This window comes from Oenanthe melanoleuca, chromosome 2 (assembly GCF_029582105.1).
Source record: "Oenanthe melanoleuca isolate GR-GAL-2019-014 chromosome 2, OMel1.0, whole genome shotgun sequence".
NCBI lineage: Eukaryota > Metazoa > Chordata > Aves > Passeriformes > Muscicapidae > Oenanthe > Oenanthe melanoleuca.
In genome coordinates, this window is record NC_079335.1 from 68346685 (window position 1) to 68418773 (window position 72089).

The 72089-nt window shown below is 40.9% G+C and overlaps 1 protein-coding gene across 1 annotated transcript; it reads right to left on the reverse strand.

The window, feature by feature from the left end:
- Positions 1-1538: 1538 nt before the first annotated feature.
- Positions 1539-54466, reverse strand: VWC2 (von Willebrand factor C domain containing 2). The gene is made up of 4 exons (XM_056484360.1): positions 54356-54466; positions 52468-53249; positions 45728-45857; positions 1539-2003 (listed from the first exon to the last, which is right to left on the reverse strand). The coding sequence occupies exons 2-4, from the start codon at positions 53179-53181 to the stop codon at positions 1852-1854; spliced, it is 996 nt and encodes a 331-aa protein (XP_056340335.1). The 5' UTR covers positions 53182-53249; positions 54356-54466; the 3' UTR covers positions 1539-1851.
- Between the last annotated feature and the right edge of the window lie 17623 nt (positions 54467-72089).

Genomic DNA, 72089 nt, shown 5'->3' on the forward strand with positions numbered 1-72089 from the left:
TGTAATAGAAAAGATTTATAAAAGCAAGCCTGCTTGGAAAGACAATCCCACACTGAGTTGCAAGTTCACTTTCTCTGCTCAAGTTTCATGGCTGCTTCCACTTGCCTTGAGAAGTCATGCATGGAAGACCACTGGCACTCATGGCACTCGCTCAGAGCTGTGCAGACACTTGATTTCAGTAAGCAGAAGCTCTCACAGCCATGAGGCATGGGTCTGACTGGCTTAGGAAACAGCTTTCTGTCATTTGACTACTAATTCTTATGAAATAGACTGGTACACTTTATCACAAGTTTTAGACAAAACACACATCCTTTACTCCAAATAACTCACAGTGATAGAAACATGCTCAAAATAAGGGCATGAGGTGGTAACTGGGATCCACTGAAATCACTGGCAAAAGTCCCTTAGTGTTCAGAAGCAGAAGGAAGTCATACTTTGTATGGATGCAAACCTAGTAACCAGGTTACACCATTGGAGAAATTAGCAAAGAGTAAATGGGAATTTAAGCAATAGTCTTCTGGTTTCAGGTATTTATCCATTAAATCTTCCCTCCAGCAAAAGCTTAATAGTAAATCCGTATTTCTTGAGCCATTGCCTAAACAGGTATCCAAAGCAGACATATTGTTGGATTTGGTGACAAACTAAACTAAAGCTGAAATGAATTTAAGCAAAGGCTGTTGGTGGCTGAAGCAGGGAGATGCAATTTACCTCCCAGGCAGTCAGGGTCAGATTATGTGCTAGGAATCCTCTGATGGATTCAAAGATGGAGTTTTAAACCTTTCACTTCAATACAGAGCACCACAGATCCTGTACACGCTGCCAAACAAAATGTTGAACCACGTTCCAACAATGTGGCAAGAGCAGGGTCCAGGGAATGGTGCAGGTAACTAACCAGCTCCTCTCCCCACAGCTCAGCAATGTGGAGCCACATCAGTGAAGGCTTGTTTGGCTGCTGCAGCCCTTCCAGGCTGCACTTCTCCATATCCATTATGCATCACACCAATGTGATTAACTCTGTGCTTACTTACCATCACTTCCACCAGCTTGGTGATGCCATATTATGTCACAGAGATGTTTGTCCTGCTGATAAATTTTATGTCAGAAATGAATATTAAGAATTGAATTAATCTGAATAATTTTTTGTAGCAGCAGCTGTGAGAGACCCATTTTGAATCACCCACTGCTCCAAGTTATCTTGGCTGTGGAGCAGGAGACAGGAGCACGAGTAAAACTAAGATATGGAGCTGATCCACCTCTACATTACAGCCCATTTATGTTCATAAAGGAACACATGTTCTCTGAAAGCCTATTCTTCTCTTTTGTTTTCCAAAATTGAGAATGTCAAAGTTTTGTCATGTGCTATATCCTGCCTGCCCCAAAAAACTCAAAATAAGCAACAGCAAAAAAAACCCCAAACCCAAAACAAAACCAAAAAGCACAAAAGAAACCCCTCATTTAGTGAAACTGGAACAGAAATGCAATGTTTTAGCACACATATACAAGAAGAGAGGCAATGATACAGTACTTCAATCTGTATTGTCTATATAAAACATTTATTTTTAAGCTCTATCATGGTATTATAGAAATACATAGAATATTTTATAGTGTATTTTAGTGTACTCACTGTGAAAATAACACATTTAAGACAGGTATTCTTATGTCCAAACGTTTTAAATATATGCACTTCTTTGCCTTGCAGTATTATGTTACTTTGAAAACCAAAATATCAGTATTTTACTCCTTGCTGCTTGCCAGAATCTTCTCATTCAGATTTCCCTGGGTCGTCTGGGGGTGCTGACTGCAGCGGGATATTTTATAAAAAGCAGGAAAAGTCCGTAGATTGTGGGTCTCCTAGATCTGCTTGCACTCGTGTCTCGTGCACATGGCTTGCCGCTCAATCCTCCAGGTGCCCTCCTCGTAAGTGCAGTGACATATCGTGCACTCATCGGTCCGCACCTCCCGACCTGCTGGGATGACAAGGGTTTCTGCAAAGCAGTTGGGGCCTGAAAGAAGGAGAGAGGTCATTATGGGACACCAGCAGCACGGTCCTAGACCTGGGCACTCACTGCAAAGTGAGTAATGCTGGGCACATTAAACAAACATGGGAGTCGTGCACCAGGCATAAAAGCAGCAAAGAACCCAAGGACCCTGCCCACCAAAGTGGCTGGATGTTTCTGGTACAGACTGTTCCTGCTCTCCATGCAGAAAGGTGCACTAAAACCTTTCTGTGCAACTGTGACAGGGACCTGAGCACAGCCTGATGGTGCAGATGAACAGACTGAAGTTAGGGAAAATGCCAGCTGTTGATAATTCAACAGTGCTACTGTAAGCCAGTAGAGAGTCGCTTTTACATTTTATTACTTTTTCCCACTGGAAGCAAGCATTTTAGTTTCTGTAGTAATCATAGTATCACATTAGTTTATCTTCTCTTTCATGAGAAAATAGTCTATTTCCAGCAGAGGGAAACAGCTTCAGCCTGTTCTGAATGAGGACACTTTTCATGTATAAAATAAAATATTCCGTTTTATGTAAGTCAGTAAGTCTACAAATACCTCTTTTCATAGTACACTGACATACCTTCATTTCCAAGGATGAGGCATGAGAAAAACCCACCATCACAACGTTCAGAAGGCCAATCTGGTTCTTTCAAAAAGCAGAAAGTCTGTATTATCTATATTTCTGCCTTGAAAGAAGGAGTCTATTTCTGCCTTGAAAACCCACTTGCAGAGCAGCATTAAACCCTCCAACCATGCATCTATGCACTGCCATGCCCCAGTGGAACTCAGCCCTTCCATTCAAGGAGCACACACAGCAGCTGCTCAGGCACAGCCTGGTCACCCCACAGCACTTTGGCACTGCTGTCACCAGGGCAGGATTTGCAGGAGGGGCCAGAATACACTGATCTGATACTGCTGAAATTCCTAAAGGCTATGGATGCACTAAACACTTGTTGACTGCCAGCTTGTTAGCCATACAAGTAAATATATCCCAGATGGGCTCAGTCTTCCATTGCTGAGGGTTTACTCCAAGCCCTGCACCAAAGAGCATGGCTTCTTCTTCTTCTTCTTCTTCTATAGAAATGCAGCCCACCTCATGGGCTGCACATTTTAAAGCACAAACCAAATAGTTCACAAATCAGTTTTAACAGCTAACTCATTGAAACAGGTTATGTCTTTGTGTGCACACAACAGCCTGATAGTTAGATGCCAAACTGGCCATAAAGAAGGCCTTTCCTACTGAAGAATAATCTCTAGAAGAGACCTGCAAGACCTGCAGAAATTTGCTTCCCAAGTTGTACTCCTTAATGCTCTGAATATTTAAGCCCATGCTTTGTTTTCAAGGAATTACAGACTGCAGAATCATTAAGGTTGGAAAACACCTCTGAGGACACAGAGCCCAGATGTTAACCCAGCACCACTAAACCATGTCCCCAAGTGCCACATCCACACACCTTTTGAACACTTTCAGGGATAGTGATTTCATCATTTCCCTGGGCAGCTTATTCTAGTTTTGGAACTGACTGTTGATAATTATCTCCAACATGTGTCTTCTTCCACAATTTTGGGTGACTCCTGCCCCTTTGGATGCAGAAAGTGCAGCAAAATATAGCATAGCTTATCTAAAATCACCTGCTTTACTGTCCTAATGTTATAGTGGTATTTCTGGGTTTTCAGTCCCTCTTGTCTGTCCATGCAAAGTATTACTGAGCTGAAAACACTGGAAGGAGGACTTTTGGGGTGGAAGCAATGCTCCTGGGTCCCCACTGCAACTTGGAGGTGCCCTGGGTTTCAGCCAAAGTAAAGCAGAGTTAACCATACTGTCCTCAGTGAGACTTTGTTTAAAATATTTGAATGCTGATTTGTATAATTCTGTTTCTGTGAAATACAGTATTCCTCTTGAACCTAATAAAGTTTCACCCCAAAATGAATTCACTTGCACATTAGGTAAAGATACCTGAATGTTTTGAATGCTGGACTGTAACAGCCCCATGATTTACAAAGCTACATGATAAAAAGAGTTAAAATATTAAAAGCAGAATCTTCTTTCCATGGAGAATTTGTATGAAATCTACAAGACCACTTGAAATTTAAACACCATTTAAAAGGCACCATAGAAAAAAAATTATGTCAATGCCCTGTACAGGATTTATTTTATTCTGGAAAAGCAAATGTTATAGGTTATACTTGGTTAGAAAATCCAGCTGGGAAATGAAGTAAAAAGGGTGCAACACACATAATATCATTCACTCAGATTCAGAATGTAAATGCCTCCAGTCACAATTAGCAATGCTTTAATGTCATGTGTGATGAGTCCTTTTTAAGGAAAAAAAAAGTTATTTAATGTAAAGATTCAACAAGTTAGACCTCAACTGTTAAACTATTTTATATGGGAGAAAGTCATTGCTTTGGTAAATCTACAGAAGAGCAATAACCATCTACCTAAGAAAGGGTCCTGAAACCAAAAAAAGGCAGCAACAAATGTTGCTTTAGTACCATGGAACTTCTCCTTAGAAAGCTGCCCATTTTCTGGTTCTTCATTTGCACCCATCATTACTGTAAGTGCAAATCTTATATGGTACTTAAGCTGACAAGTCAGCTGGCATCCTTGCCCTCACCTTTTTCTCTGCAATATCACACAGTGTGGGTAATGTTACAGAAAAGGTCACTAATGAAAAGGCTGAACTGACTGGATTACTGCAACATCATGCACATAAATGTCACTGCAATATAGTGTCCAAACAATAATTCCACATCTCTCCTGTTATTATTTCTCCAAACTCTCAGACTTCTAGGGAAAATAACTCTGAGCTTCACCCCAAACCCTAATGCAATTTTGAAGCTGTATGAGCTTGTCCTGGCTCTTGGTGTCCTGTGGCTCCCTTCCCTCCAGGAGGGGAATGCTTGTCCCTTTTCTCTCCCTCTGAGGAGCAGACACAGAACACAGACTGACATGGCTGGACTGATGAGACCAGCCCACAGTGATGGGGTGTATGTGGGACAGCACTGGTGGGACCCTTGGGGAAGGGCTGCTCTGGCTGCTCCTGTGCCTCCAGCAGCCCTTCCTGGCCCCTGCTGTCACACAATCACTGAATATTTATTCTGAGTTGGAAGAGACCCACAGGATCATCAAGTCCAGCTGGAAGGACAGTGGTGGTGAAGCCACTAATGATTCTCTGACTAAAAGGACAGTGGGGAAACTGAGGAATTGAAGATTTTGACATGGTAAGGCCAGGAGGCATGGCAGGCACATAAAGGCTGGTTTTAAAAGCTTAAGAGTGGCTTTTCCTCAGTCTCCCTTTGAAAAGGGAGGTCCTCTACATTCAGAGTGGACCAGCTGCCCCAATAGCAAGGCACTTGCTGAAACTACTACTTTACTTAAAACTGGGCAGCTTGTATTGATTTAGCAAGGTTTTCTAAAAGTAAGCCATTTTTGAGTTTTTAAGTTTGCAAAATTACCTGTCTTAGCACATGAAAAGCATTTCCAAGTAAACAGCAGTGGGCTTGCTCACTTTTTCACTGCAAGAGCAGTGAATTTGTCCTCCTTTGTCTACAAAGGAGGTTGCCTGCCTTCTGAGCTCTTTCTTGGCTACACCACTACTCTGCCCTGGTACTTGCTCAGTGCAGCACTGGCTGGTTTGCTCTGCAGTACAAAACCCATCCCCAACTGTGTACACTTACATAGCACTAAGGCACAGTCAGTGGTGCTGAACTTCTTCACAGCAGATGAAGATCGTGTCATATCACTCTTAAATCTGGCAGAAAATTCATGATGACATATTGCATCAATTCTGAGTGCAGCCCAAAATCTACCAGGATGCTGTTTGTTTTCCTGAAGTATACAACTGGTGCTGTCAGACTCCACTTGAGCCATACCATGCTGGTATCAGCACAGATTTTTCTCCCAGGGCTAAGGCACAGTTGCTGCCATTGCAGCAATGTCTCAAAGCAGCAAGTTCAGTGCAAATCCTCAGGTCTCACACTGAGCACCAGACTGGCAAGCAGCTCTTGGCTTCCCAGCATCTGAAACAGGGAATCCTAGCTTCCAAAAGCAACATTTTTACTGGTATCTAAAGAACTAAGAAGGCAGGTCCAGGTGGTTGATTCATTGAGAGATTATAAAGAGATGGCCATCTCAGAAACACTTAAAAACTAAAATGTTTCAAAATATTATTGGGGTAAATGCATCATTTCACTGGTCCTGTGGAAAGTTTTCAAGACTTACATGCTATGCTTCAGTATTGATAAAGGCAACAATCTAATTAAAATGCAAATGTTTTTATCTCAGAAGGAAACAGTTGATGCCAATTCTCAGCAGAGAATGCCCAAGCCACTCACCTACAGAAGCACCTGTAACCTTGACAACCTCAGAAGTGCCTCTCTGAAACTACTCCTCCCTCCTTCCACAAAACCACAGCTGTATGTCACAGAGCTGTTCCTGTTTCCTCTTCCTCCTGCCCTTGATTTCTATGGGCACATGTTCCAATCAGTTAAAAAATATGAGATACAGCAATTTGGTAAATCACTATTTAATCAGCTGTTTTCATCATGTGTTAAAATGAATCCTGGACAAAGAAAATCTGTTCAACTGCAAATTAATGTGCTTGCCTGGAGAATAAGTCACAGCGAATTCTGGCCAATTAAAACTACAGTGACAACCTCTGTAATACAACACTTTGATGTAAGGCTGCTTTGGGCTCTGGTTTGCACTAAGCTTCCTCACAGCTGGCTCTCCAATAGCTCCTTGCAGCAGTCAAGCAGGGCACTTCCAAGGCACCTGATTGCAGTCCCATCTACCCTGGCAGTTTTCTGGCATTCTTCACTAGCATCATTCATTCTGGCATCATTCATGGGGTGTTAGAGCCCTTTGTAAATTACATAACCTCAATGTTTAGCTTACCCCCTTGGTTTTATTTACTCTTTTTTTTCATTTTTTCATGGAGACAGTTCCAATGGTTGCAAGGAGGCCCACAGCTATCATGCGCAGTTTTCTTTTGTTGTCCACCCACTAGCTAAACTTGGTATTTCAAACTCCTCATAGTGGAAGAGGTGGTAACAACCATCCCCACCTCTGTTGTGCTGTTCCTGATGTTACTGACCTGTATCATGCTTCCCTATTGTCCCATTACCTCAGTCCCAGGTTGAGGAGACTGGTTCTGCACCCTCACTGTTCCTGACTTCCCCAGACTTGCCCCAGGTCTGCTACCTCTTTTTGGTGCTCCAAGGATCAGAGCTGTGTACCACACACAAACTGTAGGAACACCATGGACCTGTACATAGCACAGTGCTATTCCCTGTTTGGTTTCCTATTTTCCTCCTACTTCCTGACATTTGCCTTTCTGTTGAGACCACTGATAAAAAAGTTGAGCTGATGTTTTCATTACACTTACAAATTTTACACTAGATAGAAATCTTATAGAAACAAATGTATCATTACACTCAATAAAATCTGCCACTGCCTGTGTTATGTAAACATTTCGCTGCCCAGAAATGCTACTTGACAGTCTCCCATGTAAGGCAAGAGTGGTTTTTTTTCAGGAACATGCTGGAGAAAGCAAAGCCCTCCCATCTCTCAGATCTTTCTTGTTTCTGACATTTTGAGACTTTCTCCATTGCAGATGCCAGGGAGATTAATGAAACACTGAGCTGGAAAATGTAGCAACCACCTGCCTGCATTTCAAGCTGTCTACTGCTGCAGATGACCTGTGATGCCACAATACAAAGCCAAGGATGCTTTGGAAGTTACACTGGGGAGCTAGGACACTGAGGACCAAACCACAGGCTGTGCCTGCCTCCCAGTGCACAGGGACACCAAGCCCCTTCTCACCTGCTCAGATATTTGAGATAGGTTCTGAAACGTGCTAGTGTGGCATGGTGAGACATTAAAATAAGGCTGCTGTGACATGTAGCACCACAACAGAAAGATATCTGAGACTTGGGCACTATTTCCCTCATCCCTCTCAAACGTAATCACTTTCTCCAGAGATGGTATCGGTGCCTACTTTGTGTCCCTCCCATCTCTAATCTCTTCTAAGGGGTCTGTAACTCCCTGACTTGATTTTGTTTCCCTCTCACGAGGATGTGTGTGTATATATAATACATCTGTCTCCTGTGAAATGTCAGCTCAGAAGATAAAGCAGCTGGCAAAAGGAGCCTGTGACCAGGATTACAGCAGACTCTCATTCTCTCACAAAAATAAGTTCATCACCCCTGCTACTGTCATTCTGACTTCCCCCAATCCATTGAGATCTTTTACTTGCCTCAGTACCTCTGGACACAACTGAACCAAGTACAAAAGAGAGTTTTCAATTACAGAATGATTCAGGTAAACCTAGTTTTAAAAAGCAATTTGAGACCCTGAAAAATCATGTACTATTTCCATATTTTATCAATGCTTTAAGATACTGGCAGCCAGAGAACCATATCCTAACAGACTTCCTGAAAATGTGTGTATTTATATGTATGACAAGGAAAAGCAAAATAAAAGCTTACCCATTTTGTGATATATCCTAGCTGCTATGGGAAGCAACAGAAAAGCAGTGGGTGCAATATGCTTTTTTTTTATGCTAGACAGAACTTTGGTGATTCTAAGAATAAAAAAAAACCTCCTTCTGTTAGGGCCATGTTTTGTCAGATGCATAGGGAAATGACAGAATGGAAGAAACAATTTAAAATAAAATTTTGTCAACCAATTTAGAAGGATGTGTACAGCAGTGTCTGCTGTGAGTGGACAGACAGAGGAGAGCCCAAGGAAGCTCTTCTGTAACTAAACAGGATGACCATGTCATCAGTGGCACTGCTGGGACCAAGTGGGTATCAAAGCTCTGGCACTTGCTGTAGCCTATGTGTGCCTGTGTGTGTATGCACTTTAATCCAGAATATAAACCAGTTGTAATCTATTTAAGAGTTGGGTTTTAATGTTCTGCTGATGAGACTTGCAAGTGCTGTTTATGACCTTGTTTTACTTTTTCATTTATCATGTGTGACAGCACTATATTTATGAATGTTTTACTCTGGCTCCAGTCCTAGAAATTGCAGTAGTGTCAAAAAAGACCCACAGAACATGAAACAATGCCACCACAGCCACTGGACTGATCCTTTTCACCACTGCTTCCTCCCAGATCTGATTCTCCATCACCTTGCACTTGGTGGTGATGTTAGCATCCCTGGAATGACAAGGCCAAATACTACCAAAACCACTGACAGCAGTACCACTACCAAAAAGGGCTGCACAGATAGACAGCTTAGCACAGATAGAAATGGCTTGCAGGAATGGAACAGCCTGTAACATGCCACTGCTGCTGTCTCCTTAGATTTTCAGGTGTACCCACTGAGCAGCATTTCAGATATCTGCTTTTTGTGTACTGAATACAAAGAAGAAAAGGAGCATCGAACACCACAAAATCCAATACCACATGAGCCAAATAGAAAGCCTTGAAGCATAAAAGGGCCCAATTAAACATGAGTCTTGACTGCCATAAAAATAAACTGCATCAAACAACTTCCTTTATCAGAGAAAATACAGAAAGACTCAAATAGGCTACTTAAAATGATTTTCAAAGGTCCTATGACTTGTAAAAGGACATTGTAGTCCACTCAGGAACAGCACCAATTAGACATGAGCTGAACATTGTGGGTATCTCACAGAAAATTACATAAACACTTAGAAGCCCTCAAGCTGTGCATTGATTTTAGGCTCAGCTTTCTTGCAGGTCTGTCACAACCCAGATGATTAGGAAATTAAAGACATTGGACTTGAACGTATGAATAAAAATCATGTCAGATTCCTGAGATAAAAAAGGATCACAGAAATGTTTATGTTGGAAAAGATCTCTAAGATCATTGAGTCCATATGACAACCAATGCCAGCTCTACCACTAAACCATGTCCCCAAGTGCCACATGCCTGCTGAGTGTATCCCTGGGCAGCCTGTTCCAATGCCTGACCACCCTTTCTAGAAAGAATTTTGTTTTAATATCCAGTCTAAAACTCCCTCCACACACTTGAGGTCACTTTTTCTCATTCTGTCACTTGTTACTTGTGAGAAGTGACCTGCATCTGGCTGCAACCTCCTTCCAGGTAGTTGTAGGGAGCAACAAGGTCTCCCCTTAGCCTCTTCTTCCCCAGGCTAAACAACCCCAGCTCCCCCAGCTGGTCTCACAGGACATGCACTCCCTGTCCCTTCTCTGGACATGCTCCAGCACATCAGTGTCCTTGCAGAGAGGGACTCAGAACCAGACACAGGATTCAAGGCATGGCCCCAGTGCTGAGCCCTGGGAGCACCAGCAGTGACCAGCTGCCAGCTGCATCTAACTCTGCTCACCACCACTTGCTGGGTCTGGATGTCCAGCTGTTTTCTTACCAAGTGAGCAGGGAACCAGCCCAAGCCATGAGCAGCCGATTTCTCTGTGGGAATGCTGTGGGATGAACAGGAACTCTTGGGGGCTGGTGCTCCTTACCCTGCTTACCCCACTGTCCCTGCCTGCCCGCACTCTCTGCCTCCCCCTGCACCATCCAGACTGCACTGTGACCAGCCTGTGCTGAAGCCAGCCTGGAACAGAGGAGGGTGGTTTGGTCTGGGCCATGAGCAGTGGGGCAGCATTCTGCAGGGATGCTGGCAATGGAGTGGAGCCCAGGGAGTGTGTGGGAGTAGCCCTGGCTACTTGGAAATTACAGAGAGGGCAGTCATGTCTAAGAAAACAAACTGAATAATTGCTAATTTTTCCCTCTGTTACAGGAACTGCAGAAGCATTGCCAGGCACTGCAGGGACTGGCAACAGTGATGGGGCAGTCTGTGTGCTGCAGTGGGGTAAAATGCCTGCCTGCCCCAGCACCTGTTTAATGGGAGCTTAAAAACCCTGCTGCTGGGGTTAAGAGGGTTAATCCTTCCTTCTCTTAAGCTGTTTATACACCCCAGTGACCCTGCTGGGCTTGGCAGGATAACTGGGGGCCTGGTGAAAGACCTGCTCAGCACTAAGACACCTTCTTTGCACTGGGAAACATCAGTTTACTCTTCAGATTAAGCAAGCCATGTGAAATGCCTTTGTTGAAAGCTCCTCAACAAGCTATCCTAAAAACTGTTATGCAAGTTTAAAAAGATTCTGCTCTTCCAAAAGCACATGATACAGGCCTCAGAGATTTGCTGCAAGCACTGTAACTAAAAGCACATTATAATTAGCCAAAACACTGCAGCACTGGTGGGCTGTAGTGCCTATCAATTAGGTTAGTTAGGTCGCTGAGTAGTCAGTTAACTTAGGCAAAAATACACATACAGTCAGGATTTTGAATGTCCTGAAACACAGGCTAAATGTGGGATACTAATGAAGAATAAGATTTAGAGAATTACCTTGGAAAAATCCCTGAAGATTTCAACTAAATCAAAAGCTAATGGGTACCAAAATACAGTATAATTCTGCTTTAGCAATTAAGCTGACTCTAAATCAGAATATTTTTCCAGTCCCTACAAATCACTGGGTATTGAGAATGCAATATGTGAGGATGGTCAGTGGCTACCTACTACTACAATGAATTATTCAGTCAAACCAACAAAACATCATCAGCCAAGCATCAACCATTTTTTTACACATTTTAGAAAAAACACACTGAATACAGTTAAACCAGAGGTTATCTTTCTTACTGAGAATGATTTATACCAAAATCCTAAAAGCAGTATAATTCAAGTCCTGACAGACTGTCACAGCACCCAGTGACAACTCTCCCAATTACACAGTCCCCTCGCAAGTTTAGGTATTTTACAAAGGCTTGGTTTGGCTTTTTGTTGTTATTTTGTGTTTTGTGCCATCATTACTGATCCTGGGGGGCTTTTTTTCCTTTTTGCTTTAGTTATAACCTTAGGGGCTTGCATACACAGACAGATTGCTAGCCACTCTTCACTAGAGTTGATTTGTTCTGGTTGTAGGTGAACAGATGTCCTTAACATCTCTCTAGGTAATCTGCTGCTGAAGTGGTACACACCAATGAGAAAAAGGTTCCATCACTGAAGGAGATGCAATTTGGGATCTCAGACACCTGTGTAACCCTCTCAAAAAGACAAGCTGTGAGCAAAGCTGACAGCTGCAGAAAGAGGAAACAGAGGTTAAGACTCTTAAAGGGAATAAAGTTTGTGCAGTAACAGAAATAAGTGGTCTGTCACATCTTAACTGCTCAGCTTTTTACTTGAAGACTTTGGCCCTATGGCATTTTCTGTGATTCTGTCCTTATTTTATCCATTTTTTTGAGTTACAAAAGGTAAGTACCCAGCCAAGACCAATACCAGCACAACTGTTATTTAAAAAAACTAAAAAACCCCCAAACAGTTCCACAAAAAATATTCTCCAAATATACTAAAGACTGACCACTTTCTTTCCCTCTTTTACCTTTCTCATTTAGAATGTTTCCAATAATCTTTCTCCCAAAACCAGAAAAATAGTACCCCTCCTTACAGGAATAGAAGTGTCAGGGATCTGTGCCAAAGAAAGAATTACGACTGTCAGCATGTCATGCATAGTTTTAAAATACAATGAATTCTAACAACGTCCTTTGCTGTGCATTGTTAGCTTCACTGACTGAAATAAAAAGCTGTCCTTGTGAAAAACAGGTGTAATGCATGGGAACCAGAACAGGAAAGTGAAGAACCTGTTTACTCACCAGTCTTAACACATTACTTCTGTAGGTGTGAAAATTTACAAAATATACAGTTGTAATTGCTAATTGATTTAATGTCATACAATTACTATATAAATATACCTGTAAAACACTGAGTTGTTTAGTTTTCCTAAGGAAAAAATGTCTTATCAGCTAGCTTTAAGATGTACCTAGGTTACTCCACAACTGAGAAAAATCACAGTATTTTTATGAGCAAAAGAGAGGTTATGCTTTGCCCTCCATGCTACTCAATCAATAATTCCAGCTTTTTATCCCCTTTAACGATTTTCCCCTGGTGGTTATGAAAGACAGCCCTGACACAGCTTGCTTTGGAAAGACTGCACTTTGTACCCATGCAGGAAGCTGAATTTAAAATCAGAGGAAAATGTCTCTGTGAGAGCATGCTCTTCCTACCCCAAGCAGCCCTGCTCCCATGGCTGGTCAGGATGCAGTCTGGAAAATGTTTGGCATCAATCCCTGCTCCAGCACACTGCTTCTGGACAGACACACTTCTGGGGATGGGCACCCAGCTTCGCCCCCTAAAAACGAGGGATCTGGTCCAAGCCAGCCCCTACAGACTCTGTATAGGGAAGGAAAAGAAGAGGCACTGTGGGGACCAGTCCTTGTACATCCTGCAGGCAGCTGCTGCCACAGCTGCTCTCTAGTCTGCTCTGCAGGTTGAGCCCTTCACCAGCACACAGGCATCCTCCTCACATTTCAGCCCATTTCTCACATGGGCTCCTTGCAGCACTCTCTCACATCATCCAGCTCTTGCACAGAATACTGAGGGAGATGCTGAAACAACACCATTTGGATGAAAGAAATAGGATAGGAAGGGGTGCATCAAATATTAGTTATTTGGTTGATCAGAAGCTGTCAACAAGTCAGAGCTGAAAATCTGAGACACTGGTCCTGAGGAGACCTCACACACTCCACTTAGGACCATGTCTAAAACCAGCTTTTAAGAATTACAACTGGTATCATGCAAATCTAAGTATATTAAGTTGCAACATGAAAATCCATCACTACCTGAAGTTAATTTCCTCTGATTTCCATTTGCCTCACCCTCACACAAATCATGAATCAAAAACTAGGTAACAGGGATGCTTTGGAGTAGGAAGAGTGGGAAACCAGAAAATGGAAGGGTTATTCATTGCAAAAGCAAAAGATTAGGAAGCCACTGGTGCTGGAAGAAACCAAATTAGTGTGATTTCAAGCAGGAAGGAAAAAGGAAGATAGCAGGCAGGGTGACTGGCAAAATTATTTTAAGAAATCACCTTTTTGTTGAGATGGAGAGACAGATGGTTTGAAGTGAGAGACATGAATCATGAAAGATATGAGAAGCAGCTTTGTTAAATGTAAGGACTGCCTGTGAGTTATACAAATCCTTTCATCCAAGAGAAGCGCAGCAGCACAGAAATTGCATGTCATTCACAGGGGCACACAGAAAAAGACACACACTACCCAAAAAAAGTCTTCCACATAACATTGCTCAACTTCTTCATTTCAGAGTCTTAAGCAGCATTTATCTGTGTGCTGCAAAGCCAAGAGCACCATTTGATAGTGCAGTGCTCTTCTCCCATGATGTTGTTAGTGCAGGCTCTTTCCTTCCATTACAGAGATGTGAAAAATTGGCAGAGCCCAGCAGAGAGCACAACCTCCTTGGAGCAGACAGGTCTTTGGCTTTGGACATATGTCAGCTGGGCCAGGGGCTAGTGAAAGAAACACAGAGTGAGGATGATCAGCTCAGTGTTCCCTGCAACATTCCCATGACAACTTGTGAAGGAGTATCAACAGATCAAATCTGCATATTCAGCCACCAACACTAACTCACAGGGTGAGCTGTTTTGGCTAGGAAAATTCAGCAGTTCATCCCAGTCACACAGCAGGATACAGACACCCTCAAAAACCACCAGGGCTTATGTAGAGCCCTCTGGTTTTAGCCAATGCAAACTCACAATCTAAGAAGTCAAAATGTGTGCAATAGAGATTGCAAAGGTGTCTGCTCTTCTAAGGGGAGACAAGATACTCCCAGTGAGGGGCTGAACTATTTACATGCCTGACCAACAAGTCAAGGCACTCAGCCCAAGAGGAGGCAAGCACTACCAATATTACTGGAGTTTCAGTTCACAGAAGTAGCCATCAAGCTCCTGTAAAGATGGGAAAAGTAAGGTATCAGATCAGGCCTGTCATTAAATTAATAGTCCAGAAAAGTCTGAAAAAAATCAAATTAGACTCCAGAAATGGCCTCCAAGATGGCCAAGCTGGCACTGGGAAGCTGGGCTGCTTCCTAGAACTTTCTTTGCCTTTTTTCCCCTTAACATATAAGGCCTCCGGAGCAGTTACTGAAGCATGAAACCCAGTCTTTGTATTTACAGTAACAGAATTATTGTAAACCTATTCTTAAATATTTCCACATATTATATGCTGCTTCTTGTAAAATTATCTCCAAAGGCGATTATTATGGAAATAAAAGTTCTGGAGGAAAATAGCTGGTGTTTTTATGTTTATCTGAAAGCTATGTTTGTTTTTTCCTAGGCAAAACCAAAGCATTATGAAACTGTAAATGATTCCCAAGACATTTTGAACTGATTATTTTTTTTTAACTCAGATTAGTGTACTAGAAAAAGAGTGATAAAATAATATGAAAGTGGTAAAATTAAAAATTAAATCTCACTTTTCTAATGAAGTTATTACTCCAGAATGTCCTACAACCAACAATTAAACACTTGGTGTATGATTACAGTGACAGCTACTCAATCTGTCTTGGGGCAATTCTTCTACTCTCTGGTGATAAAAATGATCACTGCTCACCTGCCACATACACAGCATTAAGTGCAAAGAAGAGTGGAGAAGTCTGTGTCGAGCAAAAATTATTTTCAAGAACCTCCCTAGAAGACAAAACTAAATTAAAATTAAAAGCTCTTAATAACTGAGTAGATAGGGATGTTGTAAAACATGAGATTCAGACATGTGGAAAGGAGATTTTTCTGCAGAAGAACTGGTGTCCTAGCAATGGGGGAATATCAGCCCAAGTGGAAGAAACCAGCAGATCTAATTCTCTCCCTTTGCAAGGTGAGGCTAATTTCTGTCTTGCTCTAGGGTTTAATTTGCAATTACTCCCTTTGCACTGATATCATAACCATTAATAGCACTACATGTACTTGTAAAGTCTAAAACCATTACTGGATTAGTAATTTAATTTCTGATTCTTTATTCCAAGTCTATATGTAATTTATGCATGTGCAATTGTAATCCATGTATTAACATGCATAAAAAATGAATTCTGTAAGGAATCTTTGTGGAACAAAAGCTGTGGATGGGTTTCCAAGAGAGGAGAGAAAATTAGTCAGAACAGAAGGAAAACCAGGAAAAAACCTCCAAACCAAAAACCAAAACCTGAACTCCACAACAATTTTTAAGGGAAATCTTGACCACAACACTGTGAATAAGACAATGTAAATTCTTTAAAACAGACTAAAAATACTCGGGAATGGAAACTTTTATATAGAATATGTATCACTTCAGGCACATTACATCAAGGAATAAAGTACATCAAGGAGTCTCTTTCCTCAAGCATGACTGTCAGCTGATTTCTACTGTATTAGGAACACTGCTCCAGGTAAAAACATCTAGTAGCAGGGCAAAATAATATAGCTGCAAACATGAGATTCCATAAGAGAATCGTATGCAAACAGATCTCTTTCAAACATCTCGTCAAAATGCCAGCAATAAAAACCATGGTTAAACATATCTACATCTTTGGCTAGTGCTGCAAACACCAGAACCTACAAAGAATACTGAAACTAACTCAAAACCCTAATCATGGTTATGTAATTGGATTGATAAATCTAGATTTCAGATTTTAAGCCTTCTTGGCATATTATGTCATTTTTTTTCCTCTGGGCACAAAGTCTTATCAAATAAAACACCTTTATATCTCTAATTATGAGACTGGTATTTCAGCTAATTATGGCATATTTATTATTACTGAATAAAATTGTGTTGTCAAGTAATGACTGAATGCAGATGCTGACAAGCCAGAAAGGGGAAAACTCTTAAAATTGGGTAAAAAGGCAGCTATAATGGAAGGCAGGAAGAAAAACTGCTTTTTGGCACTTTCCCTCCTTAACTTTCACTTCTTTTCAAAGCAGAACTCCTAAAAGCTACACTCAGACATTTATTTTTTCCCCAGTAACTAATCTGTTGTGAGTTCTTCCTGCAGATGACATTGCTTTTAAAATATCATTTCTAACACAGGTTTCTGGTTAAAAGACAGATTCCACTTCCAGGCTGTTAAAAAGTGAGAAGAAATGTCTAAAGGAGAGGGACAGCCATATCTGACCACATTACAGACAGAACACCTATGGCTTTGTTTCTTATTCACTTGCTTAGTGTTTAGAGAAAGATTTTAAGAAAAGCTTCAACCTTCCCCACATTTATTTTTCCCCCTTTAAGATATTGTCCTGCCCTGTGTTCAGTTTCCATATGTGAGCTGTGTGGAAGGATTGTAGGAAGACTGTAGAGGGCATTAAAGCTTACAGACTTAGGAGGAGAGAGAACCTTGCCATACTGCAGTAGAGAGTAATGGGGATGATTAAAAAATCGTGGAAAAATAAGAAAATAAGGAAATTAAAGAATCTGCAAGGTTCCCATGCTGAAATGTTAAAGTCTTCATGTTAAGGAAACCAGGCCCAAGGCACTAAAAAGATTTCAAAAGTGGTCATGCAATATAAATAAAACTTAAAAGCACTTTCTCTTCCTCCAGCTATCATGGCATGAGCACGTCACATCTAAACAAGTTTTCTCAAATGTACCCCACTTCCAAGTCATTATGTGCTGCTGCCCTCAGCATCACCCTTAGCACACCACTTTTCTTACTGCCTAAGTCCCTCAGCTACCATGTACACACAAACACAATCTGTAAGCAATCTTCCTACCTTTTAATAAAGTTTAAAGTTGATAAAATAAAATTACAGTGTGCAAAGATCTCCAAGCTCTCATTCCATTTATCTTTCTGTCTTCACCTTTAGTCTTTGCATCTCCTTCTGCTCAGATTTGCCTTGCTCCCTTTCTTGCCCATAACTCCTGATTTCTGGGACAGCTGCAGGACCCATCTGCTGTGCAGCAGCACCACTTCCTGCTGCCAGTTCAAGCACAGACAGCAGACCTGGCCAGAAAGGTGCAGGACATCACATTCCCACAGACAGGCACCACAAGTATTCCCAGCTGCACTTTCACTTCAGGAATTCCACACCCTGTTTAGGGATTTGCCTTCTCCTCATGAACACTACAGCTTTCATTATAGTAGTGCATGTTGCATGAATTCACTCACATATCTCCTGAACTCCTGCAGAACATGGATAAAAAAGCTGGTCCTCACTTCTTGGCTGTCCCTAATGTTCTGAGGTATATTCAAGGCAGGTAAAAAATACTGCAGCGACTTTGGTGCTTCTGAACAGCTACTGTAGGTTTGCATCTCTCAGAGGAGCATTTTTTGGACTTTTTTCCCCCAGCAGAAATCAAAGTGCCTTATTAAGATCCTAGCAGAAATCTAGAAAAATAATTGCCTCTTGTTTTTCTTTTTATGACAGCTCAGGTTCAGGTGCTTGAAAATTTCCATGTTTCTAATACAGGCTAGTCATTGGCTTAAATTGATAGCTCTAGGGTAATACAGAGCTCCTTCATGTAACTTCTTTTCAATCAGTAACATTTTCTTTTAAAGATTTACCCAATATGTAGCATATTGAACACCTTAATAAAGTTTAAATTGTTTCTTTTTCTCCATCCAATATGCTGCTTCCCTTCACAGTTCTGGGGGTCCCTTGCTGTATGACTTTTTGCCCTATAGTTATTACACAGATTGAACTGCTAATTTAGGCATGGAATTCTGGTGACCATCACATTTTTGTTCATTATTTTCCTCTGCATTTTGATAGACTTTTCTAAACCATCCAAAACCTAAAGATTCCCTAGAGGTTTTAAGAGAAAAGAAGTTGCAAATGCAACTCCAACCCAAAACTCTGATGTCACATTGCTGGAAATTGCTGTCCTCATGCATACACTCATATAAAGTATTAACTCCAAAGTAATTCAGTGAATTGAGGAGGACTCAAATCTCCTTTCACAAAAAGAAAGAATCTGAGGAGACAAAGTGAATAATTATGGGCACTTGGGCACTTATAATCTATGCTTTTAGTATATTATAGAAATATTTGGATGTTCCTTCATGCTTTTAGAATAATGGTACTTGCAGAAATTACAGGCCAAGCAGACTGCAAAGCACCTTTCAGAGCATTACAGCAGCCTGTGAACTTTCAAGGAGGAGACATACACCTGTCATCTTCTAAGGTTATTTTGGTATAGATTTAGGGCATGTAATAAATCAAAACATATGATCAGTCAGAGCCCCAAGACCTCGTGGCTAAAGCAGCCTGTGCTCCTGCAGACCCCTGGTGCAGGAGGGGCAGTGCTGATCACCCCAAAGGCCAAACAAGATGACAGAATGAGAATGAATGTACACATTCAGCCAAATACAGGACAAACAGAGGGAAGGTGTTTCTTTTATAGATCTTGGGAAGAAGTGGAGAACAGAACAAATTGCCTTCCAAAACTCATGCCATGAAAATTTTTTTACTTCACGAAAATGTTATATATGGCTAAAATAATTCAAAACCTGATCAGTTTCAAATAGGAACACACACTGGTGCTTATTATGATAATTTCTATATGAATTGGAAACCTTCATTTGCAAAGGACATATCAAGTCAATAAAATTCTACCAAGGCTTTGTAGAGTACGACGATATTGGAGTCACAATTAAAAGTGTCACTTTGAAGAAAGACTGCTCTCCTCCTTCCCAACACCTATTCAATAAATAGATTAGTCTTAGATAATACACATAACTTCTGCTTTAGATTCTGTGTTCAGGTGGTGCCCACACAGACACACACACTCAAATTACTATGAAATTTAGTGTTACCTGTCTGTGCAATATGAAATGAAGCACCTGTGTGCATATGCATAAACAGAGGGCAAGCATGGAAGGCAACTGAAGAGCAAGAACAATTGCTTAAATGAAAATTATGTAGAATAACAATACATAATGCTCCAGCAGAGATCCTAATCATGATACAATGTACTACTGTATAATAAAACTTGTTCTGCTATAATTCACATTCAAGCAAGAAAAAACAGAGGAGGGAAGAAATAATTTCATTCTCATAATTTCAAACATAAGAAGGTTCTAAAATCTTTTTTTTTTTCAAGGTCATAAGGAAATTCTGTGGCAAAGCAAAGGCTTGTATGAATATGTTTAGTGGTGTTCACAGCATGTGAAAAATGAGCCAGTTCCATGGCTGTTACACACCTGATTACCTCCATGGGCTTTGAAGTATGAGCTTGAATGACCTGTATTAATAGGGCCTTGCTGACAGTACAGACCAGGGTTACTCTGCTGTAAAGGAGTTAACTATATGATCATGAGGGAGGGTGAGAATTTAACCATTTTCTTTTGAAGGCAAGACTAGTGTTTCAGCATATATCCAACACCTTTGCAAATGGAAATGAAGCTTTCTGTGTCCAGCCTGAGGGAGATAAACATACTAGGTGCAGTGATGCCCAACTGGTACAGGGAGTGCAGCACAGACACACAGCCTGGCACAGCAGGAAATGTCCAGTGCAGAGAGACTTTTTTGTATTAAAACTTGGGGAGAACAATTGGATGAACCTTTGAAATGGAGCAGGGTAAGACATACGGTGGCCAGGTCTGTGATTAAAAACATTTCTGGAACAACTTCTGAAACTGACTCAAACCAGAGTGTGCACCAGACCCTCTGCAAGCTCTTCAGAGACCCATGTGTGCTAAGAATGTCCTCCAGCTGTTCCCAGTGACCAGTGCTCCCAAAGGGAAGAGCCAGAGTGAGACTCATGGCAGGCAAACAGCTGGAGGAGTCTGAACTAAAGCATGGAAACACACAGAGAGCTCCCCCAGGGCAAAGGGGGGTTGATGACACACAGATCACACAACAGACCAGCCACTGCACCCTATAATCTTTCTGCACAGCCCAGAAGAACAGAGCAGGATAAGCACTGAGCCTTCCAAACCATCCCAGTGCTGGGGAAGCATCTGGACAATGTGGAGCACCCACAGAAACAAGCACAGCTTGCAGTCTGACTAACCTCAGCTCTGTCCTCAGCAGCTGCAGACAGGATTTCCATATACTTCTACTAGCATCTACAGCTGACAATTCTCTTCTGAGATTTTTGTCTCACTAGTACATATGTTTCAAAATAGTAAACCTCCAAGGCCCTGGATTTAGTATTAGCATAATTTTCTGCAAACCCCACAAACATGTACCATTTGATTTTTTAAGAAACTTCCCCAAAAATTATTCCCCTCTCCCCATCAGAGCTTTACACTGCCTGCAGAAATCACATTAATTCTACAAAGACAGACAAGAGTTTAGTAGAAAAGCAGTCATCATTCAGAACTCATCACTGGCCATGCTGGACATGGCATTTGTCTCTCAGCTCCTGCTCCCTTGAGAGGTGATGCAAAAAGGCACAGATGCAAAATCATTTCAGCAGCTGAGTATAATAAAAAAAAAAGGCTTTTGAAAATATGTTTGTTTGAAGGATTAAAGAGAAAGATTATTTTAAGGATTAGAAGACAAACAGTAGTAAGTCTGAAACAGTGTCACATACCTTATGCTGCATGAGTCCAGGTACAGGCCAGGGACTTTAAAAACTTGTGGGAAATTTTACCCAGCTAGAGGTGTAATTAAACACAGCTGGAGAGCAAACTTAAAAAGTGCCTCAAGGACTGCTCCTGGATGTCTGAGTTTTGTCCATCTTGCTCACAACATGGATCTTGTCCAAGCACTTCCAGGAAAACACAACCAGGGATCACTCTGCTCCTCAGGCCCAGCTGGCACTCTTTGGTCTCCACAGTGTGCCAGCCTGTAACTCCTCAAATTGCTGCTCTGTGCTGATCATGCTCTCACAACAACAACAGACAGAATGAAGTTCCTTGCAATGAAAAAAAAATTGTACTCAGAGCCAGTGTCCTTTAGCCTCATGCTCTTCTACTGATAGCTAGGGACTTGGCTAAAAAAGAAAGATTTTGTGCCATAAAGTGAAAAGAAAAAAAGCTGCTTTAAGTGTGTCACATATTATTCCACAGCTACACTCTCAACAAAGTTTTCCAAACGTGTGGGACACTACAAGTCACACTACAGAAGTCCCAAGTTTCAGCTCATCGCAGGGTATAACTTCGTGGAATACTCTTAAGTGAGTTGCACAGATCTGTATCAAAGTGCAATTTCAGCTCCTGAAAATACCTGGAATTAAGGTGAGGTACTAGTGACTAAGAATGCTGTTATCACTTTGGGAATTTACACAGATACACCACAGGTTTTTGGCTGTCAAAGAACTTGCTGAAGACTGCTGTGGGACATGATGTACTGAACAATCCCAGAGCACAGATGCACGTTGGCCCTATATTTAATATCTGAAAAGATCTGGGATATTGATTTTCATTACTGTTATTATTTCTTCTTATTATTTTACTTCAGTTATTAAACTCTTTTAATCTCAACCTATAGGTTTTACCTTTTCCTTATTCACCTCCCCATCCCACTGGGGGCAGGAAGAGAAGGAAGTCAGTGAGCAGCTGCAGGGTACTTACTACTAGCTGGGGTTAAACCACAACAGAGGCAAGCAGCTGCAGTTTACAGTAATAGAGGTCAAAAAGTATAATCTCATCAAAATTTGAAGGCTCATAAACCCATGGGTCAAGGACAATTAGCTCAACTTATCTAACCACACAAAGGAGCTGCAAAACCAAGTTTCTCCATGTCTTAAATGAGTTTTTCTTCCAGCTAACCAAAGACAAAAAAATTCTTCTCAAAAACCCTGTATACCACAAATTACTTTGCTTGTGCTTCATTTGACACCTAGCAGACCCAATTCAGCCCCTATATTTGTGCACACAATGCTTGGGCTCTTTGGTGATCTAAAATGTCCAGGATACCAGAAATTTGGAACATGCAACACAAATTAACCAAGAATTAATCATGTTGTTAATATAAGGGCTCAAAATTGTCACAGCACTAACAGATCAAAATGCCTTTTTGGTGTGGTAATCAATTAATGCACTTGCAGGCAAAGAGAAACAGGAAATCTACACGGTTGGACAAATATCTATTGGGGAATATACTCCTTTCTGTACATGTGAGAAGTTCCTACTCATGAACAGTGCTTCCACTGTTCTCTTGAAGAAACCAATTCATGTGCCATCTCCACATCCCTAAGAGCACAATGACTGTTACCAATCAACACTGCTGCAAACTCCTCTGCCAGAGAAAATCTCCTATCTACTGGCCCAGCAGATAGGAGAACAAAGTAGCAGCTGGAGACAGCTCCTGCCAAGCAAAATCCTCCTGGCAGGACCAACAAAGCACATGGATGGAGCTCTGGGCTTTTGAAATTAATTTCCATCCTTTCTTACCAATTCAGTCTCAGGAATCATTTAGTTCCTCAGTGGTATTTCAATGTTATCCACAGATACTTATATTAAACTTTTTCATTCTTCTTATAATTAGTTTAAGTAAGATTGTCTCTAGTGAGCATATATATATATATGCTCTCTCTATACATACACACAGATGTAAGCCATCAATAAGAATGTATTTATCACTCCTGGGCTACCACTGAGAAATGTTCATAAGGGCCAAATCAGAATCTACAGACAGGCACAATCCAAAAGGAAACCCCAAAAAACCCCAATCTGTAACAAGCTGAAATTTCTAAGTGCAGCTCAATGACTAAAACAGATTTGGGGAGACACCTGCTCTATTAGAAGCATGGACTGAATTATATTTTCCATGTATTATGGCAGCCTTTCAGTGGCATTTTCTGCTCAGGGGAACTAAGAGAGAGACCAATTAAAGCAATTACAGAATATGTACCAGGGGACATTAACTAATGGGACTAAGCTGTGATCCTGCCATTAACTTATTGTAAGTAGATGATTTTATATACAACTTACATTCTCTCCTGGTCAATGAGATGCTGTAATTACATCTAAACCCACCACCCCTGCAGGAGTAGGGTATTTCAAAATAAAGACTATGACTGTGCACCTGTATATGCACCTGTGTATATACACACACACACACAACTAACTTATGCTGTGTGCCTTACACAGTATATTATTGCAGAATGTATTGTACATACAATTATTATATACTACACCATCTATATGCATTGCATAAAGTGTAAAAGGAAAGACAGTATTCTATATAGTATTATAAATCAGAAAAAAAACCGTGCATGTATTTGGTTAAAATATTAAAATATAGCAGCAAACGTGAGCCTGTCAGTGACAATACTTTCTTCCTTTGTAAGATCTGGATTTCCTGTACCATGCTGCTTTAGAAACAACTGATTTTTTTTCTAACACTAAAGCAGCATACACGTGGCAGGGATAAACTCATGTTCCTCCAGGAGAGGAACACCAGACTCTGTGGGAAGTGTGTTGAGGCCACTGGCTCAGCATGATTCATTTGAAGCTGATACTGAAGAGAGCTCAGCCCTGCCAGTGTTCACCTGCCCACAGTGCAAGATGAATACTTGATCCTGGGAGCAAACAGCTTTGGTTCATCTGGCATGAAAACTCAGAGCAAAGGGAAGCACAAAAAGACTGACAAAGTCTTTGTTCTGCAAGATGAAATTTGAAACTATAGGCTTAATTGTGACTCACTGTTAGTTTGATTTTTTTAAACAAGACTGTGCTATCTATCCAAAAACCACCAAGACAGAGCTCAGCCTCCCTCACCAAATAAAATAAATGAGTGCACAAGCACAGATTTCTTTCTCCACACAGCTGGCACACTCCTCTCTCATCCACATCCTGACAGGTGCCTCTGTTTGACAGTGATGTGCTGGAACAAGAAAACAAGTGCACACAAGGAAGCAGGAGCACAATTCAGATGAACTCATTCTTAGTTCTTTAGCCACTTCTCTTGAATCTTTGCCTCAAGAAGAAACTGCAACTGTTTTAAGGAACTGGATGAAGAGAGTAACTTAAAGGTCTGATAAAGGCTCAGGACTTGGCTGTTGTGCCAGGAAGCCAAGAGCAGGAGTGGAGTCTGATCCCTGCAATGAACAGAGCTGGATTCTCCACAAAGCTCAAAAACAGGGATAAACTACTTCAAAGTATTTATCCTATTAGGCATGTAATTATGGGCAATTTTTACAGAGGTGATATCTGTAATGTCACCTGTCCAGAATCACTGTCACCCCCAAAAGAGAATTAGAAGAGCCTGTGTTCATCATCCAATAATTGTATTATATCCATTTTAATTCCCTCCTCCACTTTTAAGGAAGTACTTAAAACCTCCAATAATAAAATTAAGGGAAACAAAGAATCATGTAAGAGTGACAGCATACTGCATACGAAAACACCAGTTTGTGGATCCTCACCTCTGACAGACTCACACTATTCACTGCTGTTGAAAGCACCTCAACTACGACCTCCATGTGGGATTTGAACATAATAATGCCAGTCAAGAAAAGAGCAAGTAAAGAAATAATTACTCACAGGCATCCAATTTTGATTTATGTTTTGTAGTGTAGAAACAGGGTATGATTTAAAGGTGCCTGGCCAATAGAATTTCATATGGTGTGCCTATTTCTTACAATAGCTTTTACCAAGTTGTAAAACTGGAATCATTAATTTAAACCCTTAAAATACTGACACGATGTATTCACCACCAAGTCTTAAAAATAATTGGATCATTATCATTAAAAGCTCCTTAACTGACTGCAACTTGAAAGTGCTTGCAATGGTGGAGACATGATGTATAATATGAGCATGTTTTTAATCTTGTTTTTAATCTCATTTTTAATGCTATGTGATCTAAACAACCGAGACATCAAAGACTAGCATTTTCTAACAGTTTTTTGGGTTTTTGTTTTCAGTTAAATGACATCCAGTTTTCCTTTGCCATTTTCCTCTTTGTCTCATGCCTTTCAATTTTCCCATTTATTTAAAATCACATTAAACCTACAGCAAAGAACAGATGTGCAATCCTAAATGCCTGGGTGCATGATTCTCACCGTGGCAACCCCCATTCGAGAGCAGCCAGCACCACCTCTCTCAGAGGTCACTTTATTTCCTTTTCAAATACTCATCAGCTTCACAGCGCAGGCAAATGAGTCAACATATCCCCTAATTATCAGCAAGCCAAAGATGACTTGAAGAGATAATGAATGACAACTCTGATGCACCAACTCTCTGCTGCTGCTTTTGTCTGATTTCCACTGCTGAACAGAGCTGTCCTTGACCATGTGAGGGCACGCCAGACTATGACACTGTCACGTACTAATGCATATCCTTTAAACCACAAGGGGTTTAGAGAGGATTTGCTTCTACCCTGCTCTGAGTGAAAGCAGCTTCTGGGTGCCACAGAGGCTCCTTGGTGAGCACTGCTGGCTGCCTGGCTTCCCAAGGCACTGCAGCACTCCTTCCTTCAGCTCCAGCCACATGTGCATGCTCACTCTGCAGTCACGTCAGATAATCCTGTGCTTTCTCCACTGCCAGTTGTTTGATGCTATATGAGCTGCTGAGACTAAGGTTTAACCCTGTTTTGCTTGTTGGGACGCCTGGAAGCCAGAAGAGGAGGTGGCACCAATCCACATGTGAAGAGATGAGGGGGAAGGGGTTCCTGACCCTTTGGGGGAAGTTCCTTTCAAGCCAGAACTTGAAAAGTGCAGAAAACTGCTGGCCAAAGATAGGAAAAACAGAGATGTCTTGGAGAAGACTAAGCAGAACTGCAGGTAATGTGAAACCTTGATTGAAGGAAGAGTGGAGAGATCTCTCCTCAGTCAAACCTTTCCAAGCCATCCATGTCACAGCTTGGGAGACACAGGAATGCTGTGGACAATCTCCTATGGTGGGACAAAGTCCAAGTTGACATAGAGGTCAACAGCTCAGTAAAGAGTTCAACTCACAGGCTGCCAAGGGGAAAAAGAGATCTGAATAGTTCAACACGTGTAACACTTTCAGCACTGAGGAACACTGGGTTACAGACCATCTTCACACACCATGATGGTGTGTGCACAAACTCACCCTCTCCTTTCTCCCATTCTCCTTATGCTTGCATTATTTATTTAAGATGTGAGTTGTTCAAAGGAAGGACCATCTGCTTTCTAACCTCAAAGCTGCTCTTCTGTTATCAAAAAACTTCAAATAACCAAACTCTGTCTCTACTGCAAAGCACATGTAATATAGATATGTGGGTCACTTAATGGTGTTTTTTTCTGTGGTGAAATTCAACTGTTGGTATTTATTACAGGTAGCAACAAAAGACCTTGTCCTAGATCAGGATCCTGCTGCAATTCTGTTGTCTCATTATTTTCTTCTTTGGTTTTTTTGTTTTGTTTATTTGTTTGTTTCCTTTTTCTCCAGAGATAAGGTTAGAGCATGGTGTATCTTAGTTTCAGTCTGTTAGGACTGCATGACCACAACTGTGCAACACAGCCAAATCAGACTGGGCAACCCAAAGAGCTCAGCTGCTGTATCTAGATGTCTATATCCAGGACAAGGCACTCATTCCTTGCAGTTTTGCTAAATAAAATCTGCAAAATTGCTGCAATGGCAATTTGAATTCTCCTGCTCTGCACAACTGCAAACAGCAGAAGCCCATAGGAAACATTTATAAGAGTGCACACAAATCAACACCTGCACTGTCTATTCTGGAAACACTATAAATAGGCAATGACCCAAATGTAACTGGGCTATGGTCCAAACCAGTCAGTCTGAAAGTTGGCAACTAAAATTATACCAACCCAAGAAAACTACCTGAGAAACACTACACCTTCATTCAAATGAAAGTCCTTATCTAAGAATGACTCATACTTTTTTTCCCAAAGGAACCAGGTAATATGGCAGTATTGATGGCACTAATAAATGCCTGGGTACACATATTCTTAATAAATGGTTTGAACATGGAAGTGGAAAGTTCCCCATTTACTTAGACATGTACATCTTCTTTGTGGTTTAATAAAAGCAATTAAAGAAACTGAAGTCAGGGTTAAACAAACAAGCTTATTAAACTGGAACAAGCATGTTCATGAATAATAATTACTTTTAAAGGTGTCTGGAAGGTTTCTTGCTTCCTTCACTTGCTAGGCTTCAAGGTAAATGATTGGCACAATTCTCTATTTTTTTTAAACTTTATGTTGGCACAGGATTATCAGGTATAATATATATACTGTATAATATATACAGTATAATCTACTGAATTGTTCTGGTCGATCACGAGTAATAATAACAATTGGATTGTTTTCCCTCCATACTTGATACACATCCTTTAGTGCTATCCAAATCCCCTATGTTTTGTGGCTATAAAAAAATGACACCTCAGGGTGAGAAAATCACCCTGCATATAGTATAGGTAATTGATAGTTTAAGTTATGATAGTGTGGGGACTATGACATTAAGAACCATATTAATGAAAATAATCCCATACTCCTTATTAGAAATGTGCATTTAGACTGTATACTGCTTAAGGCAGGGATTTACTTTTTATTCTCCATAAAAATGCTCATGGATTTAGAAACTGTAGTGCCAATATAAGCCAACTGCAAATGTAGTGAAAGTTTCCCCAAGACCAGAAGCATCTCCAAGCAAGAGACATTTCTGATCATGTGGTGTGAGGAAGGAAGCACTGAGATGCTGAGATACATTATTTGATCTGGTCAAGAAATCTGTGCTAGAAATCCTTTCTGAGTTATGCAAGTAAGCATAAAACCACCCAAAAGCAGCTGAGGGAGTCATTTTATCCAAGCAACGAATTCATAACCATTGCCAAAAAATTCAGATGAGCTACAGGTGCCACCAGAAATCAGAAATGTTCATTTCAGAACTTCCTGTTTGAAACAGATGGCATGTCCTTAAAAGAAAAGGGGAAGGAAAAGCAAATCATTCCCCAAAGCTGATCTTTTTTTCAGCCAATGCCAGTTTTTATGGCTACAAGCAGAGTTGGCCATCATGGGCCTCCCTCAAACAACACAGCACAATGGTATCATGGACTTATACTGGAAGAGATGCCCTTGAGTCCCCATTCTGAGTTTCTCATGCTCAGGATGCTTGCCCTAGCCACTGAAAATCTGTGAGTCCCTAAAGTACCTAACACAGAATTTGCATATTATATTGACCTTAGAACAAAGGGAGACCTTCTGCTCTTTCTTATAAAACCCCAAAAAAACAAGTTCTCTCTTAAAAAACCCAAAACAATTTCCTTGTGATTTCTGTACTTGCAAAACATGAAATGGTATCTTACAACCTGCAGCATGGAATACTTTTGCCAACAAGAAAAAGCATCATGTCTGCTCACTCAGCAAAAAAAACAACTCAGAAGTGAAATAATTTAATCTTTCCCTAAGTTCCTCTGTTGTTCACATTTAGTTTTAAGGTCATGAAAAACCTATTATGACTAAAGGCAGTAACTAATTAAAAAAAATTAAATCGCCCACAAAAAACTTAATCCATTCTCTTGAATACCCCAGTGCCTCCACTGGCTACACATCTCTACCACCACATTCCCTTTTTTCAAAAATAAGCATTTAGCTGTGCAAAAGTCCTTGCATGCTTCATACATTAAGGAAAAAAAACCTCCTGCCAAAGCAACAGAACTGTGGTTTGGTGAAAGCCACACAGTCAGACACATAGAAAATCTCAATAATCTCATCAGTATAGGGGCTGCTTAGCTCCTATGATGGTGGGAGGAAAGTTTTAAGATGGTGATGGATGACTTCGTTGAAGATGATTAAAAATGAAATAAATCTGGTAAAGGACAGATTCAGGGAAGACAGAGACACAGGCACTCACAGTTTGTTATGACAGGGTTATGGCCAGCCAAGCAGGTGCAGGCTGGGTTTGTGTAGAATACATCACCACAGCTCGGCTTTCCATGCCTCCCACACCCTAATTCTTCACTAGACGAACATTTGGGCTTGACCCTATGGCTGGGTATATTTTTCTGCAAACACAGATAACAAGATACATCAGATTACAATAAAAGCACTTCTTGCCTACCTCACTATGGGGACACAATCTTTTTCTTAAGTGTGTGTCCCCTCCTATCTTCTTTGACTCCTTCTCCTCTCTTTCTTCCTCTTCATTCTTCTCTCTCATTTCTTCCTCATTCCCATACTTTACATTTCCTTCCCTTAAATCACTTAAGTGATATTTGAACTGAAATGTTGGCAGAATTAAACAACAGCTTAGATCACCAAGAAACATCCACAGCAGACAGGTGTGCCAGAACAAATTTATCAGGAAAGGAAAAAATACTACTTTGTTTCATATCCCAGACTTTTCCTGAGCTATATTCCAAACAAATAAATGAAATGTTTTTTATTTAAATATTTCACATTTCAATGATGATATCAGAAAAGGTGCCCACATTTTCACTGCAACACCAGAAGAGAGGAGTTTATTCTCTTTACAAGCCTGCACGTGTACAAGGACATAACAAGGGATAGCACACTGTTGTTTGAAATGGTCCTAGAGGTGGGAAAAAGAAAAAAAATGCAAGCTTTCCCACCCTTATTACAGATTTTCAAACCTCTTCATATCAGCTGTTCCTGGGATACAATAATATTTTGTGTCCTTTTATCATTCCTGTGCACATAATCTTTATCACAGTTTGGCAAGGCTTTGCTCTGTGCCTCTGCAAATAGGTATAGCTCATACCAGTGGGAAAACAGCCAGGGACAGAATTGAAGCTGCAAACCTCATGGCTACAGACCTATCTCAATCCCACCAGCAGTCTCAAAGCTGACAGAGAAAATACACAGACTGCACACCTATTTCTGGTTAAACAAAGAAAATTGGATTTTTATCTGTTTCACTTCCACCTTCTAAATAGCACTGTTTTGTCAAGAGCCACTAATGAAAGAGATTAGCAGCAGATAAAGAACATACAGTTTTGACTGAATTCATAGATTTATCTAAAACATTTTCCAGCCAGAATTATATTACATTTTTTTCAGAGCTGAAATAGGATTACAAAGCATGAAAATGAATTTCTGAAAATATATATCTACATTATTGCCTATGATCGAGAAGCTTCATTAATAAAGATGTCTCTAAAGCTTTCAGGTTTGTGCATAGTCGTGGTGAAGGTTTAAATACAGTGACAGTACATGTCAGTATTCTATATTCCTTTCAGCTGGCATTTTGAATGGATGCCCTAGGAAAGAACAGAGGGCTTTAGCAGCTCATAGGCTAAGCCATAACCCAAGAAGTAACACATAATTTCCTTTTCTGTCCATGTCTCCTGTGCACATGACCAATGACATGGTACTTGGCCCACCAAGATTCTTCTCCAACACTGTTCTCTGTGTTACAGAGGCACTGTGTGGCTGAACTGCACTGGAGATGTTTGGGTTGACTACATGCTGTGATTTTGGATGTCTGTATAAACACTTAAAATAGATAATGCTAGCTGTAGACCTGAGGTCTTTCTGAAACACCCACCTAATCGCTCAGTGGTGCAAGAAGAATGGAAGAAACTACAAAAAAACTGAAGAGAAGTTCTGAACCAACACACAGCTTTTAACTGAGACCAATAAAAGAATGTGTTAAAAAAAAACAAAACTAAATAATGGGATGCAAATACAAATCCCAATAGCAGAACAGTAGAGCAAAAAAACTCTGTAAAGCTGGAGAGGCAAACTCTTCCAGAGTCACATGTAAGGCTACCCTGACAAGGCAGCTGCCAGCAGACACCTTCCTGTGCAGCCAAGGAGTCAGAGCTGACTAAATAACATGGTAACCACATCATTTCTTTGTGCACACAAACTGCAGGAAACCTGTGTGCCTCAAGCATACTCTCCAGATGGGATAATTAGGCTCAGACAGATCACTGACCTTCCTATTAAAAATAACCCAGAAATAGAGGTTTACTGAAGAAATCTGTGTCGTGTTACCAAACTCCTCAACAGTCCATGGAAAGCCATCCATACTGACTCATGCAGCATCTTGGTGTTCTACAGGTGCATTTTGTGAGGGCAAAAATCACTTGGTTTGGGGCATTCTTAAGTATTTATTGAATTTTCTTTATGGAAAACAGGCACTGGGATTTCACTGCTGGGAACTACTCAGTTGTCCTTCTATGAAAACGATGAAAGCACATATATATGCATTTATGCTAAGCTATTCTCTCTATAATTATCACTGAGGCTGGTTTCTTACACTAAAACAATTTTGGAGAAGTCAAGTCTTTCAAACATCACAAAATGCAAATGCCATTTAACCTTTCATAAATGGAAGGCTGGCACCCATTTAAATAACATCATTTTATCTGTAATTAGAAACGTAAATATAATCAAATAATCTGATGCTTGAAAATAAATTCATTATTTTAGAGTTTCAAAGGCCAAATGAAACATCATGCTCTCCCTGAAATCAGGGAGGTTTCCATCCTTTCCCCATCAATTCTGTTTCTCCTTCCTTGATGTGTACCACAAAGTTGAAACTCATGTTGATGGATAACCACATTCACACAAGGCTATTCTTTTATTTTCCAGGCACTGTCATGTCATATAATTCTGTTCCATGTCCTAAACCAGAAAGGATTAGACACAGTGCCAGTTATTGCTATGCACAATCTGCTATGAACAAAGCACCCACCACAAGCCCAAAGACAAGCAAGTTTGCAAGTTCACAGGCAGAAGATAACTGCAACTCCTCAAGAGACTCATCACTCCCATGGAGTTTAGCTCAGTGAGCTGCAGCAACTGGCAGCATCTTTGCTTGTACACCCATGGCCTGGCATTCTCAGGCAGCCAAAAATTTAATGTACCCAGCAGCTTTCTGTGAACAGAGCCTACAAACACGTTACATACCCCAGCACAGACAGGCAGCTCCACTTGGCCATCAACCGGACACCCTGGCACATCCATCTTGCTACTTGAGATTTATCTATATATATTATTTCCATAAGGAAAAACTAGGCTAGTTAGTCCTCATTTTATTAAAACACATATATTCCAAAAATCAGACTAACTAAATATTCTAATTCAACTCAGAGCAATATCTACCTTTTACAAACAGAGCTTCTTTAGCTGGAGTATTCAGAGGAGATTGAAGGGACCTACACCAAAGTTAGAGGCAGGGCTTTGGTGAAAAAGTTTTAGATCTTTGATTCTGCACAAGATACATTCATACATATGGACACCACTTCCTATGTATCCAGCTCCTGTCCTAGGAAAGACAGAGACTTACAACCTAATCGTCACAGTATCTGTAAATTTAACTTCTGATCCTAATCCCTGACTGAGAATTATGTTAACAGATATTCAATTTGAACTCTGCTAAAAAACTGGCCCACGAATTTGAAAAGGAACACAGATTTTTAATTATAAAGTAGGGAAGTAAGCAGGGAGGGGAAAAGAGAAGATAGTACATTAATCATCTTGTTACTTACCTTGAAAGAGCAGTCACACCACCAAAACAAGAGATAACAAGAATGCATGAAATTACTCAACCCAACTATCTAACCTCCATATTTTACTCATTTTATGCAAGTCCCACCTGTGTCACAACCATCCACAGCTCCAATCCACAGACAACTCACTACATGATAAGAAGAGATTTGATCTTAAAATTACTTTAATGCTGACCTCTAGTGACAACTGATGGGAATTTACCTTTTTATGGGCCTGCCCATTTGGGAATACATTTTTTGCCTTCTCTATAATTATAGAGCTTGCTCCAATTCACAGCTACCCCCACTGCAAGGAGTGTGCAGCCAAGGAGAGACCTTGAACTCACATTTATTACAGTCACAGGTGAATTAAGGGTGATTCACCACACTCTGCAGAAATGTTATTATTAAATCCAAAGCTCTGTTTTCACTTATTAAAAAGAGGAAAAGGCAACAAAATACAAGCACTAGATAGTAGCTGTAACCAATGCATTACAGTATCAGCTGTGCACAACTAATGACAGACAACTGCCCACATCTGCTGCTCCAGAATGCAGCCTTGAACACTTCCATTGATGGAGCATCAACAACATCTGCTCCATAAAAATTTTCCTCCTTATATTGAGTCTAAATCCATCTGCTTTAAGTTTAACACCATTACCCCTTGTCCTACCCCAATTAAAAAGTTTGCCCCAGTGTCTGGGAGGCAAAGTAAAAGGGTGATGGCCATGGACCACTGTAGGCAACTGTTTTGAGAGGGTTTCCAAAGTGGGAAATGTTTTCATCAAGTATGGAGATTGATGACCCTTGTAGCATGTGTTTGTGTATATATATATGTATCTGTGTATACACACACACACACATACACACATTCAAAAAACATGCTTAGCCAGGAGGCTGGAAATCTGCCAGCTGGATCTCAGAGGGTGAAAACCTCCTTTGGAGCTGATCCCAGCTTAGGGTAAATAGAAATGTGTTATCTGAACCTATAACGTTCCCTTTTGCATTGTCCAGATGTTGTAACCCCTGTACATCATTTACATGGACATGACTGAGGTCAGGGGAGATTTTCACGTTCTGTCAGCTGTCCACCCTAAATCTTTGTCTCTGGTAGAGTCCTCAAAACCAGAGTTGAGAAAACTTCTGCCTTCCTGGAAGCTTTCTTAAAGTACTGAAAAGTTTCCAGACTGTTCCTCCACTTAGCTGATAACACAGGGATTTTTACAGAAGCATCTTCTGGTGCACAGCCATGGCCAGGTGACAGCACAGACAGCAGCACAGTCAGGGAGAGAGCCCCAGGGCCCTGGGGAAGCGTGCACCACAACACAACATGGAGCCAAAGACTAATCAGTCACACCTAGGCACAAACACAAACCCATGTATTTCAAGATACTTGACTTGACTCTTCAGTCATTTTGACTGGAAAGAATCAAACACAACTTCAGAAGACTGAAGATTAAACACCCAGCTGATGTGAAATTAAAAGGTCCTCTCACACTGACAAACACATCACCTTCTCATAATGTAGATTACACAATGGTTAAAACATCTCTGCTGAGTAAGCTGCTGGCAAGAATATCCAAGGAAGTGTTTATTTTTCAGCACCACAGGCCTATAAATGGTGCATTTGAAGAACACCTGCTTGCCAGCAAGCCAAGCAGCCTTTGGCAGCAAACCTGGATCTTCCTTCCCCCAACATTTGGACTTGATGATTCTTCCAAAGTCTTAGCAGCTTATCTAATCACAGCAAAACACAACAGTCATGTGAGAAGGAAAGCATACCTTATTTAAACACACTGAAATCAAGCCCCAACTTGCAGATTTAATGTCTAGGCTACAAACCAGGTAAATGAAGCTTCCTCATGTGTGCCAGCCACATGTAGCAGTGCTTAAAGATGTACATATATAATTAGACAATTATCTAAGAGGGTTGGCAGGGAAGAGTGGAGGGGAGAGAGAAAGAGGAGGCAGAGGCTTAATAATGGATACAGAATAACCTCTAAGTTGTCATAATCATCACCTAGCTTCAATATCAGCACAAAGTGGTCTTAGAAACAATCATTTGCTCATGTTAGTGGCTGTCAAAGCTCCATCTAATTCATTCATTAACAAAATATCAGGTTTGCAAGCTGCTGTGGCCAGAAGATAATTACTTTTCATTGTGGGGTGGCACATTCTGTATCACATTGACATAATAACTCCATAAACTGCTATAATTTATTTGCTTCTGAGCCTTTTTTTCTTCCCCATTAGTTCTTCAGCAGATTGTATTAAACATGCATGAGCTATAAATACAGAGAGTCCTTTGACCCATCTCAGAAGTCTCAGACAGCCTGGATAGCTGGATTGCATGAGCAGCCCATGGGTGACTTGCCTTTGGGTCATTTAAAGAAAGGCTGATAGAATGGCTGAGTGCAGACCATGCCAAAAAGGCATCCTCACAGGTCTCATCTCCATCATCTACAAGTACTGAGCAAGGTGCTACTGTGGCCCAGCACACACCACCAGGACTGTGCAATGGCTGTGCAGGAAAAAGACTGCTGTTTTTTTCACATCTCTTCACTAGGTCTGTCTCCTTGCCTTCACAGGAAAGTACCCATCCAGCACTGGGCTGAAGTCAAGACAGCCCAGTCCTTTTTGTGCAAAGTAATTCAAAAAGAAACAGTTCAAAAAGGAAATTGTATGATGTGGACAGTAGGAAATAATGTTGTATTTCAGTTCATGTGAAAATAAGCAGGTTTCTGGGAGGCTCTGCAGCTTCCCATCCCAGCCATTTCTATGGCAGCTACGTTAAGGTATTTTATTCCTTCTATCAAAGACATGATCTTCATTCCAATCCTAGGAAACTGTGTATCAGCACTCTCTTCTGCAGTGAGTTCATGGGTTTATTACTATGTCTCTTATTATTTAAAGATCTCACGTATGACATCTTTTGATTTTCTTGCTCCTCCCTTGACTTGTGAGCACAGGGAAGATTTTCACTGGTACTATTCCTCTCCCCTTGTACCACACTTCATCCCATGACTTTTAATTCATGTGCTATCTGGAAGCCTCCTTTGTTCTCTCAGGGGAATTTGTTGCTGCTCTTCTCTGTACTTCTGCAACCTCTTCTTGCTGACTGCTCAGCAAACATGGAAGATTATATAAACCAGGTGGGAGGAACCAGTCTTCAAATGCTACTGTGCTTCTAATAAATGCAAGCCTTTCTTAATGAAGCCTGACAGATGTTTACATACAATATTTCACATTGATATGTAAATAAAACCACTTGGCAGAATTCTTAACAAAAGGTCATCAAAATACCCAAGCAATTTCTTTCAGTACTTAACATATAGTTTAGCTGAATTTCATTTACCATTGTGCTACCTTGCTGTTTGGCTTCATGAGATATTATTAATGGTCACTACTCCTTGCTCTTCTGTCTTTAACAGGACTCATTATTTGCATATCTCCCCCAAAATTGTCCACCTTAACCAGCGATTTCTCTTTTGAATTCAAAATGTTGACATTGTATTAGCAGAAAGGAATGGGAGCTATTTTGGAGCATAACAAGCTACTTTTTCTGAAAAATGCAACTAACATCACACTTCAGTGAAACTAACTCTGACAAAGGAGGTAACACTGCAAGTGTTTGAAACACAGGAGGCCTAAAAGCAATTGCCTGGATATGGATCTTCTCTATTCAATGCTATTCACCAAAAAGTATTTTGAATCCTGTTATTGCTTGTTCTTTTCTTCTTGCTACTGTTCCATCTGATCAATTCCACTTGAAAAGAAAAAAAAAATTAAATAACATGTTGGGTGAGCACACAGTGAAGATACAGTTATCTTTTCTATGGGTAATAAAGAGTGTGTGACTTGCTGCTTGCAAGTACTTAAAAAAGGTGGTCAGTAACCAGTGTGCTACAGCAGGAAGAAATGATGCAGGAGAAAAAACACTCATCATCTACAAGACTGTATGGTAAGTAGAATTTATGTATGCAGTTTTTAATGGGCCCCTATCCAAGGGCTAGCAGCACAGAAATAACCAAACAGAGCTGAAGACTCAGCAAAAGAACAGGGCATTTAGAAGTGATGTTTACCAGTAGGAAGTCATTCCTCTAATGAAAATTTAACAAGCACTAGTGTAGTCAGAAAAAAAAAAAAAAAAAGAAATTACAGTTTCCCTAAATGAAAATAGCAATCAAAGTTTTTGATTGCCTATCAGGTTTGAAATGCTAATCATTATGGTAACTGTGTTGGTGAAGGTAAGGAATTACTTAAAGAGTGTTATTTTCTTTTTTCAGTTTTTTTGTTTTTTTTAATCACTGCTGCTCTACAGCTGCTCATGCTCAAGGAAAGAAAACTGTATGGATAATTACCCTTATGGAAGCAATCCAAAGGTTCACAAAGTAAAAGCTCCTTCCACCTTAAAGATCAAGGTTTTAAATTAGGAAAATACTTAAGTCTCCAGCTGATAAAGATGTTTGACCTGCTGGGCAAAGGTAATCGCCAGGGACTTAATTCAGGACTCTCTCAGCACACAACACAGAGGGGATCCCCAGTGCAATAGTTTGAAACAGTAAGATGCTACTTAGAGCAACAAGAAAAACAAGCACTGCAATTTAAAAAAATATTAATAAAAAATAAGAGAAGCTTTTAGCCTTTTCCCTAAGAACTCATCATTCCTTCTCCTTCAGAAGACTTTTCCAAACACTGGCAGAGGTGTCCCAAGCAGCTCCTGGTCAAGCTCATGTCAGGAAAGGAAACAGGTTTTCCTGTTGTTGACCAGATTTTGACTTCATTTACAAATACAGTTCCAGTAGAACCAGAAGAAAACTTCTGCAACTGCTGTCATGCTCGTGGTAAGACTTTCAACAAACTCAAAAGAAAGAGGAGTTGTGTTAAGACAAACCTGGCATTAGCAATGCTGTGCTGTGTGGAAAGGCCATCATGACTGCAAAGCTCAACCACAGCAAAGCAAATAGTGAGGGAATGTAATCTAAAGAAATCAGCTAATTCCCTGTTTCAATTAACCAGTAAGTCACTAGGATCAATTCACATCTTCCTTAATGCCTAAATCACAACTTCCTATGAAAAAATAAGCAGAGAAAATTACACTGCACTTAGAAATATAGGAGATTTTGATTGTATCATTAATCATCAGAAGGCAAGTGTTCTTGTATGAGACAGATATGCCAACATACCACAGCACTTTAATATAAACCTCCATTTCCCCTCAAAGACAAGCAAACTCTTGGATGCCTCATTGAACATAATGAAACAGTAATAAAAAATGCAAAAGAACATAAAGCAAAATGCACAAGGTGTGTATCTTTCTTCATTGCTCCTTTTGATCACACCACAAAATACTAATCAGCCATGTAGACCTACTACTGTAGCACCTAGCTAGTAAACAGCTTCTATTTACAAACAGGATTATCTGCAAAGAACACAACTAAGAGCTCACATGGACAGTACAGTAGCTCAGCTGACACTGGATAATGAATTGACCTATGGTAACTCAATCTGGACCAAGACAGGCTTTCAGAATCAAAGAGCTCACAATTTAATCAAATAGTGGAGTGTTCTCTTCATAGGGAATATTGCTCCAAGGATGTAGCATACAGCAAGACGCACACAAGTATTTCAGACCTTGAAAGCCTACATGCCCCCCAGATGTTTACCACAATTTCAGCTAGTGACACAAACAAAATTAAAGATGTCCAATAGCAGAATAGGGGACCAAAATTAGCACTGGGAGTATTTTCTCTAATGAAAAGCATATAAAGAAATACTGGATATAGGAGAAAAGGCAACTCCCTCAATGTTTGTTTTCTCTGAACAGCAAAGAACTAATGCTGGGGGCAGTGAATGGAGCAGAGGGAGCTCACAATGTGAGATCTGGGATCTATTTTTCTCTTTTTACATCTTACCTATCTCCATGTGTGTGGAATTTAAAATGCAATATAAACTCAGAAAATTCTCATATGAAGAACTTAAAAATAAAACAAACAAGGAAACAAAACCCCAAAGCAACTGATGACTACATTTTGGGGAGCATGGGCTAGCATTCTGCTAGAAACCAAGCAAATGCCCAAATCTGGCTCTGTGTAACAGAGAAATTGTCAGGGAAGGCAAATCAAGCAATAGCACATTGTTTACTCCAATACTCTGATGGGTAATGGCAGGAAGGCACTTTCCTGTCTGAACCCCAACCAGAATTACAGAGAACTGTAGAACTACAGAGGATGGCAGAGAGGTCAAACTGCCATGACAAGCACTATAAGGTACATCAGACAGATGGAAGTTGCTAGAAAATTTTCTCCTCCCATCCCAGGATTTCAGTGTCTCTTCCTTTTCTATCAGCATGGTAAGCATGTTCATTTTTCTGCTCCTGAGGCCAACACAAAGCACACTTTAAGAAGCCAGGTAGCCATGACTCATGGAAGTTCTGACCACCATGAGGAACTGGCAGCTTGTTTCCCTCACTCACCTGGAACCAGCACCACTAAACAGTCTGGGGCACGTCATCATTGGCTTTTGCTTCAACTTACAGTAAAATGACAATCCCTGCAAGCAGCTGCCACAAAAGTGGACTAATTCAGGAGAACTTAGCTTTGATATACGACTTAAGCCTGTAGTATCAAGTAAGAGGCAAAAAACTGAATGCTTTTCAGGCTCACCTTAACAGCCTGTAAAGAAAAAATATTGCAAAGTGAGTTCTGAAAACTTCATAGGATACACCACATTTACAGTTTAATAGGCTCTTCTACATCCTTCTACTTACGTACAAAGTACCACATTAAATACTGAGGTTAGTATAATTTCTGATTGTCCTCGTGTCTTAGGAAAATGATGGGATATTATCTACTCAGGGGCAGATATAGCTGCCTCTTGACAGCAAAACTCCCAACTGAGAGCATGTTGGCCTCTGGAAGGAAAAAAAATATGCACATGATATGTATTTGCAATAAACACATGCACACTATATAAACTGACTTATCCTTGTAACTGATCTAGGCTGAGTATAACTGGATACTATAAAAGGATCTTCAGACAGATCCTTTTCATGCTCTGATGGGTTTCTACACTTAGGAAAATATATGCACTCAAAGTACAAATAACTTGTATGCTAAGCAAATACCCTTGGAGGGAATAACTGGACCTACCACTACTTATCCAGCCAAACATGAGTGATGCCAACAGTGGATTGTACTCATGCACGTGGAAATCAGCTGGAAACAACAAGCCCTCTATGGTTTTGGCATAAGGCTTTGCTCAGCCCACTGTGCAGTGCTGATCCATGCACATTTAAACAGCTTTGGATCTAAAAAATGGCACAAGATAAAAATTCTCTCATTTCTGCACAGGCAGCACATGTGGCCTATGCAGGCACCAACTTTCCCATAGCAGAGAGAAAGTGAGCAGAGAGATGAAACGAGCTTAAGGGAATTCCTTGAATTAAGACAATACAGTACAAACTTGTGGAAATACAGTCTAATAAGAGTCCATACAGAAGTTTTTGCTAAGTGACTCATGCACACAGAAGCATGGAATAAATGTTACCCTGCATACCTGACCATTCAAATGCCTCAAGTAAACACATTAGAAGGGAACAAATCACATTGGTGCATATTTGTGGGTGGAACTGGGATTAGTTTGAAATTATTTCTTGTTCATTAGCTTATTACTTTTTAATGTACACTCCTTTATTTTTTTAAATAAATGAAATACTGTTTCAATCTTATCAACTAGAATTTACAATCATTTTATGGTATCTATTTTACATCTAGAAGAGACCACAATGACCACCTGACTTGATCCCCTCCTTATAATGCAGACTGAAGAAACCACTTTCAGGCTTTAAAACTTCTGGATCTCATTTGCTATATATAAATTATCTGCCAAAGAATGACTGAAAAAGGTATTTAGAGTTACAATAGAAATAGGAAGAGAGGACAATTAAAGGCACTGATTACTTAAATTTTACAGAAGTTACATTCCTGATGTTTGCAATAGTCCTGCAGCTCTACTTGGACACCAGCATGACTTTTTTCACTGCTGAGATTAAGGCATTTATGGTCAAGGTTATACCATATTTTATTTAAACACACTGCAGAAGGACATTAACTTTTACAGGTCAGATTCACTGTGGTACTTGAGCAAAGCTGGGGCTGCAGGGCAGAGCAAACAGCCAGCTCACTGAGAGCTGCCAAGGTGCAACTTCCCTTCATGGGCCAAGAATAAACATCCTCATCTTTCTTATGGCCAGCCAGGTCTCACAGCCCAAAGCAGCTTCTCTCCACCTGGATTTTAGAGGGGTGACAGTACTGCATCAACCTTTGAGTCCTGAGATGAGACAAAGTCCTCTTTTATGAACAAAAGGGGACAGCATTCTGCCAGCCCTTACCAGGGCTTTTCTGCCTTGAGAGCTCCTTCTCTCAGATGGAGGTCCCCCAAAAGTGTTCAGAAACACTTTTAAAGTCACCTTGGGCCTAAACAATGTATTTGCAACACAGAAAGGTACTAATGAAAGTTTCAATGAGTCAATCTCACAGCACAAGGATACAAAACCATCACCACATGCCCTTCCTGGCCACAGCACATTATACCTGCACCTCACTAGCAGCTATCATTTCCACCAAGTGATGCATGTATTTCAACCATAACTATGAACACAAACATCCAGTAAGGTCCTGACCCATTCCACCTAAGGCTCCTGAAATGACTACAATCAATAAAGTCTCCATACTGCACAGCCAGCAAGAATAGACATCTCCTGCAAATGTTACAGCCCTGAGAACACACTTGATCCTCCAGGAATCAGAGTTTTAATTTTTGACTGTACAGCTATGAGCCTTTGCTGAAAGAAGCTCGGCTCTCCCTGCTATAAACAGAAACAACACTGACACACAGACAGAGGAACACAAGGAAGGCAACAGGTTTTGCTTCGTTTTATCTGGGGCAATCTTTCAGCCATATAATGAAATAAAGATCTCTTGGGGACCTTAGATCAAAATGTTTTTTGGTCTAGCAGCCACAACTGCCCCTCAGGCTCCACGTGGGTTATGGGTTTAATCTCATCCTCCTGCAAGCACACCGGCAGGGATGGGGCCACCCTGGACTGCATCGGCTGCTCCATGGCTGCGGGCTCAGGACGAGCAGAACTCAGCTGTGCATGCCTATCAGGGCTCTAATGCTGCCAACAGAAGTGGAACACACAACCAAGGAAATTTAATCTAGAGGAAGGTAATTCACTGCCAGTGTTACCCCCTGCCCCCTTCCACAGCGTCAAATGCATCAGTGACCAGCACCAGACTTTTCCCAGTGAAGGAGTGACTGTATGCCCATTATCTTTACCCTTAACTCTGCACAAACTGTAGAAATGTCTGTTCCTGAATCTAAGGCTGTTGATATTGCTGTAAACATGGATGTCTTCCACAAAAGTAAGCACAATGCTAACACTGTATAGCAGGATGGAGATCTGAACTGGGCACCCGCTACTTAATGCAGCTTTCTGAAGTCAAATTTAACTTCCTGAATGTTTTTTTTTCTTGTGGCTGGTGCTGATGGTTATCAAAAGCATGAAGCTTAACATGTCAATCCACATCAGAAGCAAGCCTCTCCTCTATCCCCCTCTGTCCTCCCCTATTTCCTTTCAGGGCATTTATATAAGATAAACACAAAACAGCTTCCTCTGTTGCAGTAACTTGAGACATAAAAAGCAGGCAAATTCCCCTTATCCCAAGATCTTTTCAGTGTCTCATTTTGTCTCTTCTATATACTACTTTTCAGAGCAAATGTTCTTTCACAGCACTTCCTGTCCCTACCAACAAAGGAGAAAATAGTATCTTCAGCTATGGAAGTATCCAGGCTTCTTTCTGAAAATCAGGATGTGATATAGAAGATTATTAAATGCTACACATACAACTATTCTTTAATCCCACAAACACATGCATAATTGTAAGCCCAATGTGCAGTTACACATCTGCCCCTCCTCATAAGCAGATCTGTGAAAATAGAGAAGTCAACTACACACCTGCCTTCCAACAAGAGAGAAGGCACATGGTCTCACACCTGTCAAGACACTGAAATCATTAATTTCTAATAATCACAGGCTTTCACTAGATCTTCTCCATACTTCTCAATTAGGCATTTTTATGCATTCTTACTAGTGACAGAGGTAGTCACTCAGCTCTCACTGTTGGGTCACTGCCACCAATCTTCCACCAGGCAAGTTGGGAAGGTGTTGTATGTTAAGAAGTGTCAGGAAAGGGAGGGAAATCAATTTGATTGCGTGCATTTTCAACACACAAAGACTAGTAAATGCAGAGAACCCAAACTCCACCTCCCACCCCTTCTTGCTCTACTGCAGATCATGATGGCAGTTACCTCACTTGGATGCTTTCTATGCTTTCACCATTCAGGTTAAAAGGCTGAGCTCCCTGTACATCACCCAAAGCTCTTCTGTGTCACTACCTTGATGTCATTGATGTCATCACTGTAACAATCAACCCTGAAGCACAATGCAATGATTGTTTCTCCAACTCACATTCACAGCACATTTGTTCCAGCAGGCTTGAAAACGAGAGGATGAGGCAGGTTAGGTTTTCCTGCTCAGCAGGTTTTTGCTTCAATCTAATTAAAAACATTCAGCAATTCACTGAAGTTCCTAGAAAACTGCACATGTTACATACTTTAAAATAAGCCCTAAAGGCAAACAGTCCCTTTTTTTTAAATGCATTCTCCAGATGGAGAGGTTTCCTCAGAAGTTTCTTCGTGATCTTATACTGAAACTGCTGAAACAGAAAAGTTGAGCTGCTCCTGAGCTATCTTGGTCTTGTTGTTATTGCTATGGCTTTCTTCATCTAAAAGCTAACAAGGAAAGCCACTGCTGGTTCTCTGACATGCAGAGAAGTGACAGTACAGCTCACTAGAAACAAACAGCTGTGGTCATCTTGGTCTGAAACTGGGTCAGAGATGCCAGCTCTTGGTTACATGGGCGAAATATGCAAGTAATATTGGGGATTCAGAGGCTGAGGAAAAGATCATCCTTTTCTTGCTGGTAGAACTCAGGTAATAGAGCTTTAACAGCTCTGAAAAGGCAGCTTCCCCACAACAAAAGGTGCATTTCATGTACAATTTTTGGTAACTCTTATTCATTTCTGGGAAAAGTGTCAGGGCATCAGTGTGAACAGCCAAACCAAGCCCTGCACTGCTACACCACCTTAACCCAAAAGAGAGCCAGCAACAGGAGACTGCCACTACTGGGCATTATGCTGCTGCCTGTGGGAGAACGTGCTGCTGGAAGGTCAACCCAGCTCCAAATGCTGTTAAGATCACTGGACAAATTCAGTGGGGAAGATGACAGAGCCTTACCTATCCTGCTTGTAACTCCATCCCTGATACTGCAAACAGACCTTTGGCCAGCTAAAGTCACTTTGACCTGGGGAGCTGCAGCAGAGCATGTCACACACAGTGTCAGCAATGTTCCTGCCATCAGACAAGTGCTGCAGGATCCTTCAGACTAGCTCGACTGTGACATCACCAGCTTCCAAACTCAGACTTTCTCAGAAACTGTCCCTAAATGCCTCGAAAAATGCCTGTCCTCATCTCCAGAAACAAGAGTGCCCTTAAGCTGTACAGCCAAGAATAAATTCCTTCAGGGTTCTAACAACCAATTAAGGGATGTGAAGCAATTACTTTTATATCCATACAAATGAAACTCCTCCAATGCAATTAACAATCCCTTATCATCTACTGTTGAATTTGCAGAAACCATATGCTGCACACTCCCTCCTCCCCCAACTTTCCCACAATTTTAAGCAGGCTGTTTTAGTTAATGTAATGAAACCTGCCTATTCAAGAGAAATAAGAGATGTGTGCACATTATCTGAGTATTTTTAAATGTCTCTTTTAATTTTAAATAAAATTTCATTTGAAATTTTGTAGCTTTCATTTCTATTAATAAATTATCATTTCTCCTTTATAAGTGATGAGCTAGTATGTCATGTAATTTCTTTCCTCTAAATAGACTAAGACTTTGATCTAATGCAAGCCCTTGCTGGAAGTACAGAGACTTTCTGTCTCATTTAGTTATAAAAAATATTCAATTAAACTTTGGATTTTAATTCATTTAGTTATGAAAATTAGATGAGCTCAATAAGGTACATTTGATTTGCCTTAAGGAAAAAAAAGAAGAGAAAAAGAAAAGAATATCTGAAAGAGAAACAAATATGAATAGAGAACAAAAGTAGCTTTTCCTGCTTATGTTGGAAAGGTGGATAATATGAAGAGTCTGAGTTCCATTTGTGTGCCTATTTAAAACAGCCACAATGACTTAAAGCAAATTATATATCCAGGAGGTACATGAACAGCTGGTGTTAGCATCCTAACTGTCTCTCAGGTAACAGAACTCCCTGTAGGTCATAATTGAGTCCACCCCAGTAAAGGGAGATCTGACTCCTCCCAACAGGATTACACCATCCACACACAACTCATCTCCATCTCCATTCGAGGAGGAAGAAAAACATCAGAATCATTTCTCAAAAGCAGAACAGAGCAAGGAGGATCTGTCCTCCCAGTCCTGCAGCCCTCACTCACCGTTTTTGCAGATGGGACAGCACTGGTCAGGCTCATAGACGGGATCCACACACTCGGTCTGGGGGCAGGCTGAGACCGTGCACAGCACCTCGCCGTTGGCTTCGCAGCGACACCGCTCGCACGGGGAAACCTGCAACACAGACAGGCACCTCAATCCTCACCCACCTCCTCGTCTGCAAGGCTCTTCCCTCCACATCCTTCTCCTCCCCACGCTAAAACACGTGGGTTATGTGGCCATGCAGAGAGCAGGACTGGGCTCCTGCGGAGTTACAGAGCCACAGCAGGGAAAGAACACCCAAACAAAACAGGTTCTTCTCTGACTCTACACACCAAATGGGAAAGTCAGAGGGATGCTGGAAACAAGAACAGTGAAGACTTTTATTACAATTAAAACAAAAATCACCTTACTGAATTTCTAATCAACTTCATTTCTAATGAACTTCCAGAAAATTAAGTTCATGATCTAGTTTAGTTCTATCAGACGCTCAAAAAATAATTTAGAGAAAAAAATACGGATTTTAATAAGAAGAAAACTTCTGCTAAATAAAGTTTGAAACTCATTATAATGGAAATCCTTACTGTAATTTTTTCAGGTTTGAAACTATTTTGGTAGCAGTAAGTTACATTCTAATGAAAATTATATTTTTCAAAGAGAAGTCAGGAAAAAACCTCATCCTTTTGAATTCAGGTATTTCCCAGAGGTTAACTGGTTTTGGACAATTCTTCCAATACCTGTAATTTTCTGGATGGAAGTTGAAATTCAAAGAAAGGGGTGAAGGAAAATACAGGTAATCCTTTATACCTAGTAAAATGCTACTGGGTTTGAAGAAGTCTTACAGAATAGGAATACCATGAGATAGTTACTTGAAAGACCTACTTCAAAGAAATTAATTCCAAACAAAAGAGGAGCAAGACTCTCTTTAGTAAAAAATGGTCTTTGAAATGCCTGCATTTGCCACATGCACAATTCCAGCTGTCCTCCTCAGCATTCCTGACCAGGCACATCACACTTGCACTGCTGACATCCTCATACCAGAAGGATAGAGGGAAGCAAGGATGTGAAGAGCAAGAAATGCTGTACTGTAAATCTCATTGCTGCACTCCATAAAACCACATGGGTACCCATGCTTAGAACACAGGATGAAAATGCAGCTGAACGTTATTATTAGTGATCCTCTAAATGTATAATCTGTGCAGATTACTGATCTGCTTAAGGGGGATGTTGCTCTTTTTATGGACCCTTTTTCATTCCAGATTCCAGCTGATGCAGACAATCCCCCACCGCATTTCTCCAATAAGAGCAGAAGAAAAAAAAAAAATCTAAAAAAGACAGTAATTATTTGCCATGAAGAATCACCCAGATGTCTAACTTGCAGATCATCTGCTGCTTCTCCCTATCTTTTTAGGCAGCCTATCACATTTTTTCCTCAAATCCATTCTCTGCTTGCTTGCCTCTCACATCCTTCTCACTTCCAAAGTTCAAACATGCTGATGCTTGCAAAGCATCATCTCCAACTAAAAGCTCATTCATGCTTTGCTCCTTCCCTTCCCACCTGCCAAAGCTGTTATTTGCTTATGCACTCACATATCTTTCATGCCCTACCCTCTGTTTAGAAAGCCTAAATAGGGTCTCCTGCTGTGTTGCTTTCTGCTTTTATTACTATTATTTATTTCAGGTTTCCTTCGCTAGCTACTCACTTGGTGTTTTCTCTTTGCTTTACACTCTACCAAGGGTAACACCACAGCACATGTTTATGAAGTCCCACACAGAGGCTGACAGCCTCGTGCAGAAGGTCTTTTATTACAGACTTTAGGACAACTTTGTCCTGTAATTACTTTTAAACTGTCATGTTCACTTCCAGAGCTGGAGTGTCAGCACATGAGGAGGTTTCTGATCCAGTGCTCAGCTGAGAGGCTCAGGTATTTCAAGTAATCATTTGAACCACACAGAAAGTTTTGAGTGTCAGCAAACCTGAGCTCTTAAGTATGAAGTCAATAATAAGAATCCTTTTAGAGTTATATCTAGAAACAATACTTACTAAATTATAAAAAGCATGTTTTTTAAGGAGGACTGATTCGTTAAAATATTATTTTCAATATAAAATATTATAAAATATATAATCCCACTTGAAAAAAGGCAACAGCAATCAGTTCCAAGGATCAGAATCAACAAGGCAAACCTCCAGCTTTCAATTAAATTTAATACTTTTTGCCACAACTTGGAAAAGATGCAAATTTGTCAACCATCAAAGTTGACTGAGATCAGTAGCTACCACAACAGACATTCCTTAGTCCAGGACACTGCTCAGTAGCTGTGCCATTCAATATTGCAAGTGGTGTAAAAACAAGAGTATCTGATGACAATCAGGAAAAAAGGCAACACACATGTTATTCCTAAAATCTCTCCTCCATAAAATTTAAGCATTTTCTAAATATATGGGTTTACTAGATTTCCAAATTTGACAAAGGCTGAAATGCTCAGAAAAGTAAGTAATTTACTATTGACTGAGAAACAAAACTGATCTAATTTTTATCTAATAAAAAATGACTCAGAATACACATTTCTGTCCTACACAGCACATATACCTGGAGGCTATATCCTTCATGAACAGAATGCATGGTTAATGTGATACTGCAATGAAGACACTTCTATTGTAACAGATCATGGGACTTCAGGGGAATACTTATAGTACACCCTTGGTAAGTACTGTCATCTGTACAACCCACCAACCTGAGTAATGGCAGCAGTGATAAGGAAGGTCTCCACGAGCTTATTTCTACAAAGCTCTTTAAAGGCATGCAAGTAAACCACAGTGGCTGCTGAAATGGTATCAGTGTCAGCCATTATCTGCTCATCCTTGGACTAAACAATAGCACATTGCTTTTTACTGATCATCAGGATACAGCAGCAACAGTAGAAAACCCTCACTTTCTGCACCTTAATGGAGCTCAATACTTGGAGACATAATTATCACTAGAGAGAGACAGTAAGACAGTGCCTGTATGTAACAGCAGCTAAATAAATCAGAATGAAAAGACTTATTTGGTCCTTCATTTCCCCTTTCCACTCACGCAGTGCAAGCGTTTTCCCTGCAGCACAGTTCCTAGTGGCAGCCAATGCAAGGAGCATCCCCCTTGTTCCTGTGGGAAGGACCAGCCCTGCAGCACTCATGCTCAGCACTTCTGACAGAACCAGGCCAGACTGGAAATAATACCACTTATCAATCCCTCTCTGATGGCTAATGATACCACGTCTCCACGGTCCAGAGATGAAGCTGCTAACTCTAGAGCAGCAGCAGCTCTGCCTATGAAACAACTGCAGGAAGACAAGAGGCAACAGAAGTCTTGTGTATTCACCAGGCAGCCATAAAACCTCTAGAAAATAGACTACAGATGGCAAAAAAAATCCTAGTTCTTTAGGGTTGTTTAAAGGGAAGTTTATGAGCAGAGGTATAGGAGTTGCAGACACTGTAAAGGAACAAATGCACTACTGTGTAAACTGCTAAGTTTTCCACTAGTGGGGTGTGAAGAAAGCTGGAGCTAAGTAAGGGTAGCAGGTCTATCCAGCAGCTTAATGCAAATTATCATAATTAAGAAGTGACAAATCATTTTTAGTCCAAAGTAATTTGCGCTTTCCCCTACCACATGTCCAACTTTAATCATAAAGCAAAAAGACATAAAAACAAAACCAACAACAAAAAAGGATTAATAGCAGATATACAATCTACATTTGGTTCCTTAAGCCTTGAAAACACCTAAATAAAAAAAAAAAAATCAGTCATAATCCCAAATTTATTTTCTTTTGTGCTGGAAATTTTAGTAATATTTTCTTGCCAGTGACACAGCTAAGGAGAACATGAATGGGGATTATACTGACAATAATAAACATACCAGCCATGCTTTTATTCCTCTGTGCCTTCAAAATACCACAGATCTTTCAAAGCTCATTTGTATTTGTTGACTTTGAGATTTCCAAGGAACTTACTCACAAAAAAATACCATTTGTGGTAGCAAAGAAATTCTAAAAGACACAAAGCAACAACTTTCAAAATTATAGGTCTTTTCCAAAACACTGCACTTCTGAAGATAATTTCTGGTTCTTGTAAGACTTCATATATCATCCTTCATTTTCAAATTTTACTTGTAAGATTTGGACCACATGCTTTAGAAATCTCCAGCTTCAGTGAAGAACTTTAACATCCATTGCATTTCACCAAATAAAGATTTCTCTACCAGTTCCACGAATGTGGATTTTGTGATCACAATACCCACAGGTGAGAATGTAAACAGCTTTATGAGACCTCATTCTTTCCCTACAGCCAAGCTGTGATTTGTGCTGTCATCCATGCCTTTTTGAAAACACAAAAGTGCATGCATACATGCACACACAAGCAAAGCCAGAAGGACAGACTGCAAATCAAAGGAGAAACACATGAAACCTCAAATTCCCTGGCACACTCAGCTTCTGGCTCCAATCATGGCAATTCTTTGCCATGCCAAGCCATATAGGAATTTTATATAAGCAGACTTACAAACTTGCATGCATAATTGCACATATATACATAAATGTTTTTGCAAAAAATGTCACTTAAATGTTAGGAGGGCACCTTTTTCTTCCTTCAGTGATGTCTGGTACTCTTTGCCACAAATAGCAGGAGCAAATACAGAGAAAAATCACATCACTATCCATTTATAACTCCTGCCCTGATCTTAATCAAGAGATAGCATATTAGTAACCTCTCTAAGACCATCAACTTTAAACTCACAAAATTACCTTTGAAACTGTGAAGTTGCTTGCACTTTGCAATTGCTTCAACTGAGCAGCAGCAGCCTGAGTACATCTGTACCTTGTGTTGCCAGACAACTCCACTGATTGCAGTGGCCTGGGCAAACAGCTGCATTTACAGCTTGTGCTCACAAAATTGGAACCTACACTGAAGCTCAACTTAAAAACAAGGTTCTCACATAGGAAAATAATCAGGCTGCAGTTCCACTGCCTGATTGTGTCAATAACTCTCCTTGCTTGTCCTGAGCAGACATCTCTTCTCACTTCTGTTTCCAAAGCTGGGTAAAACAAAGCAGTAAGGGAACCAATGTTCCATTAGAGGAAGATATGAAGACAAGGCCTAAAAGCTGAATGAGTTAAAAAGGAAATCTGAAACCCAAAATGTTCTCACAACATTTCTGTAAATGTCACTGTTCAATGCTCCATTTTTACCAAGGTTGTCTCAGCCATATTCAAATGTACCAGGGAATGTTAAGGTTCTATACTCTCTCTACACATTTAACACAGTATTTTAGCCTTGCTTTACAGCCATTAATACAACACACTACAGGAAAAGGCTAAGAAATGAAACTCTGTAGAAGAGTGTGAATGAAAAGCAGGGAGAAGCCTTTAAAATGCTGACCTATGGAGAAAGTGTGGAGAAGCTTCATCCTCTGGCCACTCCTCAAGAATTAAGCTTGCTGGGAAAGAAAGGATCTCACAAGCCATCTCTGAAAAGGTCACAGCAACCAGCTGCTGCTGAAGTAGCTTTTCCCTCTAAAGTAAAAAACTGCCACTCTGAAGTTGAATGCAACCCTTAAGGGTGACAAGGAAAAAGGAAGGATGATACAATGTTTTCTGCCATACCTTGCAGCTCACCAGTGCTCTGAAAATTGCTGCCTAAGAAGAGCAGATGACAATGCTCCTACTTATTATGGATAAAGTACTTCTCTGTGATTTATTTTCTCTTAAACTGAAGAATATGGAAAGATATTATGAACCAAAGTTAAGTTTTCAGGAACATGCAAATACCAGAGAGCAAAGGTGGCAACTTACTTTCAGCCTTCAAAAATATATTTTCTCCATCCTGAGAGGGGCTCAGCTTCCAGAACCTTGAACTGTATTTCATACTTCCCTCAATATATTCAGCATGAAACTCTCCTGTGTATTCAGAAATGGATTTTGGAACAGCCCTGTATCTAACATTCATTCACAAGAAAATTGACAAACCATTCTTAGAGCCTGCTCACCAGTCTCAACCACAGTAAAATACTAAATGGAAAAAGACAAGGTAAACAACCAGAAAACTAGCCCCAACTCCAAAACTTCTGAGTGCACTGTAACATCTTGCATTCTCAATGACAATGACTTTGCATAGCCATGCTAAAATAAAAATACCCTTGTCTAAAAGGATTTCCCTGAACATGAAACTTTTCAAGTATTTTCTTTAGGTATCACTGCAATCTAGACTGCAAATCACACTATTATTAAAAAGAAGGCCTTCACAGAAAGTCAACATTATGCAACCTTGGCAGCACTAGTTTAAATAGTTAAAAAATAAAAAGAAATGACAATTAAAAAAGAAGGGATCATCACGGACTGACTACTAGGAATAGAAGTCAGACCACAAAACCCTGCTTTGATCCCTGAAAGGCAGAAGTTTAACAGTTAATAGTTAAATAAGGAAACAAATGTATGGCTGAAAACGTTCACAGAATCCGTAACACCACTGAGCAGCATCCTTCCAAGCAGCATTTTTTACTGTAAATACCAAAGGAATTAATAAAGATCAGCACCCTCATTTAAAAATGTTAGAGTACCACAGAGCAAGAAAGGTCATGCTTAAGGGGAATATTTTACAGGATTGCAGAAGTAATACTAACACAAAAATGAAAAGAGGAGGGGCAGACCCAGAACGCCCTCTGAGAAAGCAGTGAAAGACCATAATACCACTTTAAACAAGAGAACGGCTCACCATGAACTCCTCTAGGGTCTGGTAGGTTTTCCCGCGGAACTCGCAGTAGTTCTTCCTCTCCTTGCACTGCGGGCAGCACTGCGTGGTGTCCACATGGATGCAGCGAGGGTGGAGCCTGGGGCACTCGGGCTGGATGCACAGCGGGCCCTCCTCGGTGCAGAGGCAGGGGCAGGCGGAGGGGCCCGGCGCGAACTTCTCGCCGATGGCGTACACGAAGCCGCTCTCGTCCACGCAGCCCTTGCCCCGGTAGTCGGGATAGGCGTACTCCTCCGGGGGCTCGGCGGTGACGCTCGCCACGGATGCCGGCACAGACGAGTCTTCGGCCACCTGAGCTTCCTCGGGAGCAGCATCCCTCTGCTCCTGCACTTGAATGCTCCCAGATTTACTGCTTGTCCCCTGGCTGCTCCAAGCCTGCTTTTGCTTAGTCCAAGACTCCTTGTTCGAGTAATTCCTGTTTCCTTTGCTCTTCCAGTCTCTGCTACCCTCCTCCCTCCCGCTCCTGCCGATCTCATTCATTTTCCCCGGACCTGTCTGGCTGTCCCTTGTAGACGTGTGATCTCTCTTTTCCTGGCTCGCCTTTATCACCTGTTTGTCTTGAGCCTTGGCCAGTTTTTGTACGGGTACGGTGGAGCTACAGAGGGCAACCATGAGGCAGCAGGTAACGAGAAGAGAACTCGAGAGAGCTCCAATTGCCATTGCAGTAGAGCTGGGCATCACCTACTGCATCCCACAGGGGACACTGCATTCACATCGGAGGGAAGCGCTTCATAAAGCCACAGTCCCTAGGAAAAGAAGGATTAGGAATACTTCAGCTTCTGCACTTCTTCCCCCCCGCACCCCGCCTCGCCTCCACCGAAGCAACATCTCAAACAATATGCAACCTGCCTCGGTAGTTTATGCAAAAGGCAAACAGCCTGCTGCTGCATCCCTCCTCCTCCTCCCCCGCTCTGCCAAGGCTTATAAATAGCAGGGCTCTGGACACGGACCGGGCATCTTCGGCTCCAAGACAGCACACGCAGAACTCCGGGGAGACAGCGTTTGCAAAGGCAGGTGCACGCAAAACTCAGTGCTTGGGGAGTTATTTTTAACTTTCAAATGACAACACGTGAACAGGACGGACGCCCGACGAATTAGATGGAGCTCCCCAAAATCCAGCAGGGTCCGGAATAGAAATTACCCAGTTGAGTGCTATTCACTGTCGGCACACACGATGATTTTCATTAACCTCTTATTCAGTCTGGAGTACGCCGGTTTGGGTTTTGTTTAAATACCTACCAGCGAGCACGTTTCTGTTCCAGACAACTAAAACCAAGCACACTAAAGCGAGCAGACACAAACTCCCTCCCTTCCGAACTGCCCAAACCAGCACACACCACCGCCTCTTCCTCGCCCGCGCTCCACAGACAAGGTAGAGCCGCTCCGAGTTTCCGCAGCCTAGGCTCATTTAACCCACATCCTCCAGGAGTTCGGCTGCTCTCCCTGAAACACTGCACGCCAAATCGGAAAAGAAAAAAAAACCAAACCAAAATACGTACACTACTCCGGCCACGACAAGCAATGCCGCTGCAGCCTCCCGGCACGACCCCAGCTCCGCGGTACCGCTCCCCAAAGCCATTTAAAAGCCCCTCTCTCCCCCCGCCCGCCTCCCGGCCCTCGGCGATGGCACCGCGGGGCACCGCGCTCCGCCCGCCCGCCAGCGCTGCCCGGCCCGGCTGCCGCGGGGATCCGGGGCTCCCGCCGCCCGCCCAAACTTTCCGGAGGGCCGGCAGCGCCGCCCGACCCCTCCCGGTGCAGCGGGGAGGGAGCGGGGCCAGCCCCTTCCCCAGCCGGGCCGGCTCCCCCGTGGCCCGGCGCGATGCTTCCCTCCCTCCCTCTCTCCCCTCCGTACCTGCGCTGGCGCCGCGCTCAGCCCCGGCGGCGGTTCGGGGCGGCGAGCCTCGCCCCGCGCCCGGCTCCCATGGCGGGGCCGCGGGCGGGCGGCCGGCGGCGCCTTGTTGCTGCCCGCTCGGCTCCGCAGAGCTGCCGAGCCCGCAGCGCGGCGTTCCCGGGCGGTGCCGCTCCGGGGGTTGCGTTCCCGGCCGGTGCGTTCCCAGCCGTGCGTTCCCGGCCGGTGCGTTCCCAGCCGTGCGTTCCCGGCCGAGCGGCCCCGCCGCCCCGGGGACGGGCTCCGCCGCGGGCCCCGCCGCTGTCACATGGCGGCCGGGCGCCCCCGTCCCCGGGGGCGGTGGGGCAGGACGGGCCGCTCCGTGCCGCGCTCCCCGCCGCCCTCCCCGCCCGTCTCCTCGCCGCGGGTGCGGGCCGGGCCGGGCGCGGCGCGGGGAGGGGACTCGGTGCCCGCCGGGGGGCGGCAGTGCCGCGGCCCTGCCCGCCCTCCCCGCCCGGGTGTGCGGGGCGGGGGAGCCGCTGCTGCCGCAGGGCCCCGCCGGGCGGCCCCGGGCACGGCGAGCGCTGTCGGGAGGGAAAGCGGGGCGAGGCGGGCGCGTCGGGGGTCGGCGGCTCAAACTTTTGGCGGTGTTAGGGGCGTGGGTTCGGGAGGCGAGCTGCGCGCTGTCCCCGCGGTGTCCCCGCACAGCTGCGCGCACAGGGGCGGCTGAGCCGCCTTCGGTCCCGTCCGGGGCTGCCCGCGCCGCAGCATCACGCAGCGCTGTGCGCTAGCGCTCCCCTGCCCGCCCGCTCTAGCAGCGAGCTGGTACGTGCTGTACTAGTTGAAATACTTACTTACGCTTTTGCACGGCTGATGGACAGTTCTGAAGTTAAGTGCAGTTGCATTTTTCTCCTTTATACTTTTTTTTGATACAAAAAGAAAAAAAAAAAGACAGAATGGTCTGTTATGAAAGGCTTGCTGAAGGATTGTTGAGACAGAAGCGCACAAGATAAGCTAGAGGTACTTTTGTTCACGATCTAAGCAAGGGCTTGGAGCCCAAAAGGTTATTTATTTGTGTCGTTATTTATTTTTAAGCTGCATTAGATGACATACCAGTATAATCTTCTTTTCTGAATTCTGCTTTACAGATGTTCCAGAACAGTCCCAGCTGCACTAACCCTCTGCTGCAGTAGCACTTGAACATCTGCTGTGCCCTACTCATGACTAGGGCTGGATATCCCAAAGTATTTGGCACTGTATCTGAAATTTTTAGGCTAGGTATAATTTTCGGGTTTGTTTTTGTTTCTTTTTTTTTCCCATTGAAATAGTAACACTGCAATATCAGTACTCCAGAGAGCAATGAAAATCTGCTGTACACTAATGTTTCTTTGTTAAGTACCTTCATGGGCACCTGTTATTTGTGGCAACCCAGATACTTAAATTCCTCCCCAGGAGGATGCAGGTGCTAAACTCTTTTGGCTGCTGGGTTTTTGCTATTAGAAAGTATTGACTCCTGTCTAATTTTCCAAAATATTTCTCTTGAAACCACCTCATATCTTCCAGTCAGATGTTCACCAGCTAAATAATGCTTTAGTTCTCAAAAGCTTTAAAACACAAGACTTAAGTTTTGAAGGATATGAAGAAGTTAATTTTTTCCATAGGTTGTGCTACTAAAATGAAATTCCATATTGCTAGGGGGTTTCTAGACAAATTCCTGAGGAGTTAAGATAGACTTTTCTCCTTATCTGATTAATAATAATAAAGTACTTCCTTTCCAATTACCATCTCATTACCTCTGCAAAAGAATTTTATCTTTGCTATGTCTAAACCTAAAACATTGTACGCTTTATGTAGTTTGACTGGAGATGAGCAGCCAGTACACCCCATTGCTAAGTGTAGAAGAACAACTTGGATGACAGACTTACCTTTGAGTTCAAAAGCCTGTGAGCACTGCTGCTCAGCAGCAGCTGCTTGTGGCTAAAGCAAGGCAGGAGAAAATAAGGGCCTTGGGAAGGCAATGCTGTGTCTGTGATAAAGAGCAGAGAGGAGCCAGTTTGTGGTTCTGGCATTTTCATGTGTTCCCAGGTGGAGCTTTGGAGCAAAATCTGAGATCTTCAGCATCCAGGGCTCTCCTTGTAGGAGCCTCTCCCACCCCTAGTTACATAGCACACAGGTCATCAGCTGGAGCTGATGGTTCAGGAAACTGCTCTGTAGCAAGAAGGGCAAAGCCTCAGAGCACTTTTGTAACAATGAACTGCAGCTCATCCTAGCCTGCTAGCAAAGTAAGAAGTAAATATCCTCATTTTTTTTCCTAAAGGACTTCTCATTGGACTTCAGGCTCTGTTCCTTCAGATTTGTAGGTATATTAAGTGATGAATTGTAGCTGACATTAGGACCCTTGCAGAAGTGACACCTGACCACTTCATTAATGTCATAGAATCAAATTGCAATATGTTACAGTACAAATCATTAAACAGCAGATAGGTAGGAAATGTTTGGTGTTTTCTTCACTGAAGTCTGAACTAGGAGAGAGAATAACAAAAATCTGTCATCCGAAGGCAGCTTCTAACAATATTTTAAATGAGAAATGGTATACTTATGCTTTAACATGCAAGGTCCCAGAGACTGAAATCCTGTTTATTTACAAAACAAACTCAGCATAAAAATACAGCTCCAAGTTTCCCTGCTCTGCTCCCCAACCAGCCAACAGCAGCAAGGACAACTCTGTATCTGGATGAGGATCAAGTTCTGAATCCCATTCAAGACTTTCCTTTCCTCTGGGTCTTGTCTGCACAATGAGGACTTGGGATTAGCTAAATAAGAGCTGTCACATGCACAAAACAGTTCTTGCTGTTTAAGCTTAGTTTTGCTAAGAATTAGCCAAATTTTATAGGATGCAGTTGAATGGGAAACAAAAGGGAACTGAGTAGTTGAAATAAAAATTGTTCTGTCAAGGGATATCTTAAGCTGACCATCTCTATTAGACCAGACAAGACAGTGGAAGTGGACATTCATGCTGAAGATAGCTGGCTATTAGTCAAAAATACTTAGTTAAACATCTACTCCTGTAGGTTAGGGGGACTGAAATTTTGGTGAATATTTTTAAAAGTGACCTTTGTATGAACAACACAAATTGAAATGTAGGATCTTTTGCCAAGTTAAAATTGGTTCTCTGACTGGGTAATTATAACATAAACTCAAAACCTCGCAGCTAGGCAGACATAATCTAGACAGACATCTGAGAGGACTGAAGACAACCACTTTTAGCCTAATATCTTGGATATGCACATACCCCAGTGTAGACACACAACCCTGCACTCCAGGGAATCACCTGAAACATCCAATCCTTTCATGTGTTCTCATGCAGGGACCATCTTACTGATGGAAGTGTCCCCTGCCTCCAGTGAGGAGACAGGGAGAAAAGAGGAGGGAGCTCCATGGCACCCTGGAAATCTGGGCAGGGCAGGGGGGCAGAAGAGGAGCCCCAGTGCAAGTGGGGAGCGGGTGTGGGTGTTGGAACCCCCCCAGAACAGCCAGGCTGGCTTTGATGACAGATACCTGCAGAGCCCAGGGGGAGGACAGGGCGTGCTCGGGGGGAGCAGGGCTGCAGCAGCTCTGAAACTCTGGAAGGTGAGAGGGGAGATGTCCCCAAAGCATGACTCCTCTGGGAAAAGGGATGGTTGTGCCTTTTTATTTTGCTTTGTTTCATTATTCCTCCTGAAAGGAAGAGGGTTGTTATGTGAAAGGTATTTTTTTATTGTGGTGCTAAAGTGGCAGTTGTTCAGGCAGGTTGAAATCACAGCCTTCAAAAGGTGGCAATTTGTGCAATAGCATTAGCCCAGCCATATAAAATAAGGCCTTCGAATAGCAGTCAGTCTGAAGACAGAAAGAGAGAGACAAAGCTGAAGTGGATATTACTCTAACAAATCATGTGTATTTGAAAGGCTCAATTATAAATAAGCAGTTTAAACAACTCTTAAAAAATAAATAAAGAAGAGCAAGCTTCCATAACTATTTTAAAAGTAGGTTAGCTTTCATCTTTTCATTGTTATTTCTTGGTTTCTTTATGCCACTTGTCAAAGGATACTCAAGACACATTCCCGTTTATTCTTTTTTCATTTCTTTTCTGATGCCTCTTTAGTTCTGAAGTTATTAACTTTTTAGTTATTGAAGAAGTATTGCACAGTATTGCACAAGTTTTACTTGCAATTGTCTTCATTAATTGTTTTTAACTTATTTAGTTTTTCACAAATATTAATATGTTATAATACTGTTTTTTCTGCTTTGTTCATGAAAAGTTAACACCCCCCCCCCCCCGCTGTCATTTAGAGTTTAGGATCTTCAATACTCTCCTACACTTATGTAAATCACAGTTTGCATGCTGGGAAATAAATAATAATGAATTTTTGGTTTAAGTTTTGCTTATTACCTGTAAATAAATTAAAAAAAAAATATTTCTGTAGACCAAAGGGAGATTTGAACTTTAGAAAGGGAATTTTTGCTGCTACTGGTTTATGTTCTAGGTACTCCCCTTTAGCTTATGATTTGTCTCATTATTAAGCAAAATATAAATTTAAGCTGTGCTGGTTTTGACTGGGGTGGAGTTAATTTGCTTCACGGTAGGTGGTTTTGATTTGTGCTGAAAAGAGTGTTGATAATTCAGGGAAGTTTTCCCTGTAGCTGAGCAGTGCTTGCACAGGGCCAGGACCTTTTCTGGTTCTCACCCCACCCCACCAGCAAGGAGGCTGAGGGTTCACCAGAGGCTGGGAGGGGACACAGCCACATCAGCTGATCCCAGCTGACCCCATGCCATGCTGTATGGCATCCTGGCTGGGGTGTAGAGCTGGGGGAAGGATAATGAAGGGTGATGAGGAGTAAGTCTGCAGTGCTGGTGTTTGTCTTCCCGAGTCACCACTACGTGTGATGGAGCCATGCTTCCATGGGGATGGCTGAACACCTGCCTGCCCATGGGAAGGGGTTCCTGAATTCCTTGTTTTACTTTGCTCATATGTGCTGCTTTTGCTTTACCTATTAAACTGTCTTTATCTCAACCCATTAATTTTATCACTTTTCCAATTCTCCTCACCACCCCACCAGTGAGTGAAGAAGTGACTGTGGGGCTGAGATTACCTCTGGAGTTAAACCACGACAAATAGAAATAAAACACTTCATTTAATATAAAATATCCTAATTGAAGGTATTTATAATAAAGCTTGTTTCAAACTATTGGAAAGAAGACTGGTTTTGTTTAAAAAAACTCTGAAAATCTCTCTTTGAAAATATTGATTTCTCTGTCCTGCAAGCTCTGCAGAGGTTTTGATGCACAAAATAACATGAAACATTTAAATACACAATCTTTTGTTTAAACAAGTCTTAATACTTTACCTCATTCTTCTATTTTGCAAAGCCAAAGGATCTACTAGGAATGTTTTTAGTTTTTACATTGTCTTAGTTTTGAAAAAGTGAAAAAAGTGTTTCTTAGGCTTGTGTTTAGGTCTTTTCACAGAGAATCTAAAATTCAGTTAAAATTACAGATCACTATTACTTTCCCCTTTATTATTTATGATTAAATTCTTCTTTTATTTATAATATTTGTTTGTCTGGATCCATTTTTGGTCAGGTGAAGTTCTTCAATACAGGAAATATCAACTATCACAAGATTTATAAAAAATTTTGGTTTCTATCTAGTTCTACATTTTAAGTTCATAGATCTCATCCCTCCATTGCTCTTTAGTTTACTGGAGGAAATAAAACCAAACCAAAAACCAGAACTAAAATCACAAACCCAGCTTTGCTGTCTCTCCAGTTCTCTCAGGATTTCTTGACTTCTATTGTATTAAACATTGACCTAAATTTAATAAACAAATGGAATTGAAAACAAAACAAAACAAAACAACAAACCACAAACAAAACTTACGTACCTTACAGGAAGATAGGGAAAAATGAAAACTATTATTGGCAAAATTGATTTAGCATTGTAGCTCACACCAATATTTATTTCCATTCTCTAACTTTCTTTAATCTTCAGGAACATCAATTTTACTGTATAGTATTTGTTTTCTGTTGAACTATTTGAAAAACAACATAGGTGCTTTCTAAAATATATATGTATATGAAATAAAAATGTGTTTAAACACATTGTTCTTATTTACTCTGTTAATATTAGTGCAGAGTAAAACCATTTATTGTACCATTTGTTGCTTACAAACTCTTGTCTCCTACCAAGACAAATCCTTAAAAATAATGAAATTGTTTCCTGTATCAAGAACTGGAAAGATAAAGAATTCACAATATCTGTGCAACAGCCTCCCTTCTCCCCATGGTTTATAGGATTAGAGTATAACCTCCAGGTACTTGATCCTGTAGTATTAAAAAAATGTAAAACTCCAAAATCTTAACAGTCTGCAGACCGAGACAACCGTCATGGAGCTTAAGCAATATCCTCCAAAACTCACTGAGCATGACCCTCTAGTTACATATCTAGTGATATCTTTCCAGAAGACCTCTTCAAACTTTTCCTATTCTTTGCCCTCTTTTTTTTTCCTCATTATTACTATCCATTTTGTAAAAATTGCAGCTTTTGCAACGACACTTCATGCATAATGCATACACATCTGATCCTACTGCCCTCCTTCCTTTTTGATTCTGCTGTCTAAGCTCAACCAAAGGAGCTTTGACAAAGGAATTGCTTTCTCAAGGTTTCACAAAAAGGTGAATTGACAGCAAAGAGCAGCATTACAGTGATTGTCCCCAAAGATGTGCCTTGTTATACCCACCAGTGGCTTCACTGGAGACAGTACCCACGGAAGTGCCCAGGCCACATTAGGAATGTTGAGTTTGCACCTTGCATGCTGGAGTTACCAGATTTAAAGTTACCAAACTATAAGAAAATTCTGCTAATTATTGTGCTCAGATGCTTTTGCTTTCCTGTCATTATCCTTCCCTATGTAACTATAGAAGTCCCTGTGTCCCTCAGCAGGTGATACAGCACCAGGTGAGCAATGGATTATTTTGTTGCTCTTCTTAAATTAAAGTCTCAATGAGGCCTTTAAATGAATTCATATACATTTGATAATGTCATCATTTTAAAAGCTGGGTAAATTATGATTTGTAACATATTGAAAGTTTTATGCATTGCAGATTCCCAAGTGTTCTGTCCTTAGATCTAATTACAGGAGTTGATTACATTCAGAACCTTCTGAAATCACAGGGGCTGGTGATACTGTTTTCTTTCTAATAGGAAAAGTTACATGGCTTAAAAATCATAATTTAGGCTTCAGGCTGACAGAGCAGAGCAAAAAAGTCAGAGTAGACAACCTTTGGGCTAGAACTTGAATTAGGAAACAGACAAACAGAAGGCTTATTAATTGCTGTGTTTGCACTGAGGACTAAGACATTCCAGGTGCAAACTGGGTGTCCATATCCAGGCACTGCACAAATACTTAACAAATTGGTTGGGATCTCTAGAGCTGTACATCTTCCAGTGACCAAGAAAGAAGGAAAAGGATGGAAGTGAATGGCCTGAAGTCATACAACAGGTGTGAGCTAAGAAGTTCATGGAAAACTCCTGCTTCTCTCTCATCTTTTCTTTCCATTTCATCTTTACCAGGAGCCTTTACCTGCCTCTGTTCCCTGGTAGAATATTGACTGCAGTGCTGCATAGCTGGTATGCTACATCCCTTATACATGTACAAAAATTTAGCTCATTCATGCAAAAATCTTGGTGCATTGTTTGCTTGTTACCACCAGGCCTTGATGTACTGATGTCCTTAGTTCAAGTGTAGCAAGCAGGCTACTCTAGCACCATGGTACTAATATGGTATTAATATGAAATAAATGGAGGTATTCTGTAATTTCAATAATGAATGCAAGCTTGTCATGCTGTTGAGTTTACTATTTGTTGGAAGAAAATAACAGATGTCCCTTGCTACTCACAGTTCTGCTTGAGAGTTATTTCAGACAGGATTTGCTAAGAGCTGACTTTTCAGATCAGGTCCTTGCCAAATCAGGGAAGAAACCAACAGCCTATATGCACACAGAAACTCCCCTGTGACACTACTGACGGTGAATAAGGGACCAAAAATCAGATAGAACCACAAGTTTCTTCCTTCCCCCACCTGGGGATATTTAACCCCATAGTCCTACCTTTCCTTCCTAACCACCAGACTACTGGCAAGTAATTACTCACTTAATACTGCTCTGCTTTAAATAGTTTCCTGGAGAAAGACTGACCAAGACTTAGTCATCCTCACTGTCAGGGCAATCAACTTCAGCAGGGAAAGGTGAACAAACCTCTTTTAGTGCCCATTTGTAGCTCTGCTCAGAGTTTAGAGACAGATTGAATTCACATGTGATCCTAGAGGTCTTTTCCAAACTCAGTAATTCTGTGATTCTGTGTTTTCTTCTAATAATTCTAATTCTAATCAGAAAATATTCTGCAAGCGTGACCCAAATAAATTTTCATGTGAACAGGCCTTGAGCTCTAATTTGTTAGTCTCTACTTTGGCATTGCCAAAAACCAAAATTGTTCTTCAACTTGGTTTTACAGCAGAAGCCATAGACCAAGAACTGACAAAAAAGTCTGCCTAAAAAAAAACAAAAGAGAAGTTGAATCTTGCTCTAGGGATAAAATGGTTGTTGGAGAAATATAAGGATATTAAATCAGCAATCAATTGGTTAATAAACTGATATCATATGCTCATTTTGCAAGTAGTCAAGTTGTATAACTTGGCACATGACAGAAAAAAACACTCAAGATATAAATAGTGGAAAACAATATGTCCATACTCTCTTGAGAAATCAGAAGTGATCTGGCAATTAGTTTTACAGGAGAAACAAATGAATGTTCAGGACTTCTGAAAATCTAGTCCTTAGCATGTCCTATAAGCACTGCCTTATTTTTTAACTGAGTTTCTACCATTGAGCCCCCATCATCATTATCCCCAAAACAGCTATCTGCTGAGAAAGTAATCTAGGTGTTGACATTGAAATGAACTTTGTTTTGCTAGCTATTTGATTTCTGAAATTTAGGTTCCTTTTGCTTCCTGTAATCTTTTGCCTTTATTTTCTTTCAAGGGTCCACTTAAGTTCCTTTTCCCTGACAGATTCAAGAACAGGTGCACATATACAATTTTCTTTTACTATTGGAATGACTTTTATATATTTAATTCAAAAAAGAAAATTTTGTTTCGCACCAGTAACTGCTACACATAAAGATCATTCAAGAAACTAGGATAAATAACCTAGGAGCCTAGGTTATTCCTGAGTGCTAAAGCTGTCATATTATTTGTATTATGCCTGACAGTCCATTAGAGTTTTCATTTTCCTCCTGTATCTTTTGGAATCAATCATTTCCAGTTGTGAGGGTGCTTTGTTTGGGGGTTTATTTGGTTGGTTGGTTGTTTTTTTTTAAATTAAGGAGAGCAACAATCAATATGAGTTGAAGCCACAAAAGGAGATGCCCTTGCCATTACTCCATCAAACTCTAGCTTGGGCCTACAGAGAGATCCTTGCATAGCAGCTTGCAACCACCCCAAGCAGTCATATTTCTCTCTGCAAATTAAATTTCTTTAAAAAGTCTCCTTTTATCCTGAGGCTGTTCCAGTAAATTCTGATCTACAGAGACATCTACTTCCCATTGAAGTTGATGAGAGCTGCAGGTGACCAGTGCCTCTATAGCTCAGACCCTTAGGCTGGATTTCTCCCACAGTATGAATATGTTATTAATAAGAGCTAGCTATCTTTGGCTGAAAGCCTGGTGAAAAGCACTTTTGTGCTTTAAACAGAAGTGAGATGGTTGATTATGGCACAAACTCGCAACTCTCCTCGAAAGTTTTTGCCTTAGTTTATTTTAAAACAATTTTTTTTCAAGCCAAGCCTTAAGTAAGAAGTAAATATAAGAGCAGGCTCCCAGAACTTTTCTACTTTATTGATTAAAAAGAACAGAATGAGATAAATGGGGAAAAAAACAACCATCTTCTATCTCCAATGCTTTTTATTTTTTTCCCACTTGGGGTTAATTTTTCTTTAGAAAGATAGAGGTTATAACTGATTTTGGAAAAGGAAAATATCAAGCACACCTGAGGTTTTAAACAAACAGTTCCTGCTGCTAAACAAATCCACGGTGATTTGTAGATGGAAGAAAAATCCCTGAAGCAGAGGCAAAAAATCCAGTAGTAGTTCACTGGATCTGTGTCTAGGCTTTTGCTTTGGTCCTAATGGGATTTCTTTGATATGTTGACTCAGGCTTTTGATAGAGGTAAGATTTAGTGCAAGAATGTTCACAGCTTCCTTTGCTGCTTTAGTTCATATGTTTGGTTTCGAAGTTTGGTGTTTACATTGCTTTTTAGAGTCTGCATTGCAGACATCACATCTGTAATTTTTATCTTTTATTTCTCTGCGTTTTTTTGTGCTGCTGTGCTCAGATTATTCAAGAGAAGGTTACTCTGTTTTGATATATACCTGACAGAGATTAATTTGCCAGGAAGTTGGGTTCAAATTAAAGAATAACTTTTTGCCCTTATTCTCAGCAACTCAAGATTGCTGAACACACCACAAGGTAAAGGAAAATGTGTGGGTAGGTGTAACTCTGTTCACTTGCTAGCTGGCATCTGGACAATCAAGGGCTCTTAAATTCTTAGAAATGTTTTGTTATTTGTTTGTTGATCTATGGCACGTGGGTCCCCCAACCCTTCTTCATCTTAAACAGAGGGTTTAGTAGGTTATTTGGGAAGAAACCTCTTTCAGATTATCCATTAAGTTCTTGCCTAGGGGAGAGAAACTGAGTGTTGTGCTGGTGTGGGGAACCCTCAGTCCTCAGGGTTAATTGTCACAATTGCTGGAAGGGCTGTCAAAGCCAAACAGTCAATTATATCAAGCCTGCAGGAACCTGGTGACAAGCCTCAGGTCATATCTCTCAGCACAGATAAATACCATATTTTGTCAGTTGCACTAATACTGAGCCAGGGTGGGGAACAAGCAGTAATACAGGCAAAGCTGGAGCATCACATCTTGGATTTTTTTGTACTCAGAATAGAACTAGAATAAAGAAACAATTAATTACTTTACCTCTAGTCATCTAAGAGGATTTTGGGAAATAGACCTGAAAATGTCACCCCAAAATTTTATATTTTAAGTGTTAAAACAAAACCAAATCCCACAAGCCCCACAAAAACTGAAACAAAAATCCTCTGCCTTTCTCTGATCTTTTCCTTCCCCACACCATAGAGCCTCACTGGACAGCAAAATAAAAGATGTCTCAACTCAGCCTGTAGAATTGCTCTGGCAATGCAGCAAGTGGCCTGCCTGAGAGAAAGGCAGGGAAGTGAAAAGACAGCAGAGAACCAGAGGACAAGTTTGAGTGGGAGGGTTGGACTGGAACATCATCTGCAAACACTCTGTTTGCAAAATCCTTTGATTTTTGACAGGTAAATTCAGATAAAAGTATGGTTAGAAAGTTTAATGAACTAGCCCAATCTTCTGGTGTACTGTCTCTATTTAAAGTTTTCTTTGAGACCATCACACCATGAAAGGCAGAATATGGAAGGATGTGTTCAGGAGGGAGAATACATCTGAGAAAAAATTTCTGTGGTGTTTCTGGATCACTGAAGTGTAAGAAGTAAAGTGATTTTCAATTCTTTTTAAGAAGTTGGAACTTGGATTTTGATCAAATTAAATAATTCATATTAAATGTTGTTTGATGGTGAAGAGCTACATAGCATTGCAGAATAACTGGTTTCCATTCTCAGAAGCCACACATCAGTAACACTCTCAGTGCTGCATTTTCATATTGTCCAGATCCACATCTGTGGATTATAGATATTAAAATTCTCTCTCCCTAAAAAGAATTATTTACTTAAGTGTGGAGAGAGAAATTAATGAATCAAGGTTCACCCAATGGGACTGACTCACTTGCAACTTCTATGGACAGTAAAGGATTAACATGAAGATTTCCTGCATCCTGTGCAATTGCCACAAGCCCAGAGTGAAAATTATTTTAATGCCACCCAAATACCTCCTGATGACAATCCCAGTGAAGCAGGTACAATTCCATGGCTGTATTCAGTCTGACTCAATCAATCAGAACCGTTTGACAAAACTTCTCATTCAAAAGTCTTCATCTGGCAGAGTGCAGAACTCCAGTGCAAGGCTTTCGTTTGTGGCATAAATAATTTCCTCAGTTTCTTGTTCAAGACAGACTTTTTCTCCTTTACTGTTCTTCTCTGAGTGTCTGGACCTAGCTGCAATACTGATTTCATTCAACTGCTTCACCAGATTTACTCCTGTGTGTGTATAAAGTAAGAATAAATGGAACTTCCCATCTTTCCCATTTTATGCCACTCACCATTTTGCTGCACAGTCTCCCAAATGTAGTTACAACCCAAGAGTGCATGTATGTTCTTGGTACTGACCATAACAGGGTAACTCCCCAGTATATTCTGTTCCTTGATTCCTCTCACTGGAAAATAATATATTATAGTTCTGTAGTGGAAATAGAAGCATAGGCATCTTTTTGAAACAATCTACATCAGAAGCCCTTGGAGGAAATGAGGCCATAATAGAGAAGCTAATTTAATTTTTTGTGTCTGTTCACTGTGAAAGAAGGGCACATCAGAGGTTGTATCTCAAACAAATCTTTGTTTCAGAACAAAATTGGTATAAAGTACAGGGACCATTTCTCAGGATTCAGCCAAGAGTTTTAGCCTAGTACTGAACTTTACCAGCAGTGTACAGTTTCTCATGTCAGCCTTCATATCAGAAGATTGTAATGCTAATTTTAAGGGTTTCATGGAGTCCCAAAGATATCACTTTCCAGAAAAGCCTGACATGATGTGAAAATCTGCAGAAGAAAATCTGAACAATGTACTGAAAAAACCAATACTGAAGAATAAAAATAGTAGGCATATAAGAAAAATAATACACCATGGGAGAGTCAAGCAGGGTATTTATGCTCCACAAATCTCTTGACATTGTTTGAAGAAACTGAGAAGAGTGTGGATGAATATGATCCAGCTAATGACACTAATCTGGAGGGGTGAAGGCTTTCAAAGCCTTTTCCAAAAGTCTTTAACTGACATGGGTAAAAAGGAAGGCATTCTCATGAACTAATAATGGACTAAAGCATAAAGAAAAAAAAAACCATGAATAAAGCATTAGTTTTCAAAATGAAATGGAATAGATATTTATGCTGGGGTATCTTCACTCTAGTGTATTCAAGAGGGATCTAGGAAGTGAGTGAATACAAAGAAAATGGTGTGAAGGGTAAAAAGAAAAGCTGATTGAAAACCATTGCAGAGGATTTCTTATAATAAAAAAAAGATTACCAATAAAAAAGAATAAATTCTGTTTTAGTGAAGGAAAGTAATGAAGGGAAAAAAATCCAGGAAGTCCCTAATGATGAGCTGCAAAGCAGCTGCTGCCATTCAGGAAAGGGATTTTGGAGTTATAATCTATAGATCTAAGGCAATATCAGGTTGATGCTAGTCAAGCAGGGACTAGGATGTTAGGCATCCAGTTGAAAAGGATAGAGAAGTGCCATACATGCAGTTTTGATTCTCATAATCTCCTAATGAATATGGTTGACTGAGGAAAGAAACAGAAAAATGTGACAAGCAGGAACCATCTGCTCAACCAACAAGGAGATGCTGTACATACCAAGACTCCTCAGCTTATAACAGACATGACTCTATGAAAACATGGTATTCAGGAGAGACATAAAGAAGCTGAGTATAGAATAATGATTCAATTTTGTCATAATATCAGAACAAGAAGAAAGCAAATGAACACATATTTTGACCATACTTTTCATACTGAACAGTGGAACTGATTGTCAAAATATCTTGTGGAAGCAAACTTGCTTAGACAGATGCACATCTATAAAGTGTGCTGGCTCTACTCTCCCCTTGCTGCTAACTGGTGTCCCCTTTCAGAGGGAAAATACCCAACTTTGGAGTTTTAATCTAGAACACAACAGCTGGTTTTGCAAGTTTTTAATGCACTGACCAGGAGTTGTGCATCCTCATCTCCTTCAGAAGATCAGTGAGGTGGTCCAAGAATTATTCTACATGTTCTGAACTTTTTTCCCCAGAAGTACCTAGTTCCTCTGAAGTTAATCTTATGTTCAGAGTGGTGGGAGACTTCTGGTTTCAATGCAATTTCTGGCAAAATGCAGTACTTCACCTCTAATTTTCTTCAATGTATGGTCTTGTCATATTTCCCACGATCAATGATTTTAGGATTGTCTCAGACTTACAACATTCAGCCGTGCAGTAATGTCTATCATTGTGCTGGGAGAAAAGGGTGAAAACTGAAATATTTTTCAAGGAGGAGAGAATAGTTTCGTTCAAAGTGACCTTGCAGCTGGGAATGCAAAAGATGTCAGTATCGGGAAAACTCCATTTATTATGCCTAGTGTTGCCTGTTTTTAGAGGAGGAATTCCCATGGAGAGATAACATACAACACACTCCCAGACATGGCCAAAGCCTTTTGTTCCAGTGAGGCAGGCAGTGAACCCCAGCCTCTGTAGGATGAGCTGAGCCAAACAGAGCCTGTGTCCCTGAGTGTCTGTGCCACCCAGGGTTATTAGTGAGGTAAACAGATAAATCTGCCCTTTGCATTTCAGCCATGGTTTGGTGGCTGCCCTTGGTTACTGTACATGTCAATCCACACATTTTGCAATTTTTCTAACCATTTTTGAAAGACTTCTGGCCAACTTTGGCTTAGCTAAATCTGGAGAGAGATTATATTAGATCTCCAAAAATAATTATATTCCTTTTAGGACTGTTTTCCCTAAACATAGGAAAGAAAAAAATCCAAAGTTAAATGGAGCAAAAGAATACAGTTGAAACATTAAAGAGTCAGGAGACTTTGCTAGTACAGAATCATTAAAATTCCATACCTAGATGCAATCAATGTATATTAAATGTGTTACATAAGGTATAATTGACCACTCAACCAGTACAGTGATAAGGACTGCATAGTGCTGAAAGCAATTACATATACTGTAAGTATAGAATATTCAATAGTAGTAGAATTCACTTATTCTCAGTGGTAATTATTTTGATATATTTGAAAAGAAAAAGTTATGGAGAGATGTAAATTTTTGACATGACAATGGAGTTATGTTAGACTATTTGTTGGAATAATAAGAATTTACAGAGGCAAAATTTAATCCCAAGCAACAAAGAACCTACTAAATGTGTATCTGACAATGATCCACCCTGTTGCCAAAGTTAAAAAATCAAGATATCCTCTAGAAAACATTTAGGTTCTAAAAAGGGAATTACATGTAAAGCTATGAGACAGGAAAGGGTAAAATAGTTTTTGCTGTTAGGAGAACTGTTTAGAGACCCCATTTTGATAGGCCAGACTAAATCAAGATTATGTCTCAAGAAGAAATTACTAGAAGGACAAGAAAAAGATGGCATACTTTTAATAGCAAAGTAAATGAGGCTAACAGAATTAGTAGTTAATGTCTGAAAATGTGTTCAAGTGGAGGGAATATGAAACCAATGGTATAAAGATAGAACTTCAGTAAAATCTAAACTAAATTCTATGCAATACAGAATGTTTTCTAGGGATATATTAACACAATATATTTATATATTATACATACACAAAGGTGTTACAGCAATATGAAAATACAAAACCATCATGTTAAAAGTAAACCTAGAGCATGGCAGACCAAAAATAAGATTTTTGAGGAACACTTGAGAAAACAATTAAAACCTCCAGAGATGTTTTTCAAAACATTAGAAAAAAGAAAACTATTAAAATGTCAAACAGAAAATGAGATACAATGGCAGTAGTTAGGGGGCAAATTACATTAGGCAGATTTCAGTGTCAGAATCCTTCTTTACAGGATGCTAATTTATGAAACTATGGCCAAACTGAAGCATCAGCAAAGCAGCCTCTGAAATGAATATATAAAATTCTTATCAGAATTAATTCAGAAAAGAATTCTAGGATTTCTGATGGAATTCCATGAATTCTAAAAGAATTTAAATGTGAAATTGCTAGAAGTATTGTGTTTAGTATAACACTTATGTCAGTCCTGCTGTCAAAGAAAGAGAAGATATTTTAGAATGCCAGTTACATATTTCTTAAAATGCATCCAAAAGTACTAATGGATCAGCAGTTTTGATATTTCTGACATTTAAATTATGTGAGGTTTTAATGTCTATATGGATATATAAACAGATATGTTCTAATAAGGAATATTAATAATCATGCCTCACAAATTTCTTAAAATTCGTTAAAAAAATAAGAGTCCATGGAAATATTGTAAAGAATAATCTAGCTAGTGAAGTAGATTAAATTGCAGTTTTCCATAAAAGCTTAGATAAAGTTCTTTACCAGAAGGTGCCAAAAAATGAAGTGTGGTACTGGAGAAAGATCTGCTTGTGTACAGGAAATTAGCTAAAAGGCAGGGAACAACATAGACAGACAGGAGTGGAAGCATTCCCTAGGGCCAACTAATTTCTCTTTTTCACCATAATATGAGAGATCTAGAGGAGCAGTGAAAAAAGGAGTGACAAAATTTCATAAAATGTGACAAGCAACATTTAAACAAAGGGCAAACAACTGATGGGTTGAACTTGGGGTATATTATCACTTAAGAAAGACACCTGGGGCACTGTTGGTAGATATTCAAAGTCTGCTCTACAAAGCTCACTGGCAGTCAAAAACAGAAGAAGATAAAAATTAGGAACTGTTAGGAAGAAAGAGAAAACAGAGACCATCATTATGACACAGCATAAATTCATACACCAGATGTCATTATGTACAAAAACTACCTATAAAGATAAACATAAATGCAGAATTATTTTTAGAGTTATTGAATGATTTATATATCAGATAAAATTAGTATCAAAGGCCACAACGGTTTAACAGAGAAATTACTTTTGGGCACAGGGAGCAAGAGGAAACAGAAATCTGTTGGATAACCTAGACAAATCAGAGGGCTGGGCAATTAGCAACCACATTTAATATGCGTAAGTGCAGATTCTGCACCTGGGATGTGTCAACCCTGGATGAATGTACAGAGTGGGGAATGAGATGCTGGGAAGCAGTGCCATGGAAAGGGACCTGGGGGTCCTGGTCAATGGCAAGTTGACCATGAGCCAGCAGTGCCCTGGAGCCAGGAGAGCCAACCCTGCCCTGGGGGCATCAGGGACAGCATCACAGCCAGGCAAGGGAGGGGATTGTCCTGCTCTGCTCTGAGCTGGGGCAGCCTCACCTCCAGTGCTGGGGGCTGGTTTGGTGACACAATATAAAAAAGACATTAAATTGTTACAGAGCATCCAAAGGAGGGCGATGAGGATGGTGAAGGGTCTGGAGGGGAAGCTGTGTGAGGAGCAGCTGAGGTCACTTGGTCTGTTCAGCCTGGAGGACACTGAGGACAGACCTCACTGCAGTCACAGCTTCATGTGAGGGGAAGGAAAGGGGCAGGCACTGATCTCTGCTCTGTGCTGACCAGGGACAGGACCTGAGAGAATGACCTGAAGTTGTGTCAGGGGAGGTTTAGGTTGGATGTTAGAAAAGATTTTTCACCCAGAGGGTGGCTGGGCACTGGAACAGGCTCCCCAAGGGAAGTGATCACAGCACCAAGGCTGAGAGAGCTCAAGAAGTGTTTGGACAGCACTCCCAGGCATGTTGTGTGATTATTAAGGGGTCCTGTATAGGGCTCCTGTATAGGGACTTCAATAATGTTTGTGGGTCCTTTCAGCTCAGCTTATTCTGTCATTCTGTGATTCTGTG

Coding starts and splice junctions, on each gene's coding strand:
- VWC2 (XM_056484360.1), bottom strand. CDS start 53,181: ATGCCCAGCTCTACTGCAATGGCAATTGGAGCTCTCTCGAGTTCTCTT. Junction 45,858..52,467: donor AGACCCTAGAGGAGTTCATG/GTGAGCCGTTCT, acceptor TCTGTGTTGCAG/GTTTCCCCGTGCGAGCGGTG. Junction 2,004..45,727: donor CTGTCCCATCTGCAAAAACG/GTGAGTGAGGGC, acceptor TCCTTCTTTCAG/GCCCCAACTGCTTTGCAGAA.